We start from the raw sequence: 72,089 nt of genomic DNA, 5'->3' as shown, positions 1-72,089 counted from the left end.
GAATGATGTCATCAGTGATGTGATCAGTAATGTCAAATGAGATGTCATCAGTGATGTCATCAGTGATGTCATTTGAGATGTCATCAGTGATGTCATCAGTGATGTCATTTGAGATGTCATCAGTGATGTCATCAGTGATGTCACTGACCATGTCATGAATGATGTAATATGTGACATGATCAGCAGTGGATTGCGGGTGCGCGATATATAGTTAGTGCAACTAACTATATATGCGAATTTCAATGGTTTTGTGTGAGTAAAATAAGGTTTTGTAAATGCTAATTCCTAACTATATATGGTCTATAACCTATGGTTTTTTCAGTGAATTTTCAAGGTTTTGTAAATGCTAATTCCTAACTATATATGGTCTATAACCTATGGTTTTTTCAGTGAATATATATATATATATATATTCACTGAAAAAACCATAGGTTATAGACCATATATAGTTAGGAATTAGCATTTAAAAAACCTTATTTTACTCACACAAAACCATTGAAATTCCATATATAGTTAGTTGCACTAACTATATATCGCGCACCCGCAATCCACTGCTGATGATGTCACATATTACATCATTCATGACATGGTCAGTGACATCACTGATGACATCACTGATGACATCTCAAATGACATCACTGATGACATCACTGATGACATCTCAAACGACATCACTGATGACTACATCCAGTGACTGTATAATTCTGTAAAGTTAAAATATGTCTTACATATTGAAGAATGAGTGGATGTATAAGCGTCTTGATGAAGGATTTAGTAGGGGCATGACTGACTGTATGAGTGACTGATTAAATGTGTCTCACTGAGTGCATGGGTTAGTGACTAAACTGTCTTAATTTGTGCATCATTATGTCTGTTGTTCTGTAAACTGCTGCATGTGTTGATCATTAGCTATATCATTAACTGTAGCGCTCCATGCGACGGGGGCTAAGTACCTCCAGAGGAGACTCACCTTTTACCAACCGGCGCGCTCCCTGAGGTCAGAATCTTTACTTCTGGCGACCGTTCCTCGAGTAAAGCGTGCACGCCTGGGAGGCCGCTCATTTGGTTTATTGGCGCCCCAACTGTGGAACTCTTTGCCCCTGTCTCTTCGGGGAGCATCTAGTTTATTAGCCTTCAGAAAGGACCTTAAAACGTGGCTATTCTCCCAGTAGGTCCTCGCTGTTTTATTTTTTTCTGTTGTTGACTGTGTAGCTGTTACTCTCTTTTTAATGTGTTATGTTAGTTTTACTGCAGCCTGTTAATTAAAAGCGCCGGGACACTCTTTTTGAGTAGCCGTGCGCTCTATAAAAGCCACTATAACATAACATAACATAACATAACATAACATATGGGTTATTGATTGGTTGCCCAAGCATTTGTATGGGAGACTGAGTGTGTGTGTGGGTGGCTGGGAGGTGTATGACTCTGTGCATAGATGTGTGAGCAGTTGATTCACTAGATGTATGGGTTCAAAAGTGCATGTGGAAACAGCTGTATGGGTGGTTGACTGTGTGCATGAGTGCATTGGTGAGTGAATGGATATCTCAGTGCTACATGTCAAAGTAAGTACATATGTAAAACACAGTACATGTGAGAGTTGGCATATATAAATAACTGTGCATGAGAGCCACTGAATGTGTGAGTAGCTGTATGGATCATTGTGAACTTGTATCAGGGATTGTATAAGAGAGTAAATATGTGTTAGTATATGCTTGAATAAGTAAGGTGTGTATAACTGTATAGTTGAGGAAATGGAGGTGAGATTGTTTCTTTGCATGACTGACTAGGTGTGTGAGTAACTCCATGGATGAGTGACAGTGTGTGAGTTTCTGTATACACTGAGTGTATATCTAAGGTTATATTAGAGTCTGAAGAGGTTTATCGTATTAGCACAGGAATGATGTCAAATGAGATGTCATCAGTGATGTCATCAGTGATGTCATTTGAGATGTCATCAGTGATGTCATCAGTGATGTCACTGACCATGTCATGAATGATGTAATATGTGACATCATCAGCAGTGGATTGCGGGTGCACGATATATAGTTAGTGCAACTAACTATATATGGAATTTCAATGGTTTTGTGTGAGTAAAATAAGGTTTTTTAAATGCTAATTCCTAACTATATATGGTCTATAACCTATGGTTTTTTCAGTGAATTTTCAAGGTTTTGTAAATGCTAATTCCTAACTATATATAATCTATAACCTATGGTTTTTTCAGTGAATTTCAATGGTTTTTTAATAGCAAATATCTGTAGCTGTAAAATGTATTCTTCTTTAAATCCCAAAATATATTTTATATGTTTATTAATAACTTTTTTTTTTTTATTTTTTTTTCTTCGTTCCCGCTTCGCGAATCGGGAAGCTTCCCGTTAGCTGACCTTGATGCCGCGAAATAGACCGCGAGCCGGTAAACGTTTCTTTACCGCAACTGCCACGTTAGAAAACAACATCGTGACGCCTCCCGTCCGCATGACGTTTCGCGTTGTCGCGTGATACGTCATATGACGTACTACGTTAGCGAACTGGTACGCTTACCGAGTCGCAAAGCACAGGTTTCTGGAAGCAAACCGGGAGGCCCTGCAAAGCGTGTAACGTAAACACAGCAGGTCATGTGACTTGGTAATAACACTTTTCATTGGTTCATTTCACTTTTGGTTTCCTAATGATGTAAGACTAGGTCATATAATCTAAAATGAACACTTTTCATTGGTTGAGAACTATTGTTTTTCCCAAATGATGAAAATCCCTCTTTCTTTCCTCACTCTGACTTTCATCATTGTGAGAGAAAGACCCTTTGTTACCAGTGAGCAATGGCTTCTTTAGTAGCTTCAGCTGGTGCTTCCCCACCACCTCCACCACATCCAAGGAAGAGTGGACCGATGTGTGAATGTGTTCACTGTATGCAACAACTTTGACACTTACAGAAGCCTCACCTTCTCCATGCCTCCTACACAGTTCTACATGTACATCATAAATGCAAACAGAACAGAATTAATTATACATGTTAAATGGTTTATTTTTGCTGTTCTCAGAATGTATCAAATTTCACTAAAAACAGTGACTTGAAGGTATTCATCATATAACAGCGGGGAAAAAAAACACAATCAAAATGATTGTGTTTAAAAAACCCATACAACATAACAAATCAGAATTCAGAACTCTTTAAAGTTAACTTACTTTCCATGATGGCCAAGGATGTCCTATGAACAGCTTACACTCTGTTGTGCTGTTATTACTTTCAACCCGCCACTTTCTGAAAGAAAACCTCCATCGTTTTCAAAAACATGTTACATACAATAAATGACTTCTTGCTCTCTACCACAAGTTTCCACAAGGCCAAATCTTGTCAGAACCATTTATAACTCTTGAATTTCTTGTAAGCCAATCCCGTCTTTTCGCATTTCCGCAACTTTCAGAATTAAAATGTTGAAGATCATTTACACAATCCTGGACTAGTAATATCTTCCCCTTCTTGCTCAATCATGTTCTACATTTCCTATCACACTGATACTGCTTACTATGAAGCAGACTTACACTACCTTTATGACTAGTACAATTATTTAATTCTCTACATCACTTTTAATCACAAAGCAATGTAAAACAGTAGACAGCATTGCAGACTTACATTCCCTCTGCTCCATGTTTTGATTGGCTGCTTCAATTAGCTTATAAAAAGAAATAGTTTTTCTGAACTCATTCAAAGTGCACGTATTTCTCCATGACGTCCAGTGTTATGGTAAGAAGTTATGTCTCTGTACTACACTTATCCTCAAGGCCAAATAGCGTAGGAGCCATGAGAACTTCTTGAAATTCCTCAGAACACATCCCGAGATTCTTTCCCTAAAATGTTGGTTTTAAAAACACCAGGTAAGAGTTTTTAAGGTCATATGGCAATTTTTTTTTGAAAATTAAAACAGAATCATTGCAGAATGACCAGCCATTTCTACACTTTAAATAAGCTGTATAATGTCCTGATGTTATTGAAGGACCATCATGATATATAATTGCTACAGTTACAAAAGTCCTTCCTGATATTGAAAACTGTGAAGCCACAAAATTTTTAATTAAAGTTGTCAATTTTGTTCCATCAGGCCTACATCGTTGGAACATTAAAATGACATACTGGCCATATGTTCGTATAAATAATGTGGACATCATTTCAGATTTACATTGGCTACACTCCATGTTGTGATCAGCTGCTTTTACTAGCTTATTAAAAGAGACTGATTTACTGTCTGGCAAAGTTAAATATATAAATCTTTCTGAGTCTACACTAGTAGTACTTGATACCCTACAGTTCTCGCAGTCATGCTGCCATTGATAAGAAAGCCCAAACAGGTGATCTACATCTACACCTTCATCATGCAATACATCAAGCATATACATTAAAAACTCCTGACAATCTTGCTGACTATTTTGAGAGAATTGTGTTTGGCCTGAACATCTGTCTAACAGATTTCGAATTTCAGACACACTTTCTATGTTTGTTCTATCAGTGCTACATTTCTCTAACACAGAATTTAACAAACTGCAAAATCTTTGATCAGAATTGACCACAATCTCTTCTTTTACATTTTCTAGAGAAAACAAAACATTAACCACTACATTAGCATAGCAGTTGACACCAGAACTGTTTTCAAATTGAAAACCAACAACATCTTCAACAGAATCCTTTTTGTTTCTGCTTATAATTTCAGGTTCATCGACTTTTCGTCTTTTTGCTACAACCTCCCCAGTATTGGTCACATTTCTTCGTTTCCGGCCTACCACACGTTTCTCAAACAAAGGATACTGAGGCAAATGTGGCGCATACTCTCTTCTCAACCTATTGTATTCCTTAACACAATCTAGATCCGCACAAATGTTTGTGACATCACACTCAATCAAGTACAATCCCGATAAAGTCCTAACTCGTGACAATGCCACATATGCCATACCCTCCTTGAACACAGAACTGCCAATATTCACCAATGCACAGTCTACACTTAAACCTTGCGATTTATGGATTGTCACCGCATATGCCAAGCAAACAGGAAACTGCTTACGACGAACATATAAGTCTTTTACAAGCAAAAATCTAGCAGAACAACGAGCAATTAGCTGTACTTCCTCAATGCCATCAAATTTAATTTTTAAAAATTCAATTCCATCTCTATTTCTGTATTTCACAAAATCAACAACATTACCCATTGATCCATTTACCAGACCTCTTTCAACATGTAAATTCCTTCTTAAAATTATACGGCAGTTCAAGCACACATTCAGAGTCTTTTCAAAACCCGCAGTTTTAGATATACTCTTCTGTAATGAATCCAATTTTGTTTTCAGATTCTCAGACAAAATAATTGTTGATCCCATATGCTCTACTCTGTCAATAGCTTCCAGTTTCACAATCTCTAGCTTTTCTAAATGCAACATTTTGTTGTTGAATTTGGCACATTCTGCAAGAGTTGGCATCAAACATATTCCAGATTTTTTCTCAGTAACTTTCTGAAAAATATTCTCAGGCACAACATCTTCGTCTGGATATAAATTTGTCAGTAATCGTGCATGTAAAGCTTCTTTCCCATGCTCGGTCACTTTTCCAATTCTAACATCTTGTAGAATAGTCTTGTAAACTTCATCCTTTGCCTGACGCATATTTTCATGCAGTTCAGCATAATTGAAGTTTAACCATATATTGACGTTGCCAATGCTCCCTAAGCACTTCCTGGTATCTTCATGCGTGAGCATTTTGAACACAGGTTGCCCTTTCACTGGTGTCAGCTGCAGAAGATCTCCGAAAACAATGATGTGTTTGCCACCAAATAACACATCATACTCTGTTTTGAGAACTTCTTGCATTCTCAAATGCACAAAGGCAAGCATGACATTGGAAACCATGCTTACTTCGTCAATGATAAGAAGTTTCATTTTCCTCAAGACTCTTGAAACTTCAAAACAAGCATCTCCAGATAGCTTGTGATATTCTAATTTGTTGTCATGCTCCACTGGCAGCATCAGTAAACGATGTAAAGTAATCCCTTTAATGTTATGTGCTGCCAGTCCAGTTGGAGCGGTGACAACACAAGACAGCGATGACTCTGTCCTTTCCTGCAAATAACACGAAATTGCTTTAATAAGGAAACTTTTTCCAGTTCCCGCTTCTCCACTCACGTACAGTCAGACAGGCTTCAACGACGTACATGAGCACTCTTTCTTGTCATGACGTAATCCATGATCAATTTGCATGGTAAGTTCGTCATATATTTTCCTCTGCTCAACGTTGAGTTGTCTTTCCAACTCTTCTAAGTTAACCGCATCCTCCTGAGCATGTGCCATGGCTCTTTCCACTTCATTCATAGCAGTGGCAGCTTCATTTTCGATAAGAGGTCCTCCTAGTGGATCCTGACTCAATGAAGCAGAACTCTGACTGTCCTGAGAACTGTCTCTGGCAATCTCGGCTGCAATCGTTGCTTCCTGCTCAATTTCCACATTCAACATTTCTACATATTTGGGAAAAGCAGGACATTCTATGGTCTCCTTGGCAGCATTGAATGAGTCTTCGTAACAAAGGAAATCTCCAAGCAGTTCCTCTTCTGCACGCCAAGGCTTAAAAAGTTGCAAAAGTGCTAAATAGAAAAACTCCTTTTTTTCAGGAGATTCGCCACTCAATTTTCGATGGTTTATCAAGTGGCATTTTCTTTGCTTGACCAGACATCCCTCACTTCCTATTACAGCATACACTCCTTTCTCAGTATCTTCTTTGATGTTCCTCTTGAATATGTAATTTTGCAGAACCTCATACAGACAAACATTCTCGAGGTGACTGCTTCGATTTGGATAATATGTATCCAACATGTTGCTCTTCAAAATGTCGGTACAGTTTGGCTCCTTTTCCGCCAAATACTCAATTTCCCGCACAGGTTTCAGAACTCGATTACGCGTTGCAGCAAGACCAACACTCGCCCAAACGATACTCCTGGACTTGGCATAGAGACTTGCTGAAGACAACCGGTCAGAACATTCGTAAGCTCCGATGTCTCGATGCGACAACATCTTCAGACTGAAACTGTACAACTTCTTGCTGAGGCTCTTTTCATGGGAAATGTCCTCCCACATATCCTTCAATTCTGTCTTCTCTTTTTTGGTGATGTAAGATGTCACATACCGAGCCACAGCCATACAGTTATCAGCCACAAACTGTATATCCATGTTAGCATTCCACATGGACAAAATCACCGGGTTGTAGTTGTTGATGTACTTAGACTCTTCGTTCCTCTATAAATTGTATGTGTTTTTAGGTGATTTCTTCATCACATTATGTCGCAGCGAAGACATCAAACTGTTCACTCTTCCTTTAGAAATCCCCGGTCGTGGAAAGCCGAAACGACATTTGGTGTAGAACTTTGTTCCGGAATTTACGACGACAGTACTTTCCACATCGATGGCTTTGGAAACGTAGAACTTTTTCTCTTAGGCTTTTTTTCTCCTTTGCGTTTGGAACAGCACACGTAGAATACTGTTCTATAAAACTCATCACTTAGTCTTCTGCATCCGTTCCAAATTTAGGTGCATCCTTGATCCACAGCAACATATGTATATGAGGAGCACCTCTTGCTTGGTACTCCTTCCTCCAGAAGAAATCCAACACCTCTCCAAGAGGTGGATTCTTCTTATTCATGATGAAAGACATCATACCTTCAAATCTATGATTGAAGTACCTACATACATTGACTGGATCCAAAGAGCACAGTTCTCCGGGTGTCTTGAATTCGATGTTTTCTACGTTAGCATTTGCCTCTCGGAGAAATTCAAGTAAGTCTTCCCAGCCATACTCAGCACAGCTCAAAGTGAGGAACCATGTGGGAGTTCCTAAGTTCCTCAGCATACATTTTAAATCACCATGACGACGGTACCAGTACTCATTAGTACCACGCTGACACGCCATGAGATTAATCAGGTGAGAATCCAAAATACTGTCTTGGACATTGACTTTATCCATAAAGTCACTTGCCGAGATGTTTTGCATGTGTATACCACTTTTCAAGATGTGGTTCACTGCATATGACAGTCCAGACAGATCGCTTTCAAACAGGAGATGAAACAAATAAGGAATGCATTGTCGAAACCTAGGATCTCCTGCATACAATCGCAAAGTCCGGTATTCAGAAGCAGGAATTTGATGAGGTCGCTCATCATATCTTCCTCCCTGACCTGTTGGAAAAAGCTGTGGGAAACACCGAGCTTCTAAACTTTTCTCCCAAACGCTAATGGGACTCCGTTTCGCTTGTTTCATTTGAAACAACTCAATAGCATTCCCCATGACTTCCTTGGAATGCAAAGGATGAACACTATAATGTTCATATATTTCTTCACTAGTACAGGGTTCTACTTTCTCAATTTGACCAGCACACAAATCGCTATCCTCTTCCTCACTTACTTCCTCTTCTGCAACATATACATTTTTATAGTATTTATTATATTTTTTCAAATACAATGTTGCCCTTTTGACTTTCCTAACATCTACTAAATCTTGCCATATTTTCTTATTCTTTGTCGGAACCCCATTAACTAAGATAACAAGAGGTTCCTCTTCCAGTTTTTCTACTCCAATTGTGGTAATGTTTTTCTTCAAATCTAGAGGCAAATAAACAACTCTTCCCTTTAATCCTCTCTGTAAATCTGATGGAGGCAATTTCCCTGTCTTTGGCTCCATTCTTACAATAGCCTGAAAGGGATGGATACTTTGAATCAAAATAGATTCATAAGTATTTAAATCCTTCAATTCAGAAGGAATCTCAACCAATTCCAGATTATTATGAACTGCTCTAGCAGGCATCTGGTTTTGATTTAATTTGTTACAACAATAAGTACACACACGTTGATCCAATCCCAAATCAAAACAATTTTCTACCATCAAGTATGTTGTAAAATCCTTCCATTCACTATTATTTTCCCTTTCACTTTTTCCATATAAATCCACTAACTGAGTGTGATTCTTATAATAAGTGCGTCGACAACACACACAAGTGAAATTTGGCCTCTCACTTGATTTCACCTCAAACGTCGCAATTTCCCTCTGGAAATTATCTGTACTGGAAACCTGTACACTATCTTCCACATTACTCTCTTCTTCTTGGTCAATTTCAACATTCTCCTCTTTACTTCCAAAGTAACAAAACTCAATTTCTTCACATATATTCTTCACATCTATTTCAGAACCATGCAAAAGAGCAGCGCATAATTGTTTAAGCATAATTGCTGGACTCTTAGCATAATACAACATTCTAACTAATTTCCTCACTTTATTATGATGCACTGCTAGCATCCTGAAATGATGAAAAACACTCTGGCATACTCTCCTGGAAAGACAAGCCAGTGAATGACCATGCAAACCTATCACTTCTCTCACTCTGCAAGGATCTAATTCTTGCAACAACTTCATTTTCTGCTTCAAACTTTTCTTATTAAATGACCGTATAAAATCACAAAGCAAATTGATGGAATCCTGTCGTACACTGCAAATACTACTACACTTCCACGTGTACACAGGACCCTTAGGACGTCTCCCTAAAACCTCATTACCTAACACCTCTTCTATCTCTGTTCTCACAACTTTTTCTTTTTCAACTGGACAACCATCTTTCACTTCATAAGCTCGACCACTGGTGTCAACTGCATGCACCAAATCATTATCCTGGAAATAACTCTCCTCATTAAAAAATGCCTCAGAGCTTGAACTATGCATCCATTCTCCAGAAAAAACTTCACAAAAATTACTACGATTAACTATTCTCTTCCATCTACTATTTCTTTTGAAATCATAAATTACCTTGTTTAGCTTCCTAATTCTATTGATTGTCAAAATAAATAACTTACGTTTAATTTCAAATGCCTGATCAATAACTTTCTCAACTATTTTTTTTCTCTTATAAAAAACCACTTTCTGTTGACCTTTCTTAATATTTTTTAACAAATTCCCAATTATCCTGTTGCGGAACATTCGTTTACGAATATCCCTAAACTGTTGTTTCCTTCTACTTTCATGCATAGAGTTATCTCTTACTCTAGCAGTAACATTTCTCATTGGCCTTTCCTTACCATTTGAATTGTTTCTCCTTTTCTGGGCTGAAATATTTTCTGTAGTAATATTTTTTTTACTACACATATTTCTTATGACTGTTTTTGGACTCTTACCCGGTGCTTTCTTGGTGACTTGACAAATCTTTTTGTTAGAGGACTGCTGCATTATTCCATGGTCCTGCTGTCTTTGACGTTTTGCAGCCTTTCTCACTCTTTCTTTGCTAGGCATCCTAAAATCTTGAAATAATCTGCAGTTGAATCTGTGGTAAAATATAATAAAAAATGTTATTAACCACTATTACCCAACAGTAAATTAATAACAGTCATCAAAAACTTAACACACTACTTAAGTATATAATATACTGAAGCCTATCTCCAATTTTTCACTGAACAGGACTCATCTCTTCTTAACCTTGGATAAACCTCACCTACTCTGTGTCCCTTGCACATAATTAAATGTAAAGGGGCAGATTTATATTAACTAGCACATCCCCAGGGATGCACCAGTTAACGTGCACCGCTGCTCTGCCACCCACAGTGTGCCGCATTTACAATCAGATAGGACAAAGCTACATCAAAACCCTGCGCCTGCTTGAAGCAGGCATAGATCTTGACGCAGGTAGGCTGAAAGCTAAAGCAACAACTAAGTGTTGTGTGCAGAAGTTACAAAAAAGGAAAAATGGCGTTTAAACCAGTAATGAGACCATGCTAACGTAACACAGAGTAAAAATATCCAGGATCTACATCAGTTTGGGGTTCACAAACCTGGCAGGTACAAGGCACTGAGGCTTTCCACCGTGCATGTCTCATCCCAAATCATATGTTGTTTGTGAATGAAACAATTTCCCAGACCAAATGCTTTGGATTGGCTACTTCTAAAAAATTAAACACCCCTACTATCCCGGAGTTAGAGGAATATGATGGTTGGAGTAATTTTACTCGTTGTCCATTAAAGATTTACAGGCCCTACTCCGTAATTCTTCCTTTAACATTTCCAGTATAAATCCAAAAGGTTGACTGCTTTGGCAACGTGCCTTATCCACGGTTTAATAACGCTGCCTTTTGCTTTATATACGTTTTCAAATTGTATGAAATATATACCAATAGGTCGTTATTAACCTTTAGGTAGTGGTTTTCTTCATGAGGTCTGGTCGCTTCCATACACATACAGATTTTCAAAGATGATCAAGAACTTTATCTGAATGGAGAGGAATGCACTGAGACGCCAGATCATTCACTAATGTGTAGGCACATACAGTTACACGGTTCATGCAACAAACACCGACCAAATATGGCTTGCGTGTTGCAAGGCACACCAGTTCCTGCTATCATCCCCACGTTCAAGTTCTTGGAAAATGGTAGTTATTTGATGCTCAATAATGAAGATTGTTCTGGGTTAATTAAAAGTATTCATTTTATCGTAACAGTAAATGAACGGGTTATTTGCTGCAGAAATGTTCTATTTCCTCCCACACATGAACATAGGGAGTTTTCAATCTGACCACAAATACCAACCTTGGGAGCACATTTCAACGGCATGACAAGAATAAGAGCTCTTTTGTCTCAAAGAGAGGTGGCCTTGACTTCGGCCCGTGAAACTTTCGTGCTTCACATAGCGAACACCCGTACAGAGGTGCAGACCCTTTTAAATACAGATTCGCCTTTCCATTTCAGCAAGATGGTTCGGACTATCTCTAACGCGTCCTCCACAAAGGGCCTGTCGCACTTTTTTAAAGTTGTTACCAGTGGTCTCGTGACTTCATTTGAGAAAATCTTTGGAGTCATCCCTGCTTTCTTTCATTCTATTTTTTCCACTCTGCTTCGTGGATTCCCATTTTTACTTGCATTACCAGCGGACGCTCTTGTGCTTTTTTACATTTTTAAATATGGATGTCCCTCCTGTGCAAGCTCCCGCCCTGCAGCTGCTGACACTGTTCCGCAATCGCATGCTAGAATATTATGGCACAATGCCGTTGGCGATATTAAGCACGGCATATGGATTATCTTTTCGATTCTCCTACTTCACCTGTGTCCAGCCTGTATTTCACTGCCTGACCTGTGATTTCGATTGGGCCATTGATTTGTGTCTCTGCGGACCGGTTTCTCCTGACGGCGACTTTAATCAGCTGATGACTCCTATCATTACTCACGAGTTGGTTTGTCCTGGCGAAAGGATTATGGCTGTGGCATTGATGCATGGACTAATTGGTCCCTGGAATTTACTGGCGGCAACACAGTCTTTCTTGGAACACAGCTTTCTTGAAAACCCACCGAGCTGTCCTCTGATGGTGATAGAGGATCCGGTGCTGGGAGAGCACGTATGTTCTTTTCCGCTTTTAAATTGGATGGCTGAACTCTTTTCGGATGAAGACGGTGACTTCCTATTGGAGGCTGTTGCAGCTTATTTTGCATACACAGTTATGTCATAGACCTTTTTCATGTTTGATATGCTGAGTACTAGCATTTCATTGACAATTCATTGACTTATTTGTCAAGTTTTTATTATTTAGCTTGCCTATTGGCTTAAGCCTCGATAAAGTAGTTGGCTGTTTTATTTTTCTTTAGCATTAAATTTTCCAAGTTTTTAATGTTTTACCTTGCGGACCGTCCACATATAAAGTTGCAATCTGCTCTCATGAGATGGCACTTCTATTATCTTATTCAGTTCGTTTCCGGATCATGGGGAGGTGTCATCTAGGTCCTGGATATCTTTACACCGTGTTAAGTTAGCATGGACTCATTACCGGTTTAAACGCCATTTTTTCCTTTTTTGCAACTTCTGCACACGACACTTAGTTGTTGCTTTAGCTTTCAACCTAATAGTTCATCGTGATTTACATGAGAATAATATGTTATTGCTCTACTATCTGCTTTACTTCTTAAACTATATCTGTACAGCGAGTGCTGAAGTTTCAAGAACAACACGATACAGAATTGTTATGAGGTCTGATCTCCACGACTTCATACTCATAACATAAGTGCAGCTTCTCCCAATTCTGGGCATGAGGCGCGTTTTATATTGCTTTGCCGAACACACATACACAACACTTGATGCGGTTCACATGAAGAGAGAGCTGGTGTATGCTGATGTGATTCCTTCAAATCTAAGACACTAAAGTATCGGCACGCCCTAAACCAACACAAAGAGACCTTCTTAGCAAATAATATATTATGTGTATTAGGGAGGGTGAGATATAAGCAGCCGCGGGCCGTGGAGGGAGTTACGGTGGGGCAGGGAGGCGTGGAGGGGGAGGGGCAGGGTGAAGCCCTCTCCACCCTGCCCCTCCCCCTCCCCGCCTCCCTGCCCCACCGTAACTCCCTCCACGGCCCGCGGCTGCTTATAAGTGTTGCTAACTCTTATTCATTTACAGCATGTTAACATACTGTCACCATTCGCTTTTTATGTACTACTGACTATGCTGGTAATTTTGCTACTGATAATATGTGTACTTGTATAATCTAAGATACTACGCCTGAGAAGACGGCATTAGTAAATAAACATTTCAAATACACATGTGTTCTTCTTAACTCCATGTTCTGGTTTCTAAGAAATATATAACGACCGACAGTTCATGAGTTCCACGTATCCTGAGGTACTATAAGTTCATATTCTGGATTGTCTAAACATTGAGAGTTTGTTATATCCAATGTGACACTGTACCTAGCTTGCTAAGGGGTTTTGATTACTAAGGTGAGTTTTGGGACACCCTAATTCGCCAAGGTTCCAATCCTCTGTCCACAGTTCTGTGTGAGAACAGAAACCCTGCGACAGGGGCACCCCTCAGCCTTGCTGGAGCTTCATCACACTTGCGATACAACTCCAGCAATGCGCCAACTTTACGGCACAAATACGTCACGCATCTGTGCTGTTTTTGCCCCATGATGCGCCGCATTGTAAATGCAGCACACCATAGGTGACGGAACAGCGGCACAGAATGACTAACACATCCCTGGTGATGCGCCAGTCATCATAAATCTATCCCTATGCTTCTTATCTTGTTAGAGATGAACCGCCATATGTATCATCAAAGTTTTTTCCATTTCCTAAATAGCGAACTTTAAGGAATAAATAGCGATTCTTTACCATTCCTAGTTTGCGATGACCTATTTGCTAATTACAAATTACCCATTCATTTCCATGCAGCAGGAGGCCCATAGGAATGAAGGTGCAATTTGCGATTAGCAATTACCTCATCGCAAATTACAAATTTTTTCGACGGTACAGGGGTGTCTCTAGAACACCCTGCTGCACCCCTGAAAAAGAAATTTGGGGTCATATGGCGCACATAAATTTTGAAAACATTCCTTTACCTCAAAAACGATTTTCAACTCATAATTTGAAAACACTGCACATGGGGAAATGACTTAAAATGTCCTTAAGACACATAAAAGCATTTTTTGATTGCCTTTGCAGCATGTTTCAGTCACCTTTAACATGCCTATGTAACGGAAACATTCAAAATCTAAATTTGCCATGCACAGGTGGGAGCATATTTACAAGCAATTTGCTCCACAGACAAACTTCTTACATTGAAATGGGAAAAATAACATCAGAGACTCTCAATTACCTTATAAAGAAGCAGACGCCATTATGTCCTTCTCATCAATATTAAAACCATTGCTTTTTCTCAAAAACGATTTACAAGTCATAATTTGAAAACACTCCACAGCTCCTATGCACATAAAAGCCCTGTCAGTACTAATACTTCACATTTTCTCCAATTACAATTTCTCAAAGAAACAAAATCCATTTGTGAAACACTTGAGACAAAGCAACATTTGAAAAACACAACTTTCTTCATAATTTTCTCCTTAAAGCACACTATTTTCTATCTAAATTAAAGAAATCTTTTCTCACCTTAGCAAATACTTTGAGTTTCAAAACAGTCTCAGAAACACACCAATTTGTCTTCAGCAGAGCAAAAGGTATGCACTCCAGAGTCTGCAGCTATCAAAAGCACATAAATGCTGTAATTCCTCACACATATCTCTCATGTCACCCAATCAAAACTCTTCCCTCACTTTTTTTCAAAGCAAAACCCTTCCCCCCTCCGCCCCCTCTCTGCTTTTTCTGCATAGCAACCACCTCTTGCAAGACCTCTCACACAACAATGTTGCAATTGAACTCTGAACTCTCAGTGCACCTGCATATCCAGAGCATTCTTTCATTTAATGATTTTTTCTTCGCCACTCAAAATACATCTTTCAACGAACTCATCCATGCACACTAACTTTCTGTTTTCAGCAATCAAAATCCACCAATCACTCTTGCTGCTTCATTAACACAGAAACTCTTCAGTTTTTTTCATTTTACACTCTCATTTTTTCAACTGCCATTTCATTGCCACACTTCATCTGACTGCAGCAGAACCTTCTCTCACCATGTTTTCTGTCTGGATTGTTGGACATAGTTACATCTATTGGGCTCAAAGGTACGCTGAAAACAGGAATTTACCTAACCTCAATTTACAAGATGTGGAAATTAAGTGGTTTGGCCACAGAGGATTAAAATGTCACCAATTGATAACATTGGTGAAAACCTTTATGCATTTGCCAAAACCTGACCTGTTAATTGTGCACTGTGGAGGTAATGATTTGGGCACTTTGACTGGGGTAGGTCTGGAAATGCTTTTAAAGGACACCTTTGAGCAATTGATGGCACTTTTTCCTCAGACTGCCTTGGTATATTCAAATATATGCCAAAGACAGAAATGGAGGTGGTCGAACCAATTTTGTCCACAAATTGAGAAATCGAGGAAGCATGTAAACAAATCTGTTTCAGCTTACATGAGAGATCATGGAATGGGCTCCCTGTACAACAATAACTTGCGTTACTACATGCAAGATATCTACAGAGGAGATGGAGTTCACTTCTCAGATGAGGGCAACAGAGTTTTCACTCTGAATTTAAGACTGTGCATTGGTACCTACTTATAAGTACCTAAATGTACCATAAACCCAAAAGCTCTTCTCAGAGCTACCCTACATCTGATCACTCACAATTATTATTTTACTCTAACTTTTTTCACTAATTTTCAAGAAAGTACACTCCCCAGAACTCTTCCCGGTTCGCGAACCGGGCGCACTCCACGCAAAAAAACTAAAAAAACGGTATATTTTTTTTTTGCCCTGCGAGACCCTTTCAAAGCCTCCACATCAAACCTAGGGGGTCAGGGACGATCTACTATGCCCCCGTATGGTCATTTGCCCCTTCGCTTTGGCCTCCTCTTGTCTCTCGATCCTACCGAGAGACAAGATGGCGGCCGCTACGGACTGTTTGGAATGTTTACAGACGCCGAAACGCCAATCAGCTTCGCAAACCTCCGTAACGCGAAAAGTACGCGAAGCGGAGCGCTGTTACAGATATATATCTTTTTTTGAACGTTAATTTCTCAAAATCCACTGCAGCACATATATTGAGACCTAGCAAAGGCACATCGGGCTACCAGTCCCTACAATTTTGCCAAGTTTCGTGCAAATCCATTCAGCCGTTCGATTATTATTATTTTATTTTATTTTGCCCCGCGGGGCCCTTTTAAAACCTCCACATCAAACCTAGGGGGTCAGCGACAATCTACTATGCCCCCTTATGGTCATTTGCCCCTTCGCTTTGGCCTCCTCTTGTCTCTCGATCCTACCGAGAGACAAGATGGCGGCCGCTACGGACTGTTTGGAATGTTGACAGACGCCGGAGAACCAATCAGCTTCGCTTCACAAAGCTCCGTTGCGCGAAAAGTACGCGTCCTGGAGCGCTGCCCGGTCCGCTGTTACAGATATATATCTTTTTTTAAACGTTAATTTCTCAAAATCCACTGGAGCACATATATTGAGACCTACAAAAGGCACATCGGGCTACCAGTCCCTACAATTTTGCCAAGTTTCGTGCAAATCCATTCAGCCGTTCGGGCTAAAAGTGAGGCCAACCGCCCTATGGAAATTAACATGGGAAAAACGCGTTTTGGGACCCCCCTTTTTTCTCGGCCCCCCCTTGACGAACCCCCCCAAAATGGCCAGGGGCTGCTCAGAAACAAAATGTGCCATTTTCCTGAAAATTTCAGCCAATTCCGTCCACAAACGCCAAAGTTATTAGACATAGAATTTTCAAAAATCCCATAGAGAAAAAATCCTAACTATATATACCTATTGGCGACCGCCAGTAGGTAATATATATATATATATATATATATATATATATATATATTACCTACTGGCGGTCGCCAGTAGGTATATATAGTTAGGATTTTTTTCCTATGGGATTTTTGAAAATTCTATGTCGAATAACTTTGGCGTTTGGGGACGGAATTGGCTGAAATTTTCTGGAAAATTGAACATTTTGTTTCTGAGCGGCCCCTGAAAATTGGGGGGGGTTTCGTCAAGGGGGGGCCGAGAAAAAAGGGGGGTCCCCAAACGCATTTTTCCCATTCATTTTTCCATAGGGCGGTTGGACTCACTTTTAGCCCGAACGGCTGAATGGATTTGCACGAAACTTGACAAAATTGTAGGGACTGTTAGCCCGATGTGCCTTTGCTAGGTCTCAATATATGTGCTCCAGTGGATTTTGATAAATTAACGTTCAAAAAAATATATATATCTGTAACAGCGCTCCGGGTAGCGCCCCGGTTTGCGTACCTGACGCGTAACGGAACTTCGCGAAGCGAAGCTGATTGGCTCTCCGGTGTCTGTCAACATTCTAAACAGTCCGGAGCGGCCGCCATCTTGTCTCTCGGTAGAATCGAGAGACATGAGGAGGCCAAAACAAAGGGGGAAATGCCCATAAGGGGGCATAGTAGATCCTCCCTGACCCCCTAGGTTTGATGTGGAGCTTTAAAAGGGCCCCACGGGGCAAAAAAAAAAATGTTGTTTTTTTTGCGTGGGGAGCGCCAGGGAGCGTACTATGAGGAAAAAAGAATGATGGACTTTTCAAATATTGTATGTTTATTGATTGTTCGTTTAGTTGTTTTTTTTTTTGTTTTTTTATTATTTAAGTAGCAATATGTATGATTATTAAATATAAATTTATTTTTGTGATTGTTTTTCAAAATTTAATAGACCGTCTAACATTTGACTGTCCGAAATGTCGTCATTTTCAGTGAACTTAACTTCCAACATTTGAGTGTCCGAAATGTCCTTATTTTGAGTGAACATAACTTGCAACATTTGAGTGTCTGAAATGTCCTCATTTTGAAGGAGGAAATCTACAGATTGAACACATTGTAGTAGTTCATGGTCCTGTGATTCATCCATGAATTCAATGTCATTTGGTTCAATGTTTTCTTGATTGGTCTCTGCAAGGACAATTTCAAATGACACTTTTTGTTCTCCTTCCATTTTGCCTGAAATTTGTATAAAAAAATATATATATCAGTAGAGATAGGGCACTGTTGGGATTATATTTAGATAGGTTGTTTTTAACAGTGAATTTATCTTTGGGCAGTGTATGGTATCAGACTGGAAGTAGAAATATAAAAAAGTGTATGTGATGAAACCTAACTAAATTCATAATTATACAAGACAAGCCTAAATCCATCCATAACTATAACAGAGAAGTCTATCTAAATCTATAACTATTACAGAGGGATAGTATATAACTATCAGAAAAAGTTTTCCATATTAACTTAAAGTGCACAATATACTTCAGTTTTCAAAATAACATCTTACCTTTTAAAAACAAGTTTAAGTTGTCAGTGAAAATGCTCTTGCAATGTACTTCAGGAAGTAGTAGTCAAAATGGCTGTGTTTTTCTCTCTTTCTTTATATATATTCAGGTACATAACCAATCAAATGTCAGGTAAAAAAAGTAGAAAATGAAAGTAACATTTTCATTGGTTGTCAATTCCAACACTTCAGATGTGTTTTGTGAAGTAATTTACCTCAGGGTATTTAGAGAGGTGTACAGGCTAAATGGCTAAATGGAATTCCAACCAAATTTGTGAAAATGGTAGGGATTGGTATACAGTATGAGCTAATCTATATTTGGTGAAAGTGTCTCCAGTGGTTTTTCTGTAAATTACTGTCCCACCTTTTTTAAGCGAGCGCTTCCCAGTGCGCGAACCGGCAGCGTTACGGGAGTCCTCCATTTTGTGTTTCGGTAGAATTGAGATACAAGATGGAGGGCAAATAATGTTCAGAATGGATAGAAGGGGGCACGGTAGACGTATCCTGACCCCCTAGGTTTTCTGAGGTTGGCTGAGGAGGCCCATCTGTGTGAAATAAAAACACATTTGTTTTCAAATTTTTGTGCGGTTAGCGTCCGGTGCGCGTACCGGGTAGCGCTCCGGAAAGCGTAAATCGTGAAAATTAGTAAAAAAAAAGTTACATTTAAAATTTGTTTATAGTGATCATAGTTAGGGTAGCTCTGAGAAGAGCTTTTGGGTCTGTGGTAGATTTAGGTACTTATAAGTAGGTACCAATACATAGTCTTAAATTCAGGATGAAAACTCTGTTCCCCTCATCAGAGAAGTGAACTCCATCTTCTCTGTAGATATCTTGCATGTAGTAACGCAAGTTATTGTTGTAGATGGAGCCCATTCCATGGTCTCTCATGTAAGCTGAAACAGACTTATTTACATGCTTCCTCGATTTCTCAATTTGTGGACAAAATTGGATCGACCACCTCCATTTCTGTCTTTGGCATATATTTCCTCCACAGTGCACAATTAACAGGTCAGGTTTTGGCAAATGCAAAAAGGTTTTCACCAATGGTATCAATTGGTGACATCTTAATCCTCTGTGACCAATCCAGTTGATTGCCACATTTGGTAAATTGAGGTTGTGTAAATTTCTGTTATCAGCATACCTTTGAGCCCAGTAGATGTAACTATGTCCAACAATCCAGACAGAAAACATGGTGAGAGAAGGTTCTGCTGCAGTCAGATGAAGTGTGGTAATGAAATGGCAGTTCAAACAGCAGGAGTATGTAATGAAAAAAACTGTGGAGTTTCTGTGCTAATGAATCAGTAGCAGTGATTGGTGGATTTTGATTTCTGAAAACAGAAAGTTAGGGTGCATGGATGAGTTCTTTGAAAGATGTAATTTGAATGGTCAAGTAAAAATCATTTTATGAAAGATTGCACTGGATACGCAGGTGTACTGAGAGTTCAGAGTTCAATTGAAACATTGTTGTGTGAACTTGCAAACATGAGAGGTCTTTCAGGAGGTGGTTGCTATGGAAAAAAGGCAGAAAGGGCAGAAGGGGGAAGGGTGTTGATTTGAAAAAAGTGAGGGAAGAGTTTTGATTGGGTGACATGAGAGATATTTGTGATGAATTACAGCATTTCTATGCCATTGTTGGTTGCAGCCTCTGGAGTGCATACCTTTTGCTCTGCTGAAGACAAATTGGTGTGTGTCTGAGACTGTTTTGAAACTCAAAAAGTATATGCTAAGGTGAGAAAAGATTCATTTAATTAAGATAGAGAATAGTATGCTTTAGGGAGAAAATTATGAAGAAAGTTGTGTATTTAAAATGTTGCTTTGTGTCAAGTGTTCTACAAATAGATTTTGTTTCTTTGAGTTACATAGTCATGTTAAAAGTGACGCAAAAATGGTGCAAGGGCCTTAAAAATACGCTTTCAGGTGTGTTAGGGCATTTTAAGTCACTTCCCCATGAATGTGGGTAAATAATTGCTTTACTTGATGTGTTTAAAAACGTTTTTTGAAATCAATTAGGTTTCTTGATATGTACTGCTAGACTTTCATGGGTTGCTTGGGGCATATTTACAAGGCCTTTGAGTCACTTTGATGTTATTTTCCCTATTTTAATTTAGGTAATTTCCCCGGGGTGCAAGGTCCTTGTAAATACGCCCCCGTGTGTGCTTGGCAAATTTAGATTTTGATTCTTTGAGTTACATAGCCATGTTAAAAGTGACGCAAAAATGGCGCAAGTGCCTTAAAAAAACGCTTTCATGTGTGTTAGGGCATTTTAAGTCACTTCCCCATGAATGTGGTTAAATAATTGCTTTACTTGATGTGTTTAAAAACGTTTTTTGGAGTCAATTAGGTTTCTTGATATGTACTGCTAGAGTTTCATAGGCTGCTTGGGGCATATTTAGAAGGACTTTGAGTCACTTTGATGTTATTTTTCCCATTTTAATTTAAGACATTTCCCCGTGGTGCAAGGTCCTTGTAAATACGCCCCCATGTGTGCTTGGCAAATTTACATTTTGTTTCTTTGAGTTACATAGCCATGTTAAAAGTGATGCAAAAATGGTGCAAGGGCCTTAAAAATACGCTTTCATGTGTGTTAGGGCATTTTAAGTCACTTCCCCATGAATGTGGTTGAATAATTGCTTTACTTGATGTGTTTAAAAACGTTTCTTGAAGTCATTTAGGTTTCTTGATATGTACTGCTAGAGTTTCATAGGCTGCTTGGGGCATATTTACAAGGCCTTTGAGTCCCTTTGATGTTATTTTCCCCATTTTAATTTAAGTCATTTCCCCGTGGTGCAAGGTCCTTGTAAATACGCCCCCATGTGTGCTTGGCTAATTTAAGTACTGACAGGGTGTGCTTCTACATAGGACCCGTGTTGTGTTTTCAAATTATGACCAGAAAATCGTTTTGTTTTTTTTAAACGCTTTTCACATTTATGAGAAGGTCATATTGGTGTCTGCTTCTTTAAATAAATATTTCACTTTCCACCATGAATATGTGAGAATAATTTTCCTTGTTTGCCGGTTTAAAAACACGTTTCTTGAAGTCATTAAGGTTTCACAATATGATCTGCAAGAGTTTCATAGTCACTATGATGATAAAGATATACATTTAGAACTGTGTAGGAGGCATGGAGAAACTGAGGCTTCTGTAAGTGTCAAGGGAGGTGAGTAATGTACATTGCTCTGTTGCATACAGTCCTCATCTTCTGCGTACTCTTGGATATGCTAGACTACATCTGCACAATGAGATAACTAAGCTGAGGAAACACAGGTGATGTGATTGTGAATTGAGCATAAATATTTGCAAGTTTTTCAATTACATCACCTGTGTTTCCTAACATTACGAATCACATTGTGCAGATGAGGTTTAGGCCTGTCCAGGGAGATAGAGGAGGTCTGGCCTTTGTTCAAGAGTGCAGTGGACATGACTCACTTCATTGTTAGGCCTGCACATGTATTATCTCCTCTGTACTCTTCAATAAGCCTAAATTTCATCTGCAACCCTGAGTAGGCCTCACCTCAAACAAACCTCTGGATAGGCCACACCTTATCGTCATCTTGAATCAATCATTTAAAATGTTAGGGGCAGATTTATGATGGCCGTGTGCCTCTTTTGTGCCGCTGTTGCGTCACTTTTGTGACGCAGCAGTGATGCAAAAGATGCACCATGTTGCAAGATAGGCCTCTCTTCATCTGCAACAAGATACCGTCAGTTTAAACTGTAAACATTTAGGACTGTGTAGGGGGCATGGAGAAGCTGAATCTTCTGTAAGTGTCAAAATTGTTGCATACAGTCCTCACCTTCTGCGTACTCTTTGATATGCTAGACTACATCTGCACAATGAGATACCTAAGCAAAGGAAACACAAGTGATGTGATTGTGAAATGAGCAAAAGAAATTCCACATTTTTCAATTACATCACCTGTGTTTCCTAACATTACGAATCACATTGTGCAGATGAGGTTTAGACCTGTCCAGGGACACAGAGGAGGTCTGGCCTTTGTTCAAGAGTGCAGTGGACATGACTCACGTAATTGGTAAGCCTGCACATGTATTATCTCCTCTGTACTCTTCAACAAGCCTAAATTTCATCTGTAACCCTGAGTAGGCCTCACCTCAAACAAACCTCTGGATAGGTCACACCTTATCGGCATCCTGAATCAGTCATTTAAAATGTTAGGGGCAGATTTATGATGGCCGTGCATCTCTTTTGCGCCGCTGTTGCGTCACTTTTGTGATGCAGCAGTGGTGCAAAAGATGCACCATGTTGCAAGATAGGCCTCACTTCATCTGCAACAAGATACCGTCAGTTTAAACTGTATACATTTAGGGCTGTGTAGGGGCATGGAGAAGATGAGGTTTCTGTAAGTGTCAAAATTGTTGCATACAGTTCTCACCTTCTACGTACTCTTTCATATGCTAGACTACATCTGCATAATGAGATACTTAAGCAAAGGAAACACAGGTGATGTGATTGTGAAATGAGCAAAGAAAATTGCAAGTTTTTCAATTACATCACCTGTGTTTCCTAACATTACGAATCACATTCTGCAGATGAGGTTTAGGCCTGTCCAGGGAGACAGAGGAGGTCTGGCCTTTGTTCAAGAGTGCAGTGAACATGACTCACTTCATTGGTAGGCCTGCACATGTATTATCTCCTCTGTACTCTTCAACAAGCCTAAATTTCATCTGCAACCCTGAGTAGGCCTCACCTCAAACAAACCTCTGGATAGGCCACACCTTATCGTCATCCTGAATCAATCATTTAAAATGTTAGGGGCAGATTTATGATGGCCGTGCGCCTTTTTTGCGCCGCTGTGCGTCACTTTTGTGACGCAGCGGCGGCGCAAAAGATGTGCTATGTTGCAACATATTTACAACTTGATGCATCTAGGCATATGTGTCATGCTGTAAAGTCCTGTGCCACATGAAACCTGCGTCAGGTTTCATGTGGGCATTTTGTTGCAGGGTGGGCAGTCATTTGCATGAAAGCCCTGTAAAACTAACACAGTAAAATTAAGAAGATTTCACTGAGTCAGCTTTATGGCATTGCTGAATCAAATCCTTACGCCTGTTTGAAACAGGCATAAGGAGTGATGCACCATGCAATGTGTGGCTTGCCCCTGTGCATTGCAGTAGATATGTCGCGCTTACGACGTGATTCCTGCAATGCGCCGCTTTTGTGGAACAGATGCGTGACGCATCTGTGCTGTTTTTGCTCAATGGTGCTCCGCATTGTAAATGCGGCACATCATGGGTGGCAGAGCAGTGGCGCACGTTAACTGGTGCATCCCTGGGGATGCGCCAGTTAACATAAATCTGCTCCTTTACATTTAAGTATGAGCAGGGGACACAGAGTTGGTGAGGCTTATCCAAGGTTAAGAAGAGATGAGTCCTATTCACTGAAAACTTGGACATAGGCCTCACCTCCTCAGCATCGCTGGACATGGTTAAATAATATCTGCAAAATGTTACTCTTGTTAAACAATTTTACTATTATAGTCTCTGAGATTTGTCTCTTACTCTGCAACATCTCATTGTTGTTCTCTTTCTTTAAAGATAACGACAACATCAAGCATGAGTGATAATGAGCAATCTGTTGATCTCGATCTTATAATTGAACTTGTTATTGAAACGTCAGTGGAAGTAGATACCTTGGTTGATTTATATCCTGTGGATGATGAAGAATATGTATGACATAGGGTGGGCAGCTGCTTGATATGTAACAATCTAGGCAATCATAAGAAACACAAATCAATGTCAAGAATAGTAGTATCAAGGAAATTAAGCTACAACAATATAATAAAGTTCTGGTATTTTATTGAAAATTAAACCGAAAATCATATTTCAGGACCTAAAAAATTTTTAGTTTAAAAATTCTACAAATGGAGAATTGACATAGTAATGAAGACATTATACATATTAAAACATTCTTTTTGTTAAACAACAAGTTATAGGGGAATGAGTGGCAAATTGGTACTCTACGCGCGTTTCGGTGACCAGCGCCTTCATCTGGAGCAGCCACGATTGATTATGATCAAGATTTTTGGGTGTGCAGACCAATTGCTTGGGTGAAGCAGAACCAGCGTCGATATCCTTTATTTTGAAAGTTTATACTAGGATGTCCAACTGACTTCTAAATTTCTGTCTTTGTTGATAGATGTTAATTGATCGCCGATGAAAACCGGATGCCTGCTAGAGCGGTTCATAATAATCTGGAATTGGTTGACATTCCTTCTGAATTGAAGGATTTAAATACTTATGAATCTATTTTGGTTCAAAGTGTCCATCCCTTTCAAGCTATTGTACGAATGGAGCCAAAGACTGGGAAATTGCCTCCATCAGATTTACAGAGAGGATTAAAGGGAAGAATTGTTTATTTGCCTCTAGATTTGAAGAAAAACATTAATACAATTGGAGTAGAGAAAGTGGAAGAGGAACCTCTGGTTATCTTAGTTAACGGGGTTACGACAAAGAGTAAAAAAATCTGGCAAGATTTAGTGGATGTTAGGAAAGTCAAAAAGGCAACATTGTATTTGATGAAAAACAATCAGCCCTACAAGAATGTATGTGTTGCAGAAGAGGAAGTAAGTGAAGAAGAGGACAGCGATTTGTGTGCTGGACAAATTAAGAAAGTAGAAGCCTCTAAAAATGAAGAAATATATGAACATTATAGTGTTCATCCTTTGCATTCCAAGGAAGTCATGGGGAATGCTATTGAGTTGTTTCAAATGAAACAAGCCAAAGGGAGTCCCATTAGTGTTTGGGAGGAAAGTTTGGAAGCTCGGTGTTTTCTACAGCTATTTCCAACAGGTCAAGGAGGAAGATATGATGACCGACCTCATCAAATTCCTGCTTCTGAATACCGGACTTTACGATTGTATGCAGAAGATCCTAGGTTTCGTCAATGCATTCCCTATTTGTTTCATCTACTGTTTGAAAGTGATCTGTCTGGACTGTCATATGCAGTGAACCACATTTGGAAAAGTGGTGTACAGATGCAAAATATCTCGGCAAGGGATTTTATCGATTAATTCAATGTGCAAGACAGTATTTTGGAAATCTCACCTGATTAATCTCATGGCGTGTCAGCGTGGTACTAATGAGTACTGGTACCGTCGGCATGGTGATTTAAAATGTATGCTGAGGAACTTAGGAACTCCCACATGGTTCCTCACTCTCAGCTGTGCCGAGTATGGCTGGGAAGACTTACTTGAATTTCTACGAGAGGCAAATGGAAACATTGAAAATATCGAATTCAAGACACCCGGAGAACTGTGCTCTTTGGATCCAGTGAATGTATGCAGGTACTTCAATCATAGATTTGAAGCTATGATGTCTTTCATCATGAACAAGAAAAATCCACCTCTTGGAGAGGTGTTGGATTTCTTCTGGAGAAAGGAGTACCAAGCAAGAGGTGCTCCTCATATACATATGCTGCTATGGATCAAAGATGCACCCAAATTTGGAACAGATCCGGATGAATTAGTGATGAGTTTCATAGAACAGTATTCTACATGTGCTGTTCCAAAGACAAAGGAAGACAAAAGCCTAAGAGAACAAGTTTAACGCTTCCAAAGCCATCATTGTGGAAAGTACTGTCGTCGTAAATTCAGAAACAAGGACAAGTTCTACACAAAATGTCGTTTTGGCTTTCAACGACCGGTGATTTCCAAAGGAAGAGTGAACAGTTTGATGTCTTCGCTGCGACATAATGTGACGAGGAAATCACCCAAAAATACATACAATTTGAAAAGGAACGAAGAGTCCAAGTACATCAACGACTACAACCCAGTGATTTTGTCCATGTGGAATGCTAACATGGATATACAGTTTGTGGCTGATAACGGTATGGCTGTGGCTCGGTATGTGACATCTTACATCACCAAAAAAGAAAAGACAGAATTGAAGGATATGTGGGAGGACATTTCCCATGAAAAGAGCCTCAGTAAGAAGTTGTACAGTTTCAGTCTGAAGATGTTGTCGCATCGAGAAATCGGAGCTTACGAATGTTCTGACCGGTTATCTTCAGCAAGTCTCTATGCCAAATCTAGGAGTATCATTTGGGCGAGTCTTGGTCTTGCTGCAACGCGTAATCGAGTTCTGAAACCTGTGCGGGAAATTGAGTATTTGGCGGAAAAGGAGCCAAACAGTACTGATATTTTGAAGACCAACATGTTGGATACATATTATCCAAATAGAAGCAGTCACCTCGAGAATGTTTGTCTGTATGAGGTTCTACAAAATTACATATTCAAGAGGAACATCAAAGAAGATATTGATAAAGGAGTGTATGCTGTAATTGGAAGTGAGGGATGTCTGGTCAAGCAAAGAAAATGCCAATTGGTAAACCATCGAAAATTGAGCGGCGAATCTCCTGAAAGAAAATAGTTTTTCTATTTAGCTCTTTTGCAACTTTTCAAGCCTTGGCGTGCAGAAGAGGAACTGCTTGGAGATTTCCTCTGTTACGAAGACTCTTTCAATGCCGCCAAGGAGACAATAGAATGTCCTGTTTTTTCCAAATATCTAGAAATGTTGTATGCGGAAATCGAGCAGGAAGCAACGATTGCAGCCGAGATTGCTAGAGACAGTTCTCAGGACAGTCAGAGTTCTGTTTCATTGAGTCAGGATCCACTAGGAGGACCAGTTATCGAAAATGAAGCTGCCTCTGCCATGATTGAAGTGGAAAGAGCCATGGCACATGCTCAGGAGGATGCGGTTAACTTAGAAGACTTGGAAAGACAACTCAACGTTGAGCAGAGGAAAATATATGACGAAGTTACCAACCAAATTGATCATGGATTAAGTCATGAGAAGAAAGAGTGCTCATGTACGTCGTTGAAGCCTGTCCGACTGTACGTGAGTGGAGAAGCGGGAACTGGAAAAAGTTTCCTCATTAAAGCAATTTCATGTTATTTGCAGAAAAGGACTGAGTCATCGCTGTCTTGTGTTGTCACTGCTCCAACTGGACTGGCAGCACATAATATTAAAGGTATTACTTTGCATCGTCTACTGATACTGCCAGTGGAGCATGATAACAAATTACAATACCACAAGTTATCTGGAGATGCTTGTTGTGAAGTTTCAAGAGTCTTGAGGAAAATGAAACTTCTTATCATTGACGAAGTAAGCATGGTTTCCAATGTCATGCTTGCCTTTGTGCATTTGAGAATGCAAGAAGTTCTCAAAACAGAGTATTATGTGTTATTTGGTGGCAAACACATCATTGTTTTCGGTGATCTTCTGCAACTGACACCAGTGAAAGGACAACCAGTTTTTAAACTACTTACGCATGAAGATACCAGGAAAAGCCTAGGGAGCATTGGCAACGTCAATATATGGTTAAACTTCAATTATGCTGAACTGTGTGAAAATATGCGTCAAGCAAAGGATGAAGATTATAAGAATATTCTACAAGATGTTACCATCGGAAAAGTGACCGAGCATGGGAAAGAAGCTTTACATGCACGATTACTGTCAAATTTGTATCCAGAAGAAGACGTTGTGCCAGAGAATATTTTTCGGAAAATTACTGAGAAGAAATCTGGAATATGTTTGATGCCAACTCTTGCAGAATGTGCCATCTTCAACAACAAAATGTTGAATTTAGAAAACCAAGAGATTGTGAAACTGGAAGCTATTGACAGAATAGAGCATTTGGGAGCAACAAATATTTTGTCTGAGAATTTGAAATCTAAATTGGATTCATTAGAGAAGACTATATCTAAAACTGCTGGTTTTGAAAAGACTCTGAATGTGTGCTTAAATTGCCGTATCATTTTGAGAAGGAATTTACATGTTGAAAGAGGTCTGGTAAATGGATCCATGGGTAATGTTGTTGATTTTGAGAAATACAGAAATAGAGATGGAATTGAATTTTTAAAAATTAAATTTGATGGCATTGAGGAAGTACAGCTAATTGGTCGTTGCTCTGCTAGGTTTTTGCTTGTAAAAGACTTATATGTTCGCCGTAAGCAGTTTCCTGTTTGCTTGGCATATGCTGGGACAATCCATAAATCGCAAGGTTTAAGTGTAGACAGTGCATTGGTGAATATTGGCAGTTCTGTGTTCAAGGAGGGTATGGCATATGTGGCATTGTCACGAGTCAGAACTTTATCGGGATTGTACTTGATTGAGTGTGATGTCACAAACATTTATGCGGATCTAGATTGTGTTAAGGAATACAATAGGTTAAGAAGAGAGTATGCGCCACATTTGCCTCAATATCCTTTGTTTGAGAAACGTGTGGTAGGCCGGAAACGAAGAAATGTGACCAATAGTAGAGAGGTTGTAGCAAAAAGACGAAAAGTCGATGAACCTGAAATTATAAGCAGAAAGAAAAAGGATTCTGTTGAAGATGTTGTTGGTTTTCAATTTGAAAATAGTTCTGGTGTCAACTGCTATGCTAATGTAGTGGTTAATGTTGTCTTTTCTCTAGAAACTTTAAAAGAACAGATTGTGATCAATTCGGATCAAAGTTTTTGCTGCTTGTTGAATTCTGTGTTAGAGAAATGTAGCACTGATAGAACAAAAATAGAAAGTGTGTCTGAAATTCGAAATCTGTTAGACAAGTGTTCAGGTCAAACGCAATTCTCTCAAAATATTCAGCAAGATTGTCAGGAGTTTTTAATGTATATGCTTGATGTATTGCAAGATGAAGGTGTAGATGTAGATCATCTGTTTGGCCTTTCGTATCATTGGCAGCATGACTGCGAGAACTGTAGGGTATCAAGTACTACTAGTGTAGACTCAGAAAGATTTATATATTTAACTTTGCCAGACAGTAAATCAGTGTCCTTTAATAAGCTAGTAAAAGCAGCCGATCAAAACATGGAGTGTAGCCAATGTAAGTCTGCAATGCTGTCCACATTATTTATACAAACATATGGCCAGTATGTCATCTTAATGTTCCAACGATGTAGGCCTGATGGAACAAAATTGACAACTTTAATTAAAAATGTTGTGGCTTCGCAGTTGTCAATATCAGGAAGGACTTTTGTAACTGCAGCAATTATATATCATGACGGTCCTTCAAAAACATCAGGACATTACACAGCTTATTTGAAGTCTAGAAACGGCTGGTCATTCTGCAATGATTCTGTTTTAACTTTCAAAATAAGATTGCCTTTTGACCTTAAAAATTCTTACCTGGTGTTTTTACAACCAAAATTTTAGGGTAGGAATCTCGGGATTTGCTCTGAGGAATTTCAAGAGGTTCTAATGGCTCCTACACTATTTGGCCTTGAGGATAAGTGTAGTACAGAGTCAAAAGTTATTTTTGAGTTTTAAGTAGTTCCTGGAAAAAAGAAGGTTTTCCTACAGAAAGTGGTGGGCACGGATTAGTTAAAGGACAACAGAGTATTTCCCAAAGCAAAAGGTGTTCTTACCATAACACTTGACATCATGGAAAAATAACTGCACTTTGAATGAGTTCAGAAAAACTATTTCTTTTAATAAGCTAATTCAAGCAGCCAATCAAAACATGGAGTAGAGGTAATGTAAGTCTGCAATGCTGTCCACATTATTTGTACAAACCTTTGGTTATAATGTCATTTTAAAATTCCAACTATATAAACCTGATGAAAGTAAGTCTTCAACTTTAATTACAAATGTTGTGGCTACACAGTCGTTGATTTTAGGAAGAACATTTGTAACTGCAGCTATTATATGACATGATGGTCCTTTGACAACATCCGCTTATTACACAGCCTATTTAAAATGTTAAAAAAAGCTGGTGTTTCGGAAATGATTCACATTTGACTATGAAAAATGTTGCCTTTTGACTTAAAAATATTCTTACTTTCTGTTTTCAGAAGAGAGAATTTTGGGTAGGTAACTGGCCTATAATGATTCTAGGAGTTGATATAATTTTATGTACTGTTTTAAATTGCTTTGTGATTGAAAGTGATGTAGAGAATTAAATACTTGTAGTAGTCATAGAGGTAGTGTTAGTGTGCCTCATAGTAAGCAGTATCAATGTCATAGGAAATGTGGAACATGAGTGAGCAAGAAGGGTGAGATATTACTAGTACAGGATTGTGAAAGTGATCTTGAACGTTTTCTTTCTGAAAGTTGCGGAAAAAGAAAATGACGGGATTTGCTTAGAAGAATTCCAAGAGTTATAAATGGCTCTTACATGATTTGGCCTTGAGAAAAAATGCGGTAGAGAGCGAGAAGTCATTTTTTGTATGTAACATATTTGTCAAAACGATGGAGCTTTTCTTTCAGAAAGTGTCGGGCTGAAAATAATAACAGCACAACAGAGTATAAGCTGTTCATAGGACATCCTTCGACGTCATGGAAAGTAAGTTACTTTTGAGGAGTTCTGATTTCTGATTGGTTATGTTATATGGGTTTTTTAAACACAATCATTTTGATTGTGTTTTTTTTCCCCGCTGTTATATGATGAATACCTTCAACTCACTGTTTTTAGTGAAATTTGATATATTCTGAGAACAGCAAAAATAAACCATTTAACATGTATAATTAATTCTGTACTTTTTGTATTTATGATATACATTTAGAACTGTGTAGGAGGCATGGAGAAACTGAGGCGTCTGTAAGTGTCAAGGGAGGTGAGTAATGTACATTGCTCTGTTGCATACAGTGCTCACCTTCTGCGTACTCTTGGATATGCTAGACTACATCTGCACAATGAGATACCTAAGCTGAGGAAATACAGGTGATGTGATTGTTAAATGAGCAAAAATATTTGCACGTTTTTCAATTATATCACCTGTGTTTCCTAACATTATGAATCACATTGTGCAGATGAGGTTTAGGCCTGTCCAGGGAGACAGAGGAGGTCTGGCCTTTGTTCAAGAGTGCAGTGGACATGACTCACTTCGTTGGTAGTCCTGCACGTGTATTATCTCCTCTGTACTCTTCAACAACTTAAATTTCATCTGTAACCCTGAGTAGGACTCACCTCAAACAAATCTCTGGATAGGCCACACCTTATCGGCATCTAGAAACAATCATTTAAAATGTTAGGGGCAGATTTATGATGGCTGTGCGCCTCTTTTGCGCTGCTGTTGCGTCACTTTTGTGACGCAGCAGCAGTGCAAAAGATGCAACATGTTGCAAGATAGGCCTCACTTCATCTGCAACAAGATACAGTCAGTTTAAAATGTATATATTTAGGACTGTGTAGTGGGCATGGAGAAGCTGAGGCTTCTGTAAGTGTCAAAGTTGTTGCATACAGTGCTCACCTTCTGCGTACTCTTTCATATGCTAGACTACATCTGCACAATGAGATACCTAAGCAAAGGAAACACAGGTGATGTGATTGTGAAATGAGGAAAAAAATGCACGTTTTTCAATTACAACACCTGTGTTTTCTAACATTACGAATCACATTGTGCAGATGAGGTTTAGGCCTGTCCAGGGAGACAGAGGAGGTCTGGCCTTTGTTCAAGAGTGCAGTGGACATGACTCACTTCATTGGTAGGCCTGCACATGTATTATCTCCTCTGTACTCTTCAACAAGCCTAAATTTAATCTGTAACTCTGAGTAGGCCTCACCTCAAACAAATCTCTGGATAGGCCACACCTTATCGGCATCCGGAAATAATCATTTAAAATGTTAGGGGCAGATTTATGATGGCCTTGCGCCTCTTTTGCGCCACCATTGCGTCACTTTTGTGACGCAGCAGCAGTGCAAAAGATGCACCATGTTGCAAGATAGGCGTCACTTCATCTGCAACAAGATACCGTCAGTTTAAAATGTATATATTTAGGACTGTGTAGGGGGCATGGAGAAGCTGAGGCTTCTGTAAGTGTCAAAGTTGTTGCATACAGTGCTCACCTTCTGCGTACTCTTTCATATGCTAGACTACTTCTGCACAATGAGATACCTAAGCAAAGGAAACACAAGTGATGTGATTGTGGAATGAGCAAAAAAAATTGCACGTTTTTCAAATACATTACCTGTGTTTCCTAACATTACGAATCACATTGTGTAGATGCCTCACTCAGTCTGTATCTAACACTCTTTCCTTCACTTCCTCTGTCTCCTCTCTCCCTCACTCTCTTTTCCTTATTCACCCTTTCCTTATATAGTTTACCTTACTCACTTTCTTTTAGTAGCTTACACAACTTCAATTTAGTTTTCTCTTCTATCCTTCTTTTCTGTCACTGAAAGTATCTTCCTTTTTTTCTCTTAGTAATTTACTCTATTTCAATTTCTTTTTGTCTCTGACTGTTTATCACCGTTTCTTTCTCTTTTTTTCTGCATATTTATCTCTAACTTTATTTCTTTGTAAAATTGGATGATTGTCAATCTTTTCCCTTGTCTTTTCTAATTTTGAAATACATGTTTTAATATTTTTCAAATTTTTGTTGTTTCTTTCACAGATTGAAAGTATAAAAATAACAAGTGACTAAGTTAACGACAATTATAAGGTAAGTGTTTTGTACTCTTTTCGTTACATTTCTATCACATTTAACTTCTATTAGTTCCACTGCTTAATTTCTTTAACCGTCAGTTTCCTGCCTTTGCTACTTCCCTCATTCCTTTTTCTATTACTTACTTACTCTACTCCTTCCACTCCTTTTCTCAGTCCCTCTGTTCTCATAGTTCCTCACTCCTGTTCACTCACTCCGTCTCTATTACTCTCACTATCTCTGACTCATCACTCTTTCACTACTTGTTCATTATGCTTTCTCCCTGTAGTTCAAACACACTAAGGGGCATATTATCAACACAGGCGATAAAATTATCGCTGCTTTTATCGGCAGAAAACTGCCGCAAAAGCGGCTTTAGCGGCAGTTTTCTGCCGATAAAGCAGCTTTAGCGGCAGTTATCTGCCGATAAAAGCAGCGATAATTTTATCGCCTGTGTTGATAATATGCCCCTACGTTATTTACATTTCTTTGCTGTTTCAATCATTCCTTTTCTGTCACTTCTTCTTTTCTGCTTTCTATTTTTTCTCTCTGTTATTCCACATGTTTTAACTTTAGTCACTATCATACATCTTGTTTTATTCCTATTTACTTTTGCTCACTGTTTTCTTAACACTTTCCCTCAGGATTGTTCTTTTAGTCCGGTTCTATCCCTACCTCTCATTCCACATCCTTTACTGTTTTTCTTCTTATTTTGAACATTCACTCACATTCCCTAAGAAACTCTTGTTTATTATTCTTCAACTCTCCTTTTTTTCTTTCACTTCCTTATCTATTTTGTTTTTCACAATTATACCCTCTTCCATCTTTTCTTCGGTAAATAGATCTATTAAACAGTATCTCTGTATTACTCCCTCTAGCTGTCTTTCTTTTAACATTACTCTCTGTTTCCTTCCCTTATACTTACTGTTCTTTTTTTTTTTTTTTCTGGTTCGCTTCCGGTTCGCGTACCGGCGCGCGAACCGGGAAGCGAATCAAAAGAAATAGAGGTTGCCAGAGTGCTAAACATTATAGCATTTTTTTATAAAGGGGAGGTAGTTCTGAAAAGAACTTTTTTTTAAATTATTTTTGTTGTTTTATATTTTTTTTATTATTTTTCTGAACATTTTTTTACTTTTTTTGTATTTTTTGAACGGTTTTATATTTTTTTTGTTTTTTTTGGGGGGGGAGAAACGAAAATGATTCATTATAAAGGGCTCAACAGGAGCAACAAAAAAAAGATAATTTATTTTCTGGGGCGTTTTGGACAATTATGATTGTCAATAGCTACATTGATTAAATTTATGCTACTTTCCCTGTAGCAAATCAATTGGACGCAATAAACGCACACTTGTTTCACACTCCCAAAGTTCATCTGTATATTTGGGACCGTCTCCCTCGCCTCTGGTCCCGTCACTGCCTCTACATTTGATCTTCTGGCCACAGGAGGGGGGTTATCCTGCAGGTCACGTACCTGCGCAGCACTATAATTATTTGGGTGCCACCTCTCCATATGGCGATGCATGGTGTAATTACCATAGCTATATTTCTTATCTGTCCCTCTGGACAGATCTTTTTGGCAGATAAGGCAAGTAACATACCGGGCATTAACTTTTTTTTGGCCCCGGGGATATTTGAAAAATTGCCAAATGAAATTTTCCTTGACATGGGACCTCCTAGGCTCCTCAGGCAAAAACTGCCTCTCTTGCTCCTCTTCCTCTTCTTCCTCTTCTTCCTCCTCTTGCTGAACGATAACCTGAGGAGGTGGTCCTCTCTTCCTAGGAGGTGGTGGTGGGGGTGCACCAGGTGCAGGTACAAGGCTTGCCATTTCTAAGTAATCAAAAAAGGTCTTCCTCTCACAAAGCTGAAAGTCAGAGTGAGGAAACAAGGAGGGGTTTTCATCATTTGGGAAAAAAAATAGTTCTAAACCAATGAAAAGTGTTATTTTTAGGTCACATGACCTAGCCTTACATCATTAGGAAACCAAAAGTGAAATGAAGCAATGAAAAGTTTCATTAACAAGTCACATGACCTGTTATGCTTACGTTACGCGCTCCGCGCCGCGCCCCGGATCGCTTCCAGGAAGCTGCGCTTCGCGCCTCGCTTCGCGCACCGGAGCACTTCCGGGTGCGCTAACGCGGCGCGTCATATGACGCATTACGCGACAACGCGATACGTCGCGGTTACGCGACGCGTCGCGATGTTGTTTTCTAATGCGGCAGTTGCGCAAATGGAACGTTTACCGGTTCGCGGACCGGGTCGCGGCAGCAAATTGAGCTAACGGGAAGCTACCCGGTTCGCGGACCGGGAGCGAAACAAAAAAAAATATTTAAAAAAAAAACATAAAAAAATTGTATTAAAACATATAAAATATATTTTTCGATTTAAAGAAGAATACATTTTAAAGCTTTTGATATTTGCTATTAAAAAACCATTGAAATTCACTGAAAAAACCATAGGTTATAGACCATATATAGTTAGGAATTAGCATTCACAAAACCTTGAAAATTCACTGAAAAAACCATAGGTTAGAGACCATATATAGTTAGCTGGACATTTTATTGACATAAAACCAATGAAATTCCATATATAGTTAGTTGCACTAACTATATATCGCGCACCCGCAATCCACTGCTGATCATGTCACATATTACATCATTCATGACATGGTCAGTGACATCACTGATGACATCTCAAATGACATCACTGATGACATCACTGATGACAACATCCAGTGACTGTATGTTTCTCTAAAGTTAAAATATGTCTTACATATTGAAGAATGAGTGGATTTATAAGTGTCTGGATGAAGGATTTAGTAGGTGCATGACTGACTGTATGAGTGAGTGATTAAACGTGTCTCACTGAGTGCATGGGTTAGTGACTAAACTGTCTTAATTTGTGCATCATTATGTCTGTTGTTCAGTAAACTGCTGCATGTGTTGATCATTAGCTATATGATTAACTATATGGGTTATTGATTGGTTGCCCAAGTATTTGTATGGGAGACTGAGAGTGTGTATGGGTGGCTGGGAGGTGTATGACTCTGTGCATAAATGTGTGAGCAGTTGATTCACTAGATGTATGGGTTCAAAAGTGCATGTGGAAACAGCTGTATGGGCGGTTGACTGTGTGCATGAGTGTATTGGTGAGTGAATGGATATCTCAGTGCTACATGTCAAAGTAAGTACATATGTAAAACACAGTACATGTGAGAGTTGACATATATAAATAACTGTGCATAACAGCCAGTGAATGTGTGAGTGGCTGTATGGATCATTGTGAACTTGTATCCAGGATTGTATAAGAGAGTAAATATGTGTTAGTATATGTTTGAATAAGTAAGGTGTGTATAACTGTATAGTTGAGAAAATGGAGGTGTGATTGATTCTTTGCATGACTGACTAGGTGTGTGTGTAACTTCCTGGATGAGTGACAGTCTGTGAGTGTCCGTTTACACTGAGTGTATCTAAGGTTATATTAGAGTCTGAAGAGGTTCATCGTATTATCACATGCATGATGTCATCAGTGATTTGATCAGTAATGTCAAATGAGATGTCATCAGTGATGTCATCAGTGATGTCATTTGAGATGTCATCAGTGATGTCATCAGTGACGTCACTGACCATGTCATGAATGATGTAATATGTGACATGATCAGCAGTGGATTGCGGGTGCGCGATATATAGTTAGTGCAAGTAACTATATATGGAATTTCATTGGTTTTATGTCAATAAAATGTCCAGCTAACTATATATAGTCTCTAACCTATGGTTTTTTCAGTGAATATATATATATATATATAAAGCCACACACACACATATAGTGTGCTTTTCACATTAAAGTTGACCATGGTTAATGTAGGTCTCAGTTTATATAGTACACTCTAAAATTAAGTGATCTTTTGGCTCATGTACATGTTTTTTTCTCTTCCTCTCATTTCAGGAGCCACATTTCAGGAGTATGATCTAATTAGAACTGTATTCCTATTGTGTCAGGGTATGTGTAAATGTTTATAGGTATGTGTTCCATGGTAAGCTAAATAATTAACCGCTGCTCCTGCACATAAAACATGCTTACCGCAATGTATAATCTTATACGTAATATCTATTAAAGGTGATTTAGCAAAAAAGTTTCACTGTGTGATGGCTGGGAAGAGGACTGTCACCAGGCACGCATGGAATGTTTGATCCTGTTTGGTTTGGTCATGTGAACCGTGGGTACTTAGTTTTCACTTAAGATCTGCACTTTTAATTGTGCATTGCTGAGTGCCCTTTCCACTCTCCTCAGAAGAGGTCCTTCTTTTCTCCTGCCCAAATGATTTATACTCTTGGGCAAATCCATTCTCACTCACTTGACTGAATTTGTACTTGTTTCTGCCTTTTAGAGGCTTTACCTGCTGACACCTTCTGCCTGATGTCTCCCCAACTTGCCTGACTTCTTAGCTAAGAATATTAGGGAACTCTCCTTCATGGAAAGCTGTGTCTGCTCCATTTGCTTTATGAAAACTTTTAGACCTGTCAGTCTTAGGGGATTCTTAATCCAAATGTTTTGTCTTTTCCCCATCATTTGTTTATACTAAAATTCATTTATGTTAGTCTTAGGACTTAGCATTTCACCACAGCTAACCAGTACTAAAGTGCTTGCACTCACCTCACTTAACATGGCAATATTGACCTGCAAATACATGGCATATTTAACTTACTTATAGGTCCCATGTACTGTGGTATACCATATACCATATACCCTGGGCCTGTAAATAAATGCTATTAAAAGACCTGCACCACTTTTTATGCCCCCCACTTAAGTTGCCCCATAAACCTTGTCTCAGGCCTGCTATTTCACCATGAATGTAGTTTTAAACTGCCAGTTTGACTTGGCATTTTAGCCTCATTTCCAAGCCTTAAACTCACACATCATTGCATATAGGTCACACCTAAGGTTGGCCCAATGATGCCTATTTATGTTTTACTTGTCCATGTAATGCAAAACACCTACGTTGATTTTTTATTTCAGCAAGACTTACCCCTCCCAGACAACATTGGGTTGCCATATCACATTTATTAAGTGCTTACGTTTGATCGGGGACAGACAGCATTTTGTATCTATGGAATTGTAATTAAAAATCCTCTTTAATTGGTGAAATTGCATTTTAAATTACAATTTTGAAAATGCCACTTTTGAAAGTCGACATTTTCTTGCCCTTAGCCAATTGGTGCCTGTAGCCTTCCCCACATCACATGACTTGGTGTAGTTGGCAGTTATGCTTTTATAATTCTTCTTAGACAGTCACACAATGGAAGAACTGGTGGTTCCTGAATCGGCCACCGTCCTGGCAGGATGGGGGTGCGGAGTTGGACCCAGCCACACTTGCAACTGAATAGGCTGTGCTCTCCCTTCACACAAAGCGCTTGTCACCCCCACATTGTCTCTGCATCTACCTTGAAACCAGGGCAGGGCGTCAAGAGATTCTAAGCACTTCAATAGAAACATTTAGAAATTGCTCCCACTTCAAAGACGGCATCAGGTATAAGAATAGAACCCTCAGAACCACTCTTCAGTTAATAAAATTGGGTGATGGCTCCAGATCATCAAGAAATCTGAATACAGACAAAGGCTTAAAACAAGGATCTAAATATGTCTGAACTGATACAACGGCTTGATATGATCAATTCTCATCCATCGCAATTGAGAAGGTTATCATTATTGCATCTTTCATTCAGATGATGTGTTGATAATGAGATTAACTAAGGTTGGTCTTTGAAGGTCATTAACAGAATTGACGGAATATATAACAACAAAGGAACTAGAAATTAACCAATCAAAAGTAAAACAATGTTTAGCAGCAATCGTCTAAGCACCAAGCAGAATTCCTGGCTTGATGATAAACCGTTAGAGTAAATAAACTGTTCTAAATGTTTGGCGTTTTACATAGATCACAGAATAAAACATCAAGAGCAGAAAAAGTATGTTACAGAGAACTAGTGCATTAGCTTTAGTCTTTAGGATTGTGGCAAAACAACTGAAGGGGCCATCCTACAAACCACTGCTTGTCATAATAGTGGCAAAAACGCTCCCAACAATAACGTATGCCAGCGTTGCTTTACACGGTAAAGATTCTGTCCTTCTGAATAAACTGTTATTTGCAAACCATAAAAAGGTCTCCCAAATCTACCAGTCAGCATCATCAGCCCAGGTGTGACTTGAATTTGGTGGTGTAAATGAAACACTAGGGAGAATGTATAACACAATAAAACTCTAGTATAGATAGAGAGAGAATACCGTGTGATCTATACTCATTACTAGTTATGTGACCCCCAGCGTCATCCATTTGTATGGTATATGCATAACACTTTTTCACCTATCATCACAAGTCACCTTTTCTGCACTACAATCACTTCATTGCTTTGTATTGTATTGCTTTATTGACAGCCATATGCATTGATATGTATACATAATGTTCATACAATACAATCTTCATTTTTTGACCAAACAATTGTTTTGTCTTTATGGTGGGTTCCATTTATCCCAATTTAGTTCTTAAAAAGTGTTGTTGAACCATTTTCTACATTTTTAATATTAAGTTTGTAATGTTTGCTATTGAAAATTAAAAATTCAGGATGTACTACACACATTTAACAAATTAATTTTCACTCTCCCAACAGAACCACATCTTTATATATCATATTACTCTTCTCATTAGGGCCCTATGGACAGAACTTGAAAACAATAAAAATTCTGCATATAATCAATATCTCCAAAAACCGTTAACATTTACCTGCACGCCCAACTATGTAACAGTAATCTGCCTTTTTCAACTTTTAAACAAGTCATAAACGGAATTGCAAAATTCCAATCCTTGTTACTCAACAAAAACATTTTCAGCCTTAGATCACATGCCTGGATGATGATAAAAAATTGTAGGACTCTTGCTCCACACCTTACTTAAGTATTACTTTTCATGTAAATCTAACAAGATAGGTGATTGCCGTACGCTTTGGAAAATTATCATCGATTGTGAACCAGCCAAGCTGGGTACATAAAGGTCTTACAATGTTTCAACTTTGCAGCAGTAAAAAAGAGGACCTTATTAATTTAATCTGCATATGCCCCATGCTGTATAAGGCAGGAGTCAGTTTATTAAGAAAAGCCCTAATTATTAGAGGATTAAGGATATAAGGACATGCCGAGCTGCTATATTGCAAGGGCTAGATCCGTCAGAGCCTCAAAGGAGCTGCAATCTCACAACATTTATAAACCATAACGACCAGGCTTTGAAAACCGAAATGTATTAGGAGCATTGACCATATCCTTATATAATTAATTGGTGACATATTATGGTTTAAATGTTCGAAAAATCATAACACCAACATGTAATAAATACTATATTGAATTAGTTACCCAGAGGTCTTATGCCTTACAGCTGAACAAATGTTAATTTAATTCCTCCAATGGTTATAATAGTCTATATTACTATGAATTCTTTTATAAAGTAAAAGGTGTTCTGTTGAATTCGTAAACTAAATTAATTGTGGATCACATTTTTTAGATTATCATGAGCTATGACTGAAGGTTATTTGACCTCTGTTTAAGATGGTATTGGATTTTATTACCTATGATCGGGAAGATTACTGGTTGCACAAGAAGACTATCTATCATGGGGACAACAGTGTATATTGTAGAATGTGAACATTTTCTGATTTATTAAGAAATGTTATTGTGCAAGTTAGGAACATCATTGAATGTACATGAATACTATTAATCATAACTAGCGTGAGTTTATACCCTAAAATGTGAAATTGTGTCTTAAATACAAGAAGACATTTTATTGTACGTTTTATCTATGTGTACATTGTTAAGTTTTTAATTAACTAAACTGTAAACATTCACATAAAAAAGAATTAAAAATCACTTTTCAGTTCACTTTCTGGACCTGCAGAAGGACTCTCAGAGGAATGCCTGCTGCTGTGGCCTACTGCGTACTCCACAAGACTGCTTTTCTGCATCTGGAAAGGATGATTTACTGCCCGGAGCCCGCATGCACCCTCAGAGGCCTGCCCTGCTGCTAGAGCCCTGCTTTATCACCTTTAGCCAAGAAAATCAGAGTGACTCCAAAGACTAGTTTACTGGCCTCCTCTTCACAGCTAAAGGGATATAACAGGCTTCCAGCATCTTGAACCTGGACCTGGACCCAGCCTGACTGAGTCCTAACCCCTCCAAGTGCTGCCCCTTCAGTCCTGGACCCTTGGTGTTGTTTCTAAAAGTGCTCCAAACCTGTGGAACCTTTGGGCTAATAAACTGCTCTGAGAACCAAGGGAAGACCTGAGGTGCATCTCCGATAAAGCTGACTTCGCAGTAGTTCAATATGCTCTTTTCCACAGTATCAAATCCTGTTCAGTGGCCCTTTGCTAAAGGGGACACATGTCTCTCAGAACTCTCTTCTCCTACGGCCTCCTGCCTCATCTCGCTGGAGATTTTTGACTTACTTAAAAGTGACTAAGTCTGAACGTAGGAATCGAGAAATCTTTACCACTACTTCATCCAGCGGCTCCTCGATGACGGGGCTGTTAATCGAATGACTTTTTGTGGTTCACCCTGCCAGGGATTGTGACTGTTGCTTGACCTAGGCCAACATCTGAGTCAACCAACAATCCAATTTCTCACAAAAACCTTGAGCAGTTTGTTTTGTAATTTGCTATTTTGAATTTATTTTAATTATACTGATTTTTGACATCATTAAATGATGTGAGTTTGTATCTTTGCTAATATGCTACTAAACCTTTATGGTTTGTAAATCTAATACGCTATGTTATCATTGTGGGGCCCAATTGCTTCACTGTCATTGATGTAATGTTGATTTATTGATTCATGCCTCAGTCTAGGACTAAAGGTTCATCCACTGGAGTGCAGCTTGTAATTGAGTTTGCACCAACAATCTGTATGGCTTCAAACCCAATCCACCCTGTAATAGCACCCTTCTAGTGCACTGCCCATAAATCAGTGGGGTCACAACCCACTTGGGTTCATTTACAGAGGTAAGTGCAGACCTTACTCCTTAGGAAACACAATTCCAGAGAAAATTGTCACCCCTGGAGATCTGAGGTGGTTTAAGGATTGGGAGTGAGACTTAAGATGAGCAGTAGGAAATAGCCCCTGGTGTGCTGATACAGACCTTTGTAGAGCTGAATCTGAGACCAACTTGGAAATCTTTTCTTGATTCTTTTGATTATGTCGATTAGAGCCATTGTCCCATGGAGCAAGTGTTCTTTACTGTTCCAAGCACCTCTGACGCCGAACCAGGATCTCATAAGCTAAAATAAAAAGCAACATTGGTACTATGATTCCATATGACTGGTTTCGACACACATTTGGCGACAAAATGTTCAATGAGAATTATATATGGATCTGCAGTGTTGGTGATAGTGCTTACCTGCATCAAACCAAAGGCGATTTCTCCCTCACACCCATTAGTACGGACACAGGAGGCATAAGAAATGATTGCCGCAATCACTGCTGGATCTATGCACAAACTGCGACCAACTTCCAACATATCTGTTTTGTATTTGGATACGATTTCAAGGTCAGCTTCTGCCTTCTGGTGGGATGCTTTGACCCCTACAGTGAAGATGGTAAAGTAGTCAAGATTATAATTGCCATTGTTGTTTGATCATTGACTTTCTTTCCAGTCAAAAATCCAGAGACACAGTACAAGCATCAAAACAGACATGGTCAATACCCTTTTATAGATGCTGCTACAACATTTGCTAACTGCATAACAACATAGTAGAGCTGTAGTTCTGCCTGCGCTTAAAAAAACATTTTTAGAAACATTCACAAAGGGGAAGTGGCCCTTTGGGACCCCTTACAGTTTGTGAATGGATTATGACCTACTTAAAGCAGGCGGTAGAATGTGAATGTTTTGTGACCACCTTTCGGTAAAAAAGCCTTCACATATGCCATTGTCACTATTAGGTAGAGACACACTAAACATGCCCCTTATTAATACTGAATTGCACACCCATTTTACAAATAGGTAATAGGTTACCAAATTTCAAAATAGGTCTTTGTATATAGAAAAATGCCTTTTTCCAGTCGCAAATGGCCCGATTCTGTGAATTGGGCGATTTGCAACCTAAAAAAAGCATTGTACATCTGGCTCTTTGAAACATAGCTTTCATAAAACATGACAGAGATCATTCACAATGTAGTATGGGTGATATGAAAATATAGTAATTCTGTCTTTTCTACATGGTCACTCCAGGTTTTTTGTTTTTTTTCTGGATCTCATTTTTTCTTGTTATTGAACTATGTGCAAAGTGCTAAACAAGAGTAAATTGCTTGTGCTCCCCCTTTAACCGCATGCGTGCGGCGGCTTTTTTCGCGCTGTGCGGCGTTTTTCGAAAAGCCCCGTTACATGACGAGCTGAGCTCGTCATGAGCAGGCGAGCGGCGCAACTCATGACGAGCTCAGCTCGTCATGAGCGTGGAAGGGTTAAACATGTTTAAACTGTCTTATCTCTTATTGACATATTTAACTTGCTGACAGGTCTCTAATATATGGTGTAGAAATATGTTCAGGACTTGGAAGTTAAACAGCACCTGTGGGATGCAGCACCTATTGTGCTATCCATGCGTTTGGCCTGTAAAAAATGGCTTCAGGCCTACCATGTGTAGAATGACTACAACAGCCTAAAACCTTCTGTAAAACCTCTCAAAATAACCCTTTTTGACTTGTGGCAATCACTGCTTTTAAATATTATTAAGTCACCTCTAAGTACACGTTGTTGCTCACACAGTAGTGTCCCTGATAATTTAAAATGGAACATGTACAGAACGCATTTGGCATGTTTCTCCAATGACTATCCCCAAAATGTTATTTTTATTCACCTGGCTTTAGCTGTATCCTAGAAAATGTCAAAGTATGATTATAAACTTTGGTCTATAACTTTGAACATGAAACATCTATAAGGGCCATGAAGACCCCTTGTCTGATTAGGGTAGTTGCAGCCAAGAACCCCTATTGTTGCCACAAGTAAGTCCTCAACAGATAGATTACTCAGTCCTCACCAGAGGCCCCGCTCGCTTTCTCAACAACTATGCCTTATGGCGCTCTACTGGTTGGGGGATGAAGTTATCTTGGCTACTGAGGGGCGTTGGGGGCCAAGAACCCTTATTATTGGCAACAGTTACTCTTACACGGTGGGATTTCTCAGACATCATCAGAGGCCCTGCCACTTTGTCAGCTTCTCTGCAAATGTGCCTCCTGGCACACTAGTGTTGGGGAATGAAGTTTAGAGGTCAGAGTGCAGGTAAACTCCGCTCTGCTGGTGGTTGGCAGAGTTTTTTCTGAACTCTGCATTCCAACCTCCAGAGTTTACCGCCCACATCATCACAGACTCACACACTCACTCAGACACTCACATCCCCACTTACAATACCATTCTTTTCCTTTTATCACACTAGGAGCCGGGGCAAGGGCTACAATCTCCAGGCTCCCTGTCAAGCAGCCATGCTCCTGCTGAATTTGGGATGCACCTGGAGGTGCATAAAGACAAACACAGCGAAGTACGGGCCAAGGGTGGGCCTGTACGTACTTTTCAGAGCCCGAATGAGGCCGGTCTGGGCCACCCCCTAACTTCTTTGATCTGAGGACATCTGTAAGTTACTGTGCAGAGTCAATTTGGTTTTGTATTGTATTGATAGTGGGCAACCGTGGGCACCTGTGACAGTTGTGTTGGTTCCAGGTCGCGACACTCTGTGGGGATGCCTTTTGAAACCCTCTATCTATTGGGCAAGATTTGGTAGTCACTGTCATTTTGTACCATCGGTCATTTCCTGGAAAATGTGGCCTAAAGTTTTTTAAAGCACAATTGCTCATAAGAACTGGAAAAAAGGAAACAAACAATGGGCCTGACCGGAGGAGGGAGCACAGCAACCACTTTAGATTTATTTTTAACTAGGGCAGTATCAATCAAACAGTCCTTTATTCGGTTTTCATAATTTAGAAGAACCATAAAAGTACATTTAGAAGATTTACATAAAATTAATTATTAAAATCTAGTGTTTAAAATTTTAAAAAGTTAAAACATTGGCAATCAAACTGGCGATTAAAGTGCTAGAGTGCAAAATCTGATATTGATGAGCAATCTAAGGTTACCTATGAATGCCTAAAAATAAAAGGTGGCTTCATTCTTATTTAATCTATACAGTTCATCACCTACTCTAGGTTGGGCCTGTGCCTTACACAAAACTTCAGGAATTGTACAATACTTTTAGCGACACATGGTTCTTCCAAAAATTGCAAGACGAGATAGCCTGGTCGACATCTGCGAAGGCCCGTGGTTTTTAATATCGGAGTCAGCATCGCTTCCTAGGGTCTATGTCCAACCTAAATTGTGTTAGCAGAAACGTTTCATAACCACTCAAATTAAATGTGTGATATGGCTGAATAGTCAATGTGATTTGAATGGTTAACATGTGTTGTGGGGGTGTGGTAATATCTTACAAGTCCCAGGTCGTTCAGAAACTTTGTAATGTAATTGAGCCAGGCGATCTTATGGCCATTTTCGAGAGAAAGGCAATCCTGGATAAGTTTTTGGCTAAAAGTGGTTTTAGTGCATGCCCAAAGACGGTGCCATAGAGGATTGGTTTTAGCTTGAGTATGTCAGTAACATACAACAGGCCAAGTTCCAGGTGGCAACTATAAGTAGAGGAACCTCGGGGAACAGCGAGGAGAAATCTCAGGAAACTATTCTCTACTTTTTGAAGGACATCCACCTTACCATAACCCCACACCCCTGCACCATAGATTGCGAGACTTATGCATTTTTCCTGGTAAATTTTGATCAATTCAGTAGATGGTCTTTTTCCTAGTCATTGTGCAAAATTCACTAGTGACGTTGGTGCCCTCATAAAAAGCAATTTTCCCGCTTAAATTGCCTGCCTCCACGAGCATTTATTATCCATTAAAATTCCTAGATAGGGATACCTCTTTGTGTTCTCGAGTTTCATATTTTCAATAAAAAATGTCCATGGTTTTCTTGTGTCTAGAGCCAATGGACATTACAAAGGTTTTTTATATTAATTCCAAGGTCTAAGTTAGCCATGAAGCTGTGGTACCTCTTGAGAGCGCGCTGAAGTCCTAGGGGGGTTCGAGCTAGGATCACAGTGTCATCAGCGTAGAGTAGGGTGGGTTTTGGACATTTTTCTATAAGGGGTAAGTTCTGGTACCCCTTCAACATCGCACACACCAAACCATTCCTATAGAGCGTGAACAGAAAGGACGCTAGGACACAACCCTGCCTTACCCCCCTCTCCACCGCCAATGACGCTGTGAGTTCTCCCAATAGCCCATATCTCACCCTGGCCGTAGCGTTGGAATACAGTTCCAACGCTCAACGGGAGCAGGACAATGTTCCCATTGTGTATAATTTACTACATTTCTAAATGTGTTTGCTTTGTGCAGAAAGTGATTGCCATAGTGTTTGTAACAAAATAAATCAGCATCATTTGCGGAGTCCAAATACAAATCATCAGCATCAAAAGCAGCATAATATTTCAAATTAGAAAACAGAGCCTCTATGGCCTGGACATCCCAATCATCGGAGTCTATATTTTGTTTGACCACATCCCCCATTGAAACACGTAGTACATTGGGAACATTAATACCTCTGTGGGACCATGGATTTGAAACCTTACAGCATCCCATACAATCCCATCTAAAACGGGACAAGCAGCGATATTAACAAACGTCTGGTCCCTCTTCATGATGTGCGATGAGGAGTGGGGTGCCAAAGTTCCATCAATATTCTAATTGAAATTCTCTGTTTAACGTAGTGTCCATTTACAAAACAGTAAAAATACACCACAAATCCAATCGACATGAACCAAAAAATTGAAAAAAGCAATAGCCAAATGTAAGTCCAAGGGGGTATCAAAAAGTGTTTCTTAAACCAAACAGGAAAAATATCTAAATTTTCGATGGGGAATTTGATACAACAGAGTCAGTGTCAAACAAAAGCGTAACTGGGTAACTGCAGATGTATGCAAATCAGGCATCAACCGGTCTGTAGGGTAGGTATACTCTGTCTCATTAAGGGCATCACCAGCTGGTGTATTCAACAAAGGATTAATAACAATAGGCATCTCGATGGCCATGTCAGGCCTGGTGGAACTCGCCGGAGCCAAAACAGAATTTCTCAGCACTGCTGGACACGAGAGCGCTGGAGTCATACTAAGAAGAATCGGCCACTCGCTGTAATTTGAAATGGTCAATGAAGATGTACCTGTTTTCCTTGCAACCAGGAAGAGGTGGTAAAATGACTGTTCTTGTACCCTGCACTCCAAGCACAGGAACTGGTGCACGACATGAGGAGCCAAACTCCTTCTTTTTCTCCACCTTCTCTCGGAACAGATCACCAACTTGGGGTAGCCAGGCAACTACTAGAATCTGAAGAGCAGTATCAGATGTGGAGGGCAAATGTTCCATTGCAAGACTGTCTCTGGTCTTTTGTAGGTCCTGTAACACAGTACAATGCTCATCTACGTCAAGGCTTGCGGCACACGCCGCCATGTCTAGACCCTCAAGGTCCGGAACAAACATTTTGATGCCAACGACCATTTTGTATGGGGTCCGACCACCCTGAGACTTTCTAGGGAGTTTATTAAGTGCATGTTGCATGCTATAGAGATGGGCTAGCCAGTTCCGGCCTGTACATAAGACCTTAGCTGTCAAGGATTGCTTTAAGTCACGGTTCAGTCGCTCCACAACCGAATTGCCCTCAGGCCTGTATGGAGACGAAGATTTGACTTGGACCCCCCATGAGGTAATGGCTTCCTGGCACGCCTTAGAGGCGAACGCTGGACCCTGGTTTGAGTGAAAAGTACCACATGCAAAAATTCTCAGAAAGACACGCTCATCCCTGATGACAGCATGGGCATCAGTACTCCTTTGTGGCCACACCCAAACAAAGTCTGTGCACAAATCAACTGCAACTAATATGCACTTATGCACAGTATCAGAGGAGAAAGGGCCGCAGTGATCTAAATAAACACACCCAAGTGGTGTATTATATATGTACCTGGGGCGGGGCGGGTGCCAAAAAGTTGAAGGTTTAATCTACTGGCATATGTCACAATAAAGTACATAATCAAGTGTCTGTTTGTACAATCCATGCCACCATTAACGCTGTTGTAAAAGAGATGCAGTAGCTGACAAGCCAGCGTGAGCTGAGGTCATACCCTCGTGAGCTTCTGTTATCAAGGACTGCCTGCAGTCCGCGTTAGGAAACAACCTGTCACCAACGTCTTTAATTTTCACATAGGGAACTTTATCAGGACTTAATAGATAAACATAATTTGAAGGGAAACCTCTAGGGTAATTACCTCCCTACTCTGTTGCGGCAATAGCTGCCAAGATGTCATCATCAATCTTATTTTTGGAGCGTGTAACTGCTGCTACTAAGTATGTCGCAACTGCGGTCTTTGCTGCTTCATCAGCAAGACAGTTACCAACAGCGTGTACCCCCACACGTTGGTGACCAAGAATATGAATAACAAACAAGAGTGGGAGATTTTCTTTAAGCTCAGCCACTCAAACCCAAAGCATTTTGGGTTTAATCGTGCAACCTTTGGAATCGCGATAGTAATTCTGAGTCCAAAAGAATAGATTGTATTTGTAAGACTGAACACAGTAGCAAGAGTCACTCACGATAAGAGTAGTCACACAAGGGTCTGCGTACTCCAGTGCAAGCACCAGAGCACGTAGCTTAGCCTATTGGGCGGTACAGTCCCCTGATGTCTGCGCATGCACGACATCGGACATGAACTCTCCATTCACCATAGTACCGACCACTATTGCGCAGGCCGCAGAATAAGCATGTTTTGAAATTGTCGCCGGCTGTGCCTATCCGTCGGTGTTATGATACAATGGAAGTCCTCCAGCAGGCGCATGGTGAGAGGAGCAGGATGAACATATTCATACTGCAAGTACTCTTGTGTTTGCAAAGAGGAGTCAAAGATGAACGTGACCTCCGGAGATGTCATGGACGTGCCTCATTGTATCCACCTCGGGTGCAAAGCTTTTGAATTCGGTACACTGGCTCTCATCACTGCCTCCAAGACAGGATACGGTGTAACAACCAACATGCATTGCCCTTGCGACAGTGCCCGTTCTTTCAGAATCGCCATCTGCACTGTAGTCAAAACTTTTTCAACAGTGTCACCCTCATTAAAAGTCAGGTACGTGAAACCAACTGCGCCTAGCACAATTTTTATCACTATGTTTGTGTGGTTGTCACAAGTCAGTAAGAATTTAGATTCAAGAAGATCAGACTGCATAGATTATAAAATTGCAGATTGTTCAGACAGCCAGCAAGATTTGGTAAAAGTAGGGTGTACCAAGGCAAATTTAAAAAAAACAGCAGAGATTGTAGTTTTTCAGTGTTGTCGGAGAGTGCAGCAGTGCACATTTCTCCAGGAAGGGAGGTGCTAAACCTCGACCTTCATTGTTGAGCTCATAGCCCAGGAACAACACTGTGTACTTTGCAATGTGTGACTTTGCAAAGTTAAATTTGTAACCGAAGTCCGCAAACATACAAATGATGCGGTCAATGCGATACAGATGCGGCCATCAACATACGAACATGCATCAGGGTCGAGTCTCTCTAAAAGAGAGACAATGCGGGCAGCAAAGATGCCTGAACTGTTCCTATAGCCCATAGCTAATCTTCTGAACTGTTTCTGTTTACCACCACAGGTGAAAGCTGTCCATTGACAACTAAGAGAGGACAGGTTATGGCTAAAAAAGCCATTGGATATGTCAAGTGTGGTTTTAAAACGCTTATGCACGAGACTATCCACAAGGGCAGAACTGTGAGTATTCCGTACCGTGCAGGTCCGACAATGCGAGTTTAAGTGCCGGTATTCCAATACCAAGCGGTACGAGCCATCAGGTTTGGTCACAGTAAAAAGAGGATTATTAATAGGAGACACACACGTTTCAATCACACCTTGATATTTCAATTCTTCAAGGATTTCAGCCACGGGAGCTTTCGCTTCACGTTGCTTGGGATATTGGGGTTGAGGATGAGGCATAGACCGCAATGGTATCTCATGTCTGGGGGAAAATCTGTCCCCTCGACATTAAGTACGGTACAATGCCGGTGCAAGCACCTTAGCCCACTCTTCTGCAAAATTCAGGGCCTGCTCCTTTGGCACTCTGTGCACGAAAGCAGGGAGGATTACCTCCTCCCCTTGCGGAGTGGACAGAACAAACGATGGTTGCCAATCAGCCTCCGCTAACAAAATGTCATAGGTAGTAGTCAGATTCTCCCAAAATACCCCTTTTATAGTACGTTGTATGTCACCTTCAATTAAAACGACTATTTCAAGAAGTCTTTCGGGGGGAGCCACTCTAGTGTCAGTTTTTTCAACAGTAACAAACATGTCAATTGCAGTCATCTTCAGAATTTTTTATTTTTTATTTATTTTTTTATTTTAGGAGTTTTTTATAGCGATGACCAGACCCGAGGGTATCGGAGCGCTTTACAGCGATGTTTCAAGGTAGTTAAGCATATTAGAGTGATTGTCAGCAAAAAGAAAAGAACGATTCGGTAGTTCAAGCATGCTAAGGCTTATGGAAGCGGTGGACGAGTTCGGAGGTAGCCTTGTTGAATGCTGATTTCTGTAGATCTAAAAAGACCGGCAGACCAGGCGTCCTGAGCCGTCAAGGCGGAGTGGAAGAGTCCTGAGGTAGCCTAGTTGAGTGCTGAGTGGAGCTGGTCCAAGGATCGTGAGGCCGCTTAATCATGTGCAGGGAAAGTCTTGAGGTGGGCTGAGGAGGATGTGAGCAGAGTCAGGTCAGAGAACACCGTCCTCAGGGGTGGCGTGGCTTTCCATTTGGGAGGGCGCAGTTCAGCAGGAGGATTTTAAGTTGTTTTTTTAATTTTGTGAAGGAAGGGATAGTTCTGATGTCTGCTAGGATGGAGTTCCATATTTGGGTGCGGTTCCGGCAAATGATTTTGCAGCTGTTTTGTGTTTGCGTGTTTTCAAGGGTATGAGAAGGAGGGAGTTTGAGCTCCTGAGGTTTCTCGTCTGCCCGGCCTTCTAAAGTTTGGCGGCTAAATATTCTGGTTTTCCAGTGTGGAGGGCTTTGTGCGTGAGGCATGCCGTTCTGAAGTTGGCTTGCTGTTCAACTGGAAGCAATTTTAGTTCTCTTAGTGCTGGTGAAATGTGATCAAATTTCCTGATTCCAGTGACCATTCTGGTTGCTGCTTTGAGGGTTGTTCTGAGGGGAGCCAGGTTTTGATTTTGAGGCACCAGTGAGGGTTGCGTTGCCGTAGTCGAGTCTGGATAGCACCAGCGATTGTGTGGCTTGTTTGAGGTCTTTGGCAGGAATTAATGGTTTGATTTTGTAAAGAAGCCTTAGGTTGAGGAAGGCAGACTTTGCAGAGCGTTTGATGTGGTTGGTCATGTCCAGTTTGGGGTCTAGGGTGATTCCTAATGATTTTCCTGACTTGGCCAAGGTGAGGTTGCCCTTTAGAGCATCCAAAGCTTTAAGCCACTCCGTAATTTGTGGGTTCTCTTCTTTGTGGGAGATGAGGAGGATCTCCGTTTTTATTTGGTTGAGTTTAAGGTGGTTTTGGGATAGCCAGCCTTGAATTTCTTTTAGAGTGTTATCGAGTCTGAGGATGTAATTTGGGGGGAGGTGTCTAGATAGATCTGGGTATCGTCGGCGTATAGGTGGAAGGGGATCTTCGCCTTATTAGGAATGGTGGTGAGGGGTTCCATGTATATGTTAAACAGTTGAGGTGAGAGCACTGAGCCTTGGGGTAGACCTCTGCTGACAGGGTGGAGGTCAGAGGTAAAGTTCTTGATTTTTATCTTTTGCGTGCGGTTCCGGAGGAAAGAGGTGAACCATCGGAGGACCTTATCATCGGCCCCCGCCCTTTCTTTAATGGCCTTGATGAGACGTTGGTGGTCTACTGTGTCAAAGGCTGCCGATAAGTCGAGGAGAATGAGAAGGCAGCATTGGCCAGAGTCAAGTGACTGGTGTATGTCATCTGTGATGTTGAGGATCGCCGTCTCAGTGCTGAACCCTTTTCTGAATCCCGATTGGTGGGGGTCAAGAAGGTTGATGTTGTCCATGTGTTGAGTTAGCTGCGAGAGGACGCATTTCTCCAGGATTTTTGAACGGAGGGGGAGATTGGAGATGGGTCTGAAGTTGTTCAGGTCCTTGCAATCAAGGCCTGTTTTTTTTAGTAGTGGAGTGACTTGGCCAACCTTGAGGCAATCAGGTATAGTGCCGGATTGGAGGAAGCTGAAGATTCTGCACCAGAAGGGAGCTATGGTGAGTTTGAGGTTTTTAGTCAGTTGAGTAGGTATAGGGTCTAGGAGGTGAGAGGCGGGTTTGGAGGTTGAGATTAGCTTGATAATCTCGGTTTCTGTGATGGGGCGAAGGCGGTCCATGAATTTGCATTGTGAGGACATGTGCTTTCTGTAGTATCTAAGGGAAGGCTTTCACTGTCGGGATTGTTGCTGGTGTCTAGCGAGTGTTCGATCTTGGTGATTTTTTCTTTGAAGAAGCTGGGGAAATTTTCTCATAGTTCTGAGGAGGCCTGGGTGAAGGTTGTTGTGGACTTAGTGGTTTGTTGCTTGATGATTTTGAAGAGTTCATTAGGCCTGTTTTTTGCATTGTCCAGGGCGGAGCAGAAAAAGTTTTTTTTTTATTGTGGATGTGTTTTTTGTAGCTTCTCCGCACTGCTTTGAGTTGTTTGAGAGTGCTAGCGAAGGGGTTGTTTCTCCAGTCTTTCTGTGTCTCTAAATTGTCTCTTTCCGTTATTGATGTCCATGTTGAACCAGGATCTGGATGGAATGTTCCTCGGTTTCTTTAGTTTCAGAGGGGCACTCTGATCGAGAACAGTTGACATGGAAGTGTTGTAGTGGTCCGTGAGTTCAGTTGTGGAAAGTTCAGCCGAGGAGGGAGTGAGTAGAGAGGTGATTTTTTCCTCCAGGTCAGTCGTGTTGATACGCGTGAGATTTCTGGTCCATTTCGGTTGTCCTTGGGCTGGGGATTGAATGGAGACTGGGTGAGAGATTTGAAAAAGGATTAGGTGGTGGTCAGACCAGTCTACGGGCAGGGTTTGGTTTATCTTCACTGTGTCTTGATTGGCTATGATGGCATATAGGGTTGCTCCTTTGTTGTGGGTTGCTTCTATACAGTGTTGCATGAGGTCATTATTGAACAGTAGCTCGTTCAGATTTTGTATAAGTGGATTATTATCTTCGTTCCAGTGTAGGTTGAAATCGCCCAGAATAAGAGTGTTCGCATCGCGTAGGTAGCAGTGTGCAATTTGGTCAGACAGGTGTTCAGTGAAGGCGGTGGAATTGCCCGGGGGGTGGTAGATAAGATGGCAGGTTACTGTTTTTTTGTTGCAGATGATGACGTTGACAGTTAGGCACTCAAAGGAGTTGTAGTTGTCTGATTCTGATTCCGACACAGACAAATTGTTTCTGTGGATGATCGCGAAGCCTCCACCTCTATTGTCTATTCTGTTTTTATTGGTGATTTTAAAGCCTGGGGGGACGAGGGTGTCCAGGAGAGGAAGGGAGGAGTCATTGAGCCAGGTTTTGGTGATGAATCCTATGTCGATGTCATGAGTGAGGATGGATTCTGCTAGTTCTGTGGCGTGTTTTGAGGCTGATCTGCAGTTTATGAGCATGCATTTTGTGGGGGTCGTCCCTGTTTTGGGTTTCTTCATAAGGGGGGCCGTAGGGATGTTTGTGCGGGTGGCCGGTGGTCTTGGTGAGTTGAGGAGGGCTTGAGCTCTACCAAGTCCGGTGATCACCTGTATTTTGGATAGGACCGTGACAGCATTATGATTGGCATACGAGGAGGCGAGATCAGCTGCGTCGTTCTCAGACATAGCATCTCTGGTCCTTTTCGGTCGCTGTGATAGGTTGGCGAGGGGGTTCGTTTCCCATCTCTTGCGAGGGGTAGTGGGTGGATTGTGTTGTGTCTGAGTGATGGGAGAGTGGGTGTGATACTGTTTCTGGGGCGCAGCAAGGTTGGCTAGGATTTCACTGAGGCCCCGGATTATGGTAGTGATTCGGGTTTCCAACAAGGAAATGCGTTGCTCAGTCACAAGTTCATCGATGGTGCGGGGTTGGGCTTGAGTAGGTGTGTGGGGCTTGGGTGAAGGGAGACTCAGGGTGTTCGGTAGTTTGCAAGCTGTGTTGTCTGTATGGGGTTTGGATGGGGCCACGGGTGTAGGGTGGTGGGGGTCTAGTTGGGTTGTGGGTGCTGTGTAGCCTGTGAGTTCGGGGGGACAAGTGCTCAGGTTGTTCGGTGTGAGTAGAAGAGAATGAGAGGTGGGTTGTGGGAGGGGATGAGCACCTGTAGGTGATGGATGGGGTTGGGAGCCCATGGTGTTCTGAGGGGGTTGTTGTTGTTGATGGGGGTGTAGAGGGGGATGTCCTCTGTTGTGCCAGCAGCTGACGGATGGGGATGAGTGCCCTCGTTGTGAAGTAGGGTGGGCCCGTTCTCTCTGGGAGTGGTGAGGAGGGTGTCCTGTGGTGCAAGGCCTCGTGGGGGAGTAGTGGCTTTGTTGCATATGGGTGTGGGGAGGTGGGTGGTGTGTAGGGGAGGGCGTGTGGGGTGTCTGGGTGGTATCGGGGCAGTGGGTTGCGGATGGAGGTGAGGGTTGGTGTGGGGGTGGATCTTGTTCTCCCTGTGAGAGAGGCAGGGGACGTAGCTAGGAGGAAGGCGTGTGGGTCGTCGCTGGAGACTCTGAGAAGTGGGTAACAAGTGTGGATGAGAGTCGGACATGGGAAGAGGTGGGGTTGTGCACTCCCTGAGGGTAGTGGGGAGGGAGGCGCGTGCTGAGGGGCGAGTGCTGTTGATTGTGAGTTCCAAGACAGAGGGTGGATTTAAATGGCTGGTCCGGTTCCTCCAGTGTGGGAGTATGGGTGGGAGAAGGGGAGCATGAGAGGGAGTGTCCCGTAGAGAGGGGAAGAGGGTATCAAAGGACTCCAAGTTTTCTCTGTTGGCTTGTATCAGGACTGTGCCGTTATAGTAAATGGTCACCGTGGTATTTCCATTATGCTTAGAGCAGTGAGGGAGTGATATTGTAAGTTTACAACTGTGTGTGGTGTTGGTGGTTTTAGAAATTTTTAGGTGGGATCTGATGATGTGTTTCCATGCCTCGTGTCTCTCTGTGTGGAAGATAAGGTCAGTTTTTACCATTCCTTTGGAGGGACAGTGGTAGGTGTCTGCAAAGAGTGATTCGGGATGTTGTCGGATCAGTTTCTGTTAAAAATTCTTCTTTTCTTTGGGTGAGAGGGCAGGTGGGAAGCGGATCAATAGGGCGTTCCGGTCTAGCAGAGTAGCGAGATTCGAAGGGGGGAGGGCATAGTGGGCTATCCTGTCGGGAGGCATAGTGTCTGTGGGGTGTAGGGGGGCGGTGGGTGTAGACTCCGAGGAGGGGGCGGGTCTTAGGCAGGGTACAAAATGATAGGAGAATTTGGTGCAAGTTTGGGGAGAATGGGGACGGTATTGCGTGTTCAGATTAGATGAGGGCCAGTTCCGGAATGATGTGGTTTGGAAGTACAGATTAAGAGAGATGTGGGTCGGGAGTAGCGGGGTCTGATAAGAAGAGGGAAGTACAGGGGTGAGGTAGAAAAGGTGCTGGAGGAGGGGCCGGGACATTTCCGTTGAGTATTATGATCCTGGGCGTCCCTCAAGAGGGAAGGGGAGACTAGATGGAAGTGCATTTAGTCTCTCTACCTTCTTCCGGTTTGAGGTGCGATCTGGGCGTTGTGCAGGCGAGTGGTGAGGGCTTAGGTAATTAGTTAAACAAGTGGGGGGGTCGCATCTCCCTATGGATGGGAGGATGATTGACCAGAAGAGGATCAGAGTGTCTCTATGGTTCTTATGCTCACTTACTGCTATAGCTGGATCCTGATTCGGTTTGTGTAGTCTTGCGGGGGCCATAAAGAAGTCAGGCGCCCCGAGGGTTGGTGTTGTCCCGGGTCACTCTTGTTTGTTTCCTACCATTTCTCCTCTTTCCAATGGGGCCCGTGATATGCTAAGATCTGACCCAGCAGAGGTTCAGAAAGTGTCTCTAAGGTTCGTTTGCTCATTTATTGCTCTATCGGGAACATAATTCGTCTTGTGCGTCGGCCATTTTGAAGTCAGGCGCCCCGAGGGTTGGTGGTGTCCCGGGTCTCTCGTCGAATTCAGGCAGTTATTCTACATTCCGATGGGAGCGGGGCCCGTGATATCATGGGATCTGGCCCAGCAGAGGTTCAAAAGTGTCTGTAGGGAACACCTATTGCTCCATCTGGATTGTACTTCAGCTTGTGTAGTCTTGAGGGGCGGCCATTTTGGAGTCAGGCGCCCCAAGGGTTGGTGGAATCCCCCGGGTCTCTCGTGGATTTCCAGTCTGCTACTCCTCTTTCCAAAGGGAGCCGGGCCCGTGATGTGACCAGATCTGGCCCGCAGGTGAGTGTCTTTATAGGGATTCTTTATGGATTTCTCTCTGTCAACATTGGTTTATTTATATAAATAAATATATATATTTTTTCTCTGAGCCCAGGGGAGCATCGGAGGAGGTCCGAAGTTAGGTACCGTAAGTTAATGGTGTCTCGCCTACCTCATGGCAGTGGCTGCTTCCCGTGATTATTAGAGGGGTCCGCGGCCGATCTGCTTGGCGGGGAGAGCCTGTGAGCTCCTGGGAACATTTGGTTTTGGTTCTTGAGGCAATACCGAGGTGTCCCGAGTTTTTGCAGAGGCTTTATTCGGAAAAAAAAAGCACTAGCAGGATGTCTTTGTCCTCTTCCAATGCACTCTGGGACTGGGTAGGCGGCAGGCCAGGTGAGGAGGGGGGTCGGGGGGTGCCTGCGAGGATTTGTTTACTCGGGAGTTCGGTGGTCCCAGTGCCCTAGCTTCAGGGGCTCGAAGTTTTGATTGTTAGGGAGTCCTTCGTCTTTTTTATGCTGGCGGCAGCTTTTTGTTGTAGCTTTGGACCTCTTCTTGCCCGGACCAGTGTGGGAGCGACAACAGGAGTTGTGCAGGGGGGGCATGCAAGGATTTACACCTGGATTGGTGATCCTAGCGCCCGGGAGCTTAGTTGAGGACCTCCTTTCCAGCGGCTATTTCATTTGGACGCAATGCTTCCTGCACTATTGTAATTTCTGCCGCGCTGTCTAACAACGTCAGCACCCATGTCAGGTTCTGAAGCTGTGTTCTCTTTATCCGTAAAACACACAAGATGACGGACTGAATGTTGCACAATGGAAAAACATTCAACCCCAGTCACAGATCTGGGTTTACTCCATCAGTATTTTGCTCACCAAGCCACCCCAGTTCAGACATGGCCATATCCAAATCAGTCTTGACCCTGTGCCTCATGGGAAAAAGCCAGCCCGAACTGCCAAGCCATGTCTTCCCTGGACCGGAATCAAGCATCCTAGGACCGGTTTCTGGCTATCAGCCGTCTTCAGCCAGGATAGCTTGACTCCAGTGGCGTAGTGAGCACGGGACCCACGTCTGGGAATACCCTTCCCACATAGGGTGAACAGCAAAAAACACACAAGATGATTGACGGAATGTTGCACAATGGCAAAACATTCACACCCAGTCACAGATCTGGGTTTAATCCATTGTTATTTTGCTCACCAAGCCACCCCAGTTCAAACATGGCCATATGCAAATCAGTCTTGGCCCTCAACTGTTGTTTTTGCATTTGTCACCCAGAGTGGGACGTGTGGAGTGCAAAAAAACAATGGATTTAGGCCCAGATCTCTGTACTGGGATGAATGTACGACATTGTTCTGCATTCTGTCCATCAACTGTTGTTTTGGCATTTCTCACTATCTGTGGTATACCTCGCTGTTAAAGCGGCAACTTTCTTCTTCTGAAAATGGGGTCTTTGACGCGGTGAGTCGTCACGCTTGCCTTCACTGTCGGTCTTGTTGGGCTGCTCTCTGCTTTGCTGGGCACCCCAACCTTTGCCGCGGCCCCCTCCACTGGTGGGTTAGACAAATGTATCCTGCAAAGAGCGAGGAGAACGTTGATCAGGAACCTGAAAACAATCAGGTGACTTAATACTAGCACGGTCGCGCAAATCATATGTGCGCCCAGTAGACTCAGGTATCGGCGATGCAGGACTTGACCGCTGTTACTGTTGCTTATTTCCCTGTTTTTTATTCTTTTTCCAATTCTGCTGTGGAAAAGAGGGGTGCTCATCTTTATCAGAAAATGCCTCCCTAATTTGTTTCTGCGTTACTGCTTTAGCAAAAGGCTTAACACCCAGACTATTGTGGCCAATGGTTTTATAAGCATCAGCAATGATTTTCAGTAACTGCCGGGGCTTCTCGGCATCAGGGACTACGCGTAAAGCATTAGACGTTTGGAAGCTCACAGCATCCCCCTTAACATTAGCAAGATAAAATCGGAAACAACCTCAAACACTCCAATGAGTCTCATTCCCAATTCAACAGCCGCCTCCGCCACGTGTTCTTCCTGGACACGCTTAATGACGGAGGGCAGGACAGCCATTGACGGAGTGCTTAAGCACAGACCGTTGCAAATATCTTACCTCATGTCTCACAATCAGCAACCTCTCACATTAAGTCTTTCTGCAAACTAATCGTCAACATCCTGAGTTTCTCAACAGGAGACGTATTAGGAAATACTGCTTCCAGCTGGTCAAATTTCTCAGCAAGCCAAAAAGGTAATTCATTCTTATCTTGGGGCCGCTTGCCAATAACTGAATTAACCATGACAGGATTCATTTTCATCCTGGCCGGTCCAGCTGATTGCCCCACAGCTCCAGGCAGTCCTGCCTGGATGTGGCCTGGTTCACCATGACCAAAGAGGCATAGAGCACATGCAACTCAGCTATAGTGACTTTATTGTGACGTGGATGCGTTGTGTAACCGGCCAAGAACGGCTACGTGGCCCCTGGAATAGAAAAAGGGCCCAACCGAACCACCGTCACTGATTGGGGTAGGGCGCCGTTAAACCAAATGCGATGCTGCCAAGCTGAAATAGGAATCTCCAGTGCCTATATGGGACATAGTTCAAAGGCACAGCTGTGAGAGTACAAGAGTGAAATAGACCAGCTTCAGCACTCACCACAAAAACTAATGCCATGCCATCCACAGTGAAGCCATAGGTCTGCAATTGATTGCGTACAGTCAGTGAATTGTGGTGGACCAAAAAACTCACCTCAGTGCCTAGAACCCCTAATCGACTAGCATCAGTGTCACATTAGCTCTTCGTCCGATAGTAAAGGTACCAATGATTAGACAACCCAGAACATGCAACATTGGTTACTCTCAGGAATGTTGGGAATCAAGAACACTCTTTCGTTATACTCTCATACCAGTCCACAACATGGGTAAAGAAAGAGACACGATAAAGTTTAAAATATTTATTTTAACACTGTGCTCTAAGATGCAGTATTTGTGCAAGCATAAGCAGACATATGATTAAAAATAATACGATCAGCATTATTACAACTCCATAAAACACAAAAGGAGAAATCATATTATAATGATGGTGGGAACAGGTTATATAGCACCTAGTATGCCACCCTCCCTTGTAGTGTAGTTCCTATTATCCCAATAGGCTCTGCGCATTGGAATAATACCTTCAATAGTATAGGCCTAGACCAGACGTTAACTAGGTCTACTACTGTCGATATTAGACTTAAAGTTTTGGGTTTGCCAGCTAGCTCAGAGTTCACTAGAAACTTTCTCGAATAGGCAAGGAGGAGTTGAACCTCCCTGGATAGACAAGAAGGGATTTAGTTTCTGACAACCATAGAACATGACAACTTTGCTCTCCCCTAATCAAGAGTGTATCTCTAGAGTCGTGTGAAAACAAAAGACGACTTATTTTACTCAGTCAGTACGTGCATTCTTAGTCTCACCAGATTGTAGAGAAAAGGAAGAGACGGGCGTGTTCAATAAAAGATGTTATTTATTGATCAGTCTCTTTTCTCATACAAGAGAAATGGATCGATATTATCGCAATACTTATGGTTAAGTAAAGTGCATACAATAAAAGCAGAAGTATAAAATAATACTGTAAAAACATTTATATGGTTTCTAAGCCATCTGAAGGTTTAAAATGAATAAAATAGATACATACACATATACATTTGACTAATCGTACTCAACTGGTGTTTCTAACTACGCCTACCCCAATGTACCTGACCTAAGCCTAATACGTGGGCGGGAATGAAAAGTAACAGTTTAAGTTAAGTTTGTTTTGCCAAGAGACTGACTCAAGAATTCTCTGCGAGGGGTTATTCAGTTCTGTACCTGGAATTTAGGATGAATGAGGGATGGTATCTCTCGTCTCTGGTCTCGATATTCCAGGCTGCCTGCGAGGGCTGCTTGGAAGCGCCGGAGCTGGATTTCTCGGCAGGAGAAAGGCAGCGTCTCGTTCTCAGCGCGTCAGGAAGGCGGGGCTGCGCCAGCGGGGTCTGCTCTGCTCTGGGCTTCGGCAAGTCTGGCTGCTCCGATCTCGTCACCACCGCGTGTGTTTGCATAGGGCAATATTGGTAATATTTATACCTTTAAGGTGCCGAGATTGACGTAAGGATGGACATAGATACGTCAATAAGGATGTCATACGACCTGGTCGTTAGCACATTCTTTTGCTGAAGTTCTCGGTGAAATCAAAACAATGGCCGCAGGGTTTTTCCCAGGTTGTCATAGGTTTGATTTGTTTTGAGAACTCCGTATGCCTTATCAGGGGCTGGAGGAATATCGCTTGTCTAATTAGATGGCAAGCGTTATGACCTAATCAGATAACACGTTCCTGTGCCGTAGTGTGGCTTAATCAGATAACGGTTCCTGCATCGTGGGGGTTTTCTGCATCATGGGATGGCTGCTAGTTAACTTGTTAACCAGAATAGGGTCAGGAATAGGGGGATCGATACAGAACCTATAGGAATACATCACACCCACTCCACGCTAACTATGGCCATGTTTACGAATCTAGGCATAGTAAAACATACTGTAGAGTATTGTGTATACCTCACCACCCCAAAATACATATAATGCATTTCGAATTTATCTAATATACGAAAAAAATAGTCACATGTACTATATGCACTCAAGCTATAGAATAATGCCAAAGTAATCAAGCATATGTATACATTATCACTAATCGAATATGAGAATTACACATGAAATGGCTCTTAATACAGAAGAAAAAGTTCGAGACCATTCCATCACAGAATAAAAATAATTATGAACATACCAGCGGGCAGCTAATGTCTATAAAGTTTCTAAAAATAGAAATTTTAGTTCTCTAAGAATAGTTCTTACTTTAAGCAGAAGATAAGTGTCCCGAAAAATCGTAAAAAACATTTTGGGGCTGCTGAAAAAACTGCTGTCCGTGAACTGGAGGGAAAGTTGTTCATGCTATTTTGTTATTAAAGTTGAAGGCCAAATTCAGGGTGTTGGGAACGCCGTGTGCTAGCTTGCTCAAAAGTCTCTATTTCTGCTCTGGTGAGAACATCATATCATTTAGACTGTCGAAAAAGCTGTCAACAGCTTCCTGGGAGAGTTCCACTAACTCGGAAAAGGTGTAACCATGCATTCGTGCGCATGATTGTCTCCATTGACGTTTTGATTAGGATTGCTGACAGAAGGTCGTACCTGATCGATGCTGCTTTCATCTTGAACTTCACTACCCCTTAATCGTAGTGGTGAAGCTTCCATGAATGCCGTCATCAGGATTGGTACCCGTTGAGGGCAGCACAAAGCATGAGCCTTTATTGGACTCAACAATGTTTCTGCATCCATTGGCGCATCCGATTGTAGCGTCAGACAGGTGTCTAACACGCATTCTTCTCCGCATAGCAAGCACCTTAATACAGGTAAAACACATCGATGCCACATTGGTCGAAATGAAAGAAACCAAGTCATGTTCAGGTCTCTAAGCCGGGATAGTCCCTGGATTTTTGATATCCGGTCCCGGTATCCAATGGCTCGGATTGTTTCTTCCCTTGTCGCAGGTGTTTTGTCTGTGACACGGTTTGCCATAACGAAATATTAGGACCAAGAATAGGATTCCTGCAATTAGTCCCAAAATGAGGGGAAGTCCGCCAAAAATCGAATGGACTAAATCTGGAAAAATACCCAGTATGGCTTTGAATGGTGTTAATGCCATCGAAAATGCTGTCTTAAATACCTTTGAGACTCCACTGGTATCAGAAATATTTAAGATTTCATTCAGGATTTCTGCGAAATGTATGGGGGAATTAGTTGATAACAAAGAGTGAATCTCTGCAGTCGTCCTTGCGACTAGGAGATCATACGTTTCTTTTGATGACGTGAGTCTGGTCGGCGTCTGAAGAAGCACTGTTTTCATTCTGCTTAAAGTATCTATTCGAATAGAAGTAATTTTCAAGATGGGCCATGCCCTTGCCTCCCTGTCTGGAAAGGAGCTGGGGAACAATGAGTGTCCACAGCACTTGACCTTCGCAGTCGTAGTTACGAGATAAGGAGTCCCGGGCAGAAGACTACAACATCTGCGATCTACAATTAGAAGGTAACTCCCATTATAGAGTCTTTGAACGAATGGTTCTATCTCTGTTGCAGGTGCGCCTAGCTGGTGACATGAAAGGTTATTTGAGTTCCCTTCACAGGCTCCGTGCAAACTAATTCCATTACACAGAAGTGTACCGCTTAGTGACATCGCACAATTATTGCCACTAAGAAACACTTTCTGTCCTTTATTACTGACACATGCATGTGAATAGGGCAAGTTCCATGTTGTCTTAATGTACCAATTTTTCGTACATGCCAGCCTGTATATATTTTTGGCAGTATTGAAACCTGAAGGTTGATATTGGAATATTAATTATCCCATGTATTATCCATTCACTGACAGGTCGTTCTGACATTGTCACTGGTAATCTCTTGAGTTTCTCAATGCTCAGGATTGTATAATCAGCACCCTTCTGTGCCATACTGACTTGTTTATCAGTAAGGTTAAAGATATTTAATAGTGACGTTGTGTTGATTAAACGCCAAGGCACATAGCCTGAACGCAGATTTTGTAACGTCCAGCCAAGCTGTACAATAGAACGCAATTGAGACTGACCGTGTTGTAACAACAGTAAGTCTTGCAATATTATGTTGATTGCTGAAGACACAATGCTGTCCAGAGAAAAAATTCTGGAGGACAGAGTCATTAACCCATTGTCCACTACAGAAAGTGATTTTTCCAAATTAATACGGTCAATTTCCCGTATACTTTCTGCTGTCTCAATTTGAGTCACCTTCCAGGCCTCGTTGTAAGCTGCATATACAGATGCTGCTATGAAACGTTTTTGACGCTGTTTGCGCGGTCCCATAATGAAATCACGCAAGTCAGCACCATCAGTAAGTAAAGTTAGGTGTTGCTTAATTTCTGTCAGTGTGGGAGTTTGTAGCCATTGAAGGCAGAGTTTGCCCACACTGTAGGTGGTTATTATCCCTGGGTGTTGTCTTTGGGAATATCTAGGGTCTGGCCTGGTCAATTTGAACCCCTGTGTTTTGTTCAGGAATCTATCTTGACAGTTATTAGTATCTGTTGGCCAGATCAACCACTGTTTCCAATCAGGATGTGTTCTGTTTTGGTTTAATACATAGTTTACGTCTATCTCTTCATCTGTAGAGCTATTGCTGTTCATTGTTGGTTTTGGAATAGACGGTTTATTTAAGTCTTTGATTTTGGCTAGGCCAAGACAGGTAGTTTGTTGAACAGTGTCATTTAAAAATATAATTTGTTCTGGGATCATGCAGGCTCTAAACAAAGATTCTATACCTTGTACTTGCCATTCTTTTGTACCCCAAACACTTTTTACTTCAACATTTTTGTCCCAATAATCAAAACCAAAAGTATTCATTTGTTCAAAAAATGAGTCTGAATATATCAATTTCGTGTTTGTTATCATGGTCTTTGTCCCTGTCTTATTTGACAATTTGAAATAAAATGTTTCAGCATTACTTGTGTTAAAACCTGAAAAGTATGAATATTTGTCATAAAAGGTTCTTGAGCTTCCTTTTGGAGGAGTTGCACAATGTTCCCATTGATTATAATTTAAAACATTTCTAGGTTGTGCAGATTTATGTAGAAAATGGTTACCATAGTGGTTGTAGCAGTACATACTATCATAATTTGTAGAACCCTGCAAATAATCATGTTTGGTAAATTTAGCAGACATCACTAAGTCAGACATCATATTATTAATGCTTTCGAAGTCCCAATCATCAGCAAATGAGCTTGGTTTTACAAAGTCACTCAATGAGATCTTGATTTGGTGTGGATATTTCAGGATTTCAACCGGACCATAGATTTCGTAGTCAGTGTTGTCCCATGCTACCCCACCCGGTATAGGATTGGCTGTGAAGTTGACTGAAGAAAGTTCTCTTTTCTCGACGTGTGAAGATGTGTGTGGCTTGAGGATCAAGTTGATTTTCTGACTTGCTGTGTCCATTTTAGCATATTTTCCCTCAATGAAGCGTCCCAAAGTTAGTACCATGATGAGCCAAAGTATGAGGATAAATGCACCAAAACCCACCCAAAATTCAATCCATGGAGAAATTAGATATGTTTCTTTCAGTTGTTTCAAAAGTTCTTTAGCTTTATCTTTAAAGGTTTTTGTTGATGGCTGTGTCTTTGATTCACTGAAGCCTTCAGAGGAATCATCGAAGTTTATGAAGTAGCCGGATGCAGTTCTGTCAATTGTTCCAATTGCTTCACGATTACTGTTTCTTGCATATTCGTTTTTACTTCATTGTAGAATGGTGTGTCTCTGCTAAATGTTTTTATTTGGGTTTTCAGAGGTTTAAGTTCCATTGCATTGTTGCATAGTCCTTGTTGTTCTTCTGTAGGCGTTTCGAATGTGATTAGCCTCTTCAATTTCAATTTATAGACTTTATTCGGTTCTTAAAAAGACACCATAAAAGCACAGATACAATATACATACACAAGTTAAAAAGCAATATTAATAATGTTCAATTTAAAAAGTATGAATGTTTAAAATTTTATGTACTTGATGGGGGGGGCCAGGATAGTGTTAAAAAAAAAATATATATATATATTTTAAATGTCCAAATCCATTAAGGGACAATGTCTCTGGTAGTCCTCAGTCTTGTTGCGATCCGAATGAAATTTATCGTGCAAAATAGGGTGAAAGCGTCCTCAGCTTCCTGTAGGAATCTCAACGCCAATTTCGCGTGCTTGAATTTTAGCTCTTTCAGGATACCCACCAGGAACTTACGTCTTGGTGTCGCGTAAAATGGACACAATAAGACAAAATGAAGGGTATCCTGCGGAGATCTATGATCGCAGCCGCAGGTACCCTTCTCCTCCACTGTGTGGGTAAATCCAGATGGCACTGCAAGGATGTGGTGTAACATGTTGATTCTAAATCGGGTTATGAGGTAGCGATCCTGCGCATTGTACATGACCCTTAGGTAAGGTTCCATGCCTTGCTTCGGTGTGAGATTATTGTAAGAGAGATTGGTAGGTTTAAGCCTCTCTTTTTCTGCCCTTGATAACTTCAGCTGAGTGAGGAAGAGTTTTTTGACCAAAGTTTTACACTCCGGAGTTAACGAGTCGGGGGCTAAGAAGTATTTAGAGCAGCCAATCTCTGTTAGCGACTCTTTAACAAATTTCAGCCACGGGATTACGTGGCCTTTGTCTCTTTTGAGGCAGTCCTCGATAATTTGTCTGGTTAGGGCCGCCTCGGGATTGGTCCATACCTTCACCCAAGCCAGAAGGGGTTTAATTTTGATTTTGTCCTCCAGGAAAGGTTCTCCCAGCTCTTCATGTATGATGTGTGCCGAGACACTCTGTGGGACTTTTAGTATTCTTCGTAGGAATTTGTTTTCTTCTGTCTGGAGTGGCTGAGCTTTTTTACCCAGAAAGCCCCACACTTCCGCTCCATAACTTACTTTTGCGCAGCAGATGGATCTGTACAAGGTCAGGATTTGTTCCGGGGACCATTTCCCTAGTCTCTGCCCATGCCCCATGATGGCTCCGACTGCGGCCGCCAATTTGGTCGAGTGTTTTTCAATCAGGGGTTTAAACGATAGATCATGATCGAATAACACCCCTAGATATGTGAAGGACTTGACCTGGTCTATTTTGTGTGACCCGATGTTATAGGTAAAAGATCCTTTTGTAGGTTTCCCTGATGTCATTATGAAGGACTTTTCCAGGTTTGTTGCCAGGTCCAATTTGTCCATGAATTTGACAAACCCGTCAATTAGTTTTTGCAGGCCCAGGGGAGTTCTCGAGAGCAAAACCGCGTCATCGGCATAAAGTAGTACGGGTACAGCTCGATGACCGATTTGGGGTGAATCAACTTTAAGTTTAAGAAGGTCCTGTTCCAATGCGTTAATGTAAATGGAGAAAAGGAATGGGGCGAGGATACATCCCTGCCTTACTCCACTATTGCAAAAAAAGGGATCGGTCTTTTTTCCTTCCTGGCTGTATCTCACACTTGCTGAGGTATTGCAATGTAAGTTTTGTAAGGTATCCACTAATGAATGATCCACGCCTAGATCCATTAGCATAGCCCAGAGCTTTCTCCTATTTACGCGGTCGAAGGCCGCTGAGAGATCCATAAACCCCATATGTATTGACCCCCTCCCGGCGATGGTATATTTTGCAATCAGGAGATATAAATTTAGGCATTGGTCGGTGGTGGATCTGCCTTTCCTGAAGCCGTATTGGATTTCGGAGAGAATTTGTTGCTCCTCTGCCCAATCTTGCAATCTTGATAGGATGACTCGACCCAGGACCTTAGCTGTCACGTCGATGAGCGAGATGGGTCGGTAACATTGGGGGTCGTCCCGATTGCCTTTTTTGTAGATAGGGACTATGGTCGCCGTTGACCAGGACTGGGGGAGGCCTACCTCCGCTGCCTCGTTTAGCACCCTTGTGAGTAACGGAGCCCATAGGTCTGGTTTGCTTAGGAATAGGTCTGGTGGTATTCCGTCCGGGCCCGGCGCCTTATTTTTGCTCAGTCCGGTTATTCCTAATTCGACCTCCTTTAAGGTGAAGTTTGGTTTAGCGGACTGATGGGCCTTCGATAGCTCCTCTTGGGGTGCTTGGTTTGAGTGGTTGTATAAACTCTGGAAATGTTTCTGCCATTGCTCCGGCAAGATGGTGTTCAAAATTTTTGGGGCCCCTTGGTCCTGGAAGCAGGGGGCATTGATCACTTTCCAGAAGGCGGTAGAGTCCTTTCTTTCTGCGGCATCCCTTAGATCTTCCCAAGCCTGGTTTTGTATACTCTGCTTTCGTGCCTTCACCGCTTTTTTATATTCGGCTCTGTTTTTTGCCACCTTCATTTTGTCCCTTGGTTGGGCGTGTAGACTGACCTTCAGGTTTTTCAGCGCCTTTGTGCATTTAGGATCAAACCAGCGGGGGTTTGTAGAAATATTGATATTCGCTCCTTTGGTTTGAAGGGAATTATTTACAACCTGCGCGATTTCTTCAAATGCCTTCACCACCGCACCTCCAGTTACACAGGGGTCGAGACATTTATCGATCGCTGCTGAGGCTTCACATAAGAGTTTTTTATAAAAACAGATCCCATCAATTTTGGCCCATTTAATTCTTCTACCCTGGTCCACTGCTCTTTCCAATATAACCGGTCTCTTTTCCGCTGAAAAGACAAAACCTTCCATTTTAATGATCACCGGATTGTGATCACTAAAGCTACTGGCCTCAATGAGGATTGTGCTGATAAGACTTTTTAAGTTCGGAGAAACTAATGCAAAGTCAATATAAGAATGACAGCCTCTGCCTTTAAATGTTGGAGTTAGTTCTCCTCTCTCATTTAGAATGGCAAGGTCCAGGGTTTGGGTAAGGTTATGCCTTTTCATTAGTCTTTCTAGGTCCCAGCCCTCTGATGAATGGGTGAAGTGTGGGCCTTTCATAATCGTGCATTTTGACCAGTCATTATTAGAGGGTAACAGATTCTCGCAGAGGTGACAGTTAAAATCTCCCATTAGAATTAAATTCATGGGCTTTGGTGTCTTAGATAAAAAGTTCAGACAATTTTCAAGTTCTTTTATAGCTACGCCCTTCTCCGTAATAGCCGGTGTGTTATACCAGTTCATTAGCAGGAATGTTAAACTTGGTGAGGTGAACCTTAGTACCTGAAGGTTACGTGTGACCCATTTGGTATTGGACCAGGTGCCATTAATGTCTAAGTGGACGTAAATCGCGAGCCCCCCACTCGCTCTCCCTGAGGTTGCTTTTTTTGCAGGGACAAAGAAGCTTTTGTAGCCCTCCATACTATAGTTGTGCGGTTCAATGGCCCAAGTCTCTTGGAGGCATAGGATATGGAATTTCCTTATGTAGCTGAGCCAGTCCTGAGATGTGAACTTAGTCGCTAGCCCTGCGATGTTCCAGGTAGCTATTAATAGGTTATCGTGAATCATTACCTTGGGAGTCCTTCTACCTTCACCTATCGATGGACTTAACTGTTTACCCTTAACAGGTACGGTGGCCCGGCTTGATTGCGGCCCGGGGTGGGTGGCGATTCTTCTTTCGGGATTTGTCCCCTCCCCTGTGCCCTGGGTACTGTTTGGTGGTGTACTCCTACCTTCTGTGGTGTGCACTAGGCCCATAAAGTCAAGTTGTCCGTGGGCTGCTCCTTCTTCCGCCCTTAATGATGTGAAGCTTGGTTCGTTCCTGCTTTGGGTTTTTGGTGGAAAACGGTCCATTCTCTGTCAGTCCACCCCTTCAAGTGTGCTGAACCTGTTCCAGTGGGCGTACTGCATTAATGAGGAGTCATAGGTAGGGAATAGAGGGAATGCAGGGTTTGGCCTTTGCCATTGCGGTGGGCCATATTGGGAACCCAAGTGCGGTGTTCTGTTGTGGTTGAAGTTCTGCCTCGGCCTTTGAGGTGCCAGGGGATAGAAGTAAGATAGATGGACCGGGTGAATTTGTGAGCGGGTGTAACTCGGGGGGGCGTTGCAGATGAAGTTGACTGCTGCCATGTCTCTGAAATTCACCGTGATGATGTCCCCTGCGATGGTCTTAGTGCCTTTGCCGAACCACTCGCCCCTTCTCACTGAGAGGATTTCCCCGTAGATATTTGGGGGCAGGGGCCTATGTGTTTGCAACCACTGTGCACATTTGTTTTTTAATTCAATTTGTGATTCCCTTTGTCCCTCCTTTAATGGGGGCACTCCTGTGAGGACAACTACAAATGGTAATGCCTCCGGAGGAAGATTAATTGTCCTGAAGCGTGTAGCGGTTTTCTTGTCGTTAATAGTTGTCGCGGTAGGGGTGCGGAGGGTCTTAGGGTCCGCCTTCGGAGTTAAGGCCTTATTTTCTTCAAGCATTTGTGAAGAGCCCGGTAGAGGTTTATTGTTACCAATCGGTGTTTGATTTTTATTTTTACCTGCTTGTGGGGTGGAGGCAGCCTTCTGTTTTTCCTTAGCTCCTTTCTGCAGGGCGCTGGTGTTATTGACGTTGTTGGGTTTGGGAGCCCCATTTTGTACTAAAGGGGCCTTTTCTTTTGGTAGACTTGTTGTAATAGGGGCCTTAGATTTTGTCGAATCTCGTTCCTGCACGAGATGAGATTTCAGACTTATCCCCTTGTTGTTAACCAATGATGTTAGTCTATCTATTTTTGCTATGAGGGGTTTTAGGAGCACCGTGAGGGAATGCTCTAGGTCAGATTTCAGATCCGCCACCATGTTGGTTATCCAGCATGGTATTCCCGGTGTAGATGGGTTGATGGGTGTGATCAAATTGTGGTTGCTGGACTTTGCATGACCTTTTTTCCTCCCTTGTTTACGGCCATCCCTATGCGGCGTTTTCTCCTCAGGGAGTGCATCAGCGTCCTTAGTAGTTGTTTGAGTGCTTGTTTGAGTGCTTAATTGTGCACCGGGTCTGTCCCTGCTGGTTTCAGCGGTCGCCTGGGCACAAGGAAGGTCAGCAAAAGATGGTGGGGTTATGGGCCGGCTGGTGTAGGTCTCCTCTACCAAGTTATCAGAGGCTTCTGAAAGATTAAAGAGTGAATCCTGGGTATCATGGATGATGGTTACAGGTGGTAGAGACATTCTTCTCTCAGTGTTGGCTATGGCATCTGAAACCGCCCCTATGGTCTGTTTAAGCATTTTATCGATGGCAGTTAGGGTCGGTAGGGGTGGTGGATGATCCGGTTTGGCTTTTGTACTCGATCTTAGGGTGGGCATCCTGGTCTTTTTAGCAGGTTTCCTCATTGCCAGGGGTGCTGTGTTGGGTAGTAACAGCCGACTGTAACTTGTGTCGATAAGAATGATCAATAGCCAAGCTAAGTGCCGAGGGACAGTTAACAACGGCTTTTGGAGGGGCAATTTTTAGGGGGCTGGCCCAGCCCGGCCTCTTCTGGCCCCTGAGGGCCACAGAGGGCCCGCCCTTTGCCCGGGCTTCGCTCGGCGTCCCGCTCGCGTCCCGCTACGCGTTGCCGCCCTCTATTTGTAGAAGGTGTTGCGGCCGGGGGCGTGGCTTGCTGGGGGCGCGGCCGTGCACACCTGTGCAGCGCGGGGACTCCTGGTCAATGGAGTCCCTGCCTCACACGCCCCCAGTTACCTTTCGCTGATCTTTTTTCCTCCCGGTGCTGGTTGCTGGGTGATGTCCTGCAGCCTCGACCCCACGCCTTAGCGCCGCGCAGCGGCACCCGCGAAGCGGGTTCTGCAAGATGTTGGCGCAGGCCTCGGCGGTCAATCCCTCCTGGGACACGGGGAGGCCGCAGGGACGAGTGGCAGTTCCCAGGTCAGGTCGTCGGCGAAGTCGGCGTTTCTCGGCGTGTAGAGAAGGGTTAGTTCTGGTGAGACAATCCCACTAGGCGTTGGTAGAATCCGCTCTTTAACAGAGCTTGGCCGGCCGGGGGCGTGGCTTGCTGGGGGCGCGGCCGTGCACACCTGTGCAGCGCGGGGACTCCTGGTCAATGGAGTCCCTGCCTCACACGCCCCCAGTTACCTTTCGCTGATCTTTTTTCCTCCCGGTGCTGGTTGCTGGGTGATGTCCTGCAGCCTCGACCCCACGCCTTAGCGCCGCGCAGCGGCACCCGCGAAGCGGGTGCTGCAAGATGTTGGCGCAGGCCTCGGCGGTCAATCCCTCCTGGGACACGGGGAGGCCGCAGGGACGAGTGGCAGTTCCCAGGTCAGGTCGTCGGCGAAGTCGGCGTTTCTCGGCGTGTAGAGAAGGGTTAGTTCTGGTGAGACAATCCTCTTAGCCTCTTATTTAGGACCTCTGTATTGGTAGCAAACCTTGGTGTTCTGCTACTTATTGGGAGTCCACTTGGCCTACTATTTGTTATCGGCCACATGATTGTGGTTTTACCAGGTCGATGGATACAACTCGGTTCTCCTTTTTACCAGCAAGCGGCGGTAGTACAACTGATCTTGTCCCGTTGATAGACAAGACAGGAACTGCTTTTCTGTAAGAAGGCCCAAATTCCTTCTTTACCGCGATCTTTTCTCTGACTAGATCCCCGACTTTTGGAATCCAGACAGGTCTTGCTGGGACAGGTGGTGGATCTTCAGTGGTTGTTGGCTGCAGTTTCAACTTTATGTTGCTCAGGTCTTTTCTTGTTTCGTTTAAGTCCTGTAAAATAGCCAAACGATCTTTGATATCAAAGCTTTTTTCCTTCACCACTGAAGTCTGACTGTCGAGGTCTAAGACTAACATCCTAGTTCCAAACAATAATTCGTACGGACTGAATCCCTTCAGAGAATTTCTTGGCAGGTTATTTAGACTACGTTGAACACTTATTAGATGTTTGACCCACCCAGCTCCCGAACCTAATACCCTTTCCGTTATAGATTTCTTTCTGCCTTGGTTTTTTCTTTACACCATCCCGTATCCCTCAGGAAGGAAGTGAGAAGAATCCCGCTGTGCTATGCTCATTTGACCACGTTTCCCCACAGGCTTGAGGGCTAAATGTGAAAACATTGGTCAAACGTAG

This window comes from Lissotriton helveticus, chromosome 8, assembly GCF_964261635.1.
Source record: "Lissotriton helveticus chromosome 8, aLisHel1.1, whole genome shotgun sequence".
In the NCBI taxonomy this organism is placed as follows: domain Eukaryota; kingdom Metazoa; phylum Chordata; class Amphibia; order Caudata; family Salamandridae; genus Lissotriton; species Lissotriton helveticus.
This window is presented reverse-complemented; position numbering follows the sequence as displayed.